Source organism: Salvelinus fontinalis, chromosome 26, assembly GCF_029448725.1.
Source record: "Salvelinus fontinalis isolate EN_2023a chromosome 26, ASM2944872v1, whole genome shotgun sequence".
NCBI classification, from domain to species: Eukaryota; Metazoa; Chordata; class Actinopteri; order Salmoniformes; family Salmonidae; genus Salvelinus; species Salvelinus fontinalis.
The window spans coordinates 29,117,063-29,189,151 of NC_074690.1; the positions used below are offsets into that span (position 1 = coordinate 29,117,063).

The window sequence follows — 72,089 nt, forward strand, 5'->3', positions numbered from 1 at the left end:
GGGCGTATTCATTATGCAGATACTTTTGCAAGACGTTTCTTAAAATGGAAGCAAACGTGAAAAATGTTCCAATATAAACTCTCGTTTTAGTTGCAAAACACAACTGTTTGGACTAATGATTAAACACCAATACTGCAGATAGCAAACAAATAATCATATGGAGGGGGTGACAGTAAGTGACACTAAGTTGTAGTGGGACACTTAAGTAGATGAAGTGGGGCACTATTGTCTCATTAGAAATACATTAGTGTCCCACTTCACCTAGCACATTAAAGTATCAATGAGATTTTTTAGAGGTTTATAGATAACACATAGTGTTTTTACAATTTTGTGTCAATGACCTTATAACTAACCCTCTTCATGCTATTGGGAAATTGATTTGGGGACATTCCAAGCTCCTGGTGAAAATATAACTAAAGGAGTCTGCACAGCTTTTACTTGACCTGAAACACCTCTATTATTCCCAAAATGCTGTCCCCTTTCACAAATTGAGCATCTTTTCTATCCTACGTTTCTTACGTCAGTGTCCTTCCTTTCCTACCCTTGTTATTTCCTTCCATTGTCATCCTATACGGTTTATGTGCTACTTAGACTCGATTTTGAAATGTTATGAACAACTAAAACAACATAATTTAATGTACAGTACTTTAGAATATCTAATTAAGGAAATTACATTTAAATTGATTAAAAGTTTATTTTGTGAATTTGTATAGCTTGAAAGGTCCCTGTCCCACTATTCTAACACCATTCAGGGGAAGTGGGACAGTACTATCAATCTAAATTTCATAAAATATCAAATCTGTTTACATGAATGGTTATCATATTTTAAAACACTATCAACTATTCATTCTAGTACCAAAAGCTAGATTGTTAAATTATAATTGACAGAATGACAGCCTTATCCTTCTAGTGCAAGGTTTCATAGTACGCCATTTTTTCATGATTTTCAACGGGTCACCCCATCTAAGAAACCTGAACACACACATACACTACAGTAAGGTCATACTAACCAAACCATTGTTTTCATTCCAAAACACATACAGCAACAACCCAATAACATTTGTTGTGGTTAGTTAGCAAAATGACCATAGTACAGTACCCTCATACACAAATGTGCCACGACACCTGATGACTTCACTTAAATCAATAATGAAAGTGGGTGCAATATACTCTAAGTCAGAGGCTTTATGCAATTAATTTGAGGAGGGCACTGATGGTAAGCTCTGGCATATATAGACATGTATTTAGTTCAATAATAACTACTACCTATTCATCAAACTGTAGGTACCCTCTGTCTTTGTTCTTTTTTTATTCAACGGACTTTCCTCTTGTAGCTTAATTCCGTTATTACTGATTTGGTACATCCTTTGTTTGATTAGAGCTAGGTTTATTTTTAGATTACTATGAATCCCTGTACAGTGCTAGATTTCTTCAAACCCAAGGGTCTCAAGAAAGAGGGTCTCCTGTCCATAGTTACACATGGGTCCAGACAACAGGCATATCAAGGTTATTATTATACCTGTATGAAAAATGAAGGTTATTCAAAAGAAAACTATATGTCAGTAGAAGATAATAGCGTTGTGTACAGTACAGGATATCTAATATGACACAAACCATATTTATAAACCAAAAATTTTAATCAACAATGCACCAACAATTACTTGGTTCCAGATTTCCAAACTTCAACTTTTGGAAAAAAATGTACTATACATGCTCAGCTCCCCAAAAGCGTTTCTGGCACACGACCTTGGCTGAGGCACTAATTCAATTGAGTGTTTTTGAGGGCATCACCTCAGGCTATTCACTCACCAGAGGGGCCAAGAGATAACTCCAGGCACTTGTCTGACAGCAAGCAATTTTCTATCACCATTAACTACTTTAATACTTCATTAACAATTAATTAAATCAAGTCTTTGAGGAATTATGTCTTAAAAGTAAGATCAAGAATAAAGACCATTTTTCATTTTCAGAATCACCTGTATTCACCAAGTACTGTACATTTACGCATACCCAGAATTTGCTTCATTGTGAAGGTGCTGCCAGCAATAGACAATATACAAACAGAATAGACACAAGTACACATAAACATCATACAGCATATACAGTATCGGTACAGTAAACATAACACTGGAGTTTAGGCTGATCGCAGTGGGAATATCTATCTATATAAACAGGGGGATTTTACACAGTGCATATAGTGTTGTGTGGAAGACCAGAGGTGTACATAATGAAAATGCTGTATAGTGCAGATTAGTATTTGAGGTCATTGATGACAAGGTGCAGTAATCATCCCAATGCAGTCACTTAATCCCCATGAGCCCGATGGCCGGTTGATGAGGGCCACAGCAGGGAAGAAACTGTTCAGGAGCAGGGCGGTATTGGTAATGATTGACCTAACCCGTCTGCCAGAGTAGTCTTTGAAAGATGGGGGGTCTGGTATGGGCAGGGTAGGAAATGATTGTACCTGCATGCTTCCTTGTCCTGGAGCTCTGCAGGTCCTTGATAGTGGGCAGGTGACAGCCTATGACCTTCTCCGCAGACCGAACGATGCGCTGCAGTTTGCACTTGCAGCAGGCAGACCCAAACCAGATGGTGATAGAAGAGATGAGGATTGACAATGATGGACGTATAGAACCGAACCAAAATTGCCCAAGAGAGTTCGAGTTTCCTCAGCTGGCGCAGACAGTACATCCTCGGTCGAGCCTTCTTGGTCACCACTCATCACCATGTTGTTCTCCCAGTTGAGGTTGAGAGATGATGGTCCCCAGGAATTTAAACATGATTTGGCTGTGCTGACAGCTGAGCAATCAATCTCGAAAGGGGAGAGTTGGTGGGGGGGCATTTCCTGAAGTGTACCACCATCACCACAGTTTTGACTATGTCGAGTTCTAGGTTGTTGCGACTGCACCAGGCCACCAACCTTTCTACTTGGATGACCAGGTTTACATCAGCAAACTTGAGTGTTTTGACAGATGGGTCATTGGAGGTGCAGTCATTGGAGTAGAGGGTGGAGCATGCAACCCTGTGCTGATAGGGATTCTGAAATATGTTTTCCCATCTTAATGTGCAGTGACCTGTTGGTCAGGAAGTCAGTGATCCACGGGCAGATAAGAGTCTGATACGTTCAGCTGGGGGAGTTTGTGCTGTAGCAGGTCCAGAATGACTGTGTTGAAGGCTGAGCTAAAGCCCACAAACAATATCCTCTTGCATGTCCTTGGGACGGCGTCGTCTACAGACAGATCTATTGGCTCTGTAGACAAACTGCATGGGGTCAAGGAGGGTGTCGATGGTGGTTGTGAGATGGGACAGGACCAGATGCTCAAAGGTTTTCATGATGACCAAGGTGAGCGATGCAGCACTATAGTCATTCAGGCTGACTGAAAACGTCAGTGAAAACAGGGAAAGCTGGTCAGTGCAGTGCTTTTGGTAGTCAGTGCTGTTTGGTTCAATACATGAAACCAACCAACTCTGCTTCTTGTTTGGCGATTGTAAATTTGCCACTGGCATAAGAGTTTCAGCACTGTTCCATGAATATCTAAAGAGGTATATTTGTGAGAAAGCAAAGAAATCTAAGATTCATTTTGACAACAAAGTTCTGATTTTATTCCAAAAGTGTTGAATAATTGCTAGAACCTTAATAGAATAAATTTATTTTAAACCAATCCATAATTTAAACATTCAGTCCACAAAAATAACATCAATTTATGTTTGCATTATCAGCGATTGTTACAAAAACCTACAAAACAACGATTATCTATTCACAGGGTACAAAATCTTGCAAAATATCAAGAGCAGTGTGACTGTACATGGCAACTTGTTTCAGTCATCTTCATTGTTTCCTCCAGTACAGGACCTCAGTCAATGGAAAAATGCACTTCACTAAAACCCTCATCTTCACCTGACTTCTAGTCTTCTCCTCCTTGGTCTTTGCCATCATGTGAATTTATTTGTGAGATTGTTAAGGAAAGTGGTGAGCAGGGCTTTAAATCTAGAATCCTTATTGGCTACATCCATTTTTTGACTTGTAAATTAAAGATATATACCGATTGATTCTTGAAGAATAGAACTTAGAAATGCCTCATGAGGTTAGTTCAACTGTCGTACCTCATCAGAAACCAAAATATAAACTTGTTTTACTCCAATGGTAAATAAAATACTAAAATCACAGGGAATTCAGTAAAACATTTGTTAAATTTAAGAAGTCTGTTCCCAAGTATTCCCACAAATAAAAAAAGGCGTATGTGATCGTGCCAATGTAATCAAAGTATGAAATTATTGTATTTGAAAATAACACTAATTTTGGGTTTAGTTGTTGTCAACTTGCAGTCTACAAATTATAATTATTTTCTGTCCCCCCGGACAAAAATCGTCCCACAGCTGAATCTAGTGGCATACGCCTGCTGTATAGCCTCAAAACATGGTTAAAATTATCATTTTGACCTCATGGAGGGTCAGTCCTGAAATTGAAGGTGGTTACATTTTACCAGGTCCATCACGCAGCAGAGGCGGGGTGAACACTTTGTTATGGTTTCAATTAATCACAATAAGAATCATTGCAATCAATTGACAATCGTGTTTTTGGCTGTGCTCGGTGGAATCCGAAAGGCAATCCCCTGTAAAGCATGAAAAACACAAAATCTCACTGCTGATAGACTGCCGATAGGTACTTATCAGAGTGGGAGACCGTTCCTTCTCTTGCATTTAAAAGGATATGATTCATAATCCAATCTCTGTGTCAATACTCCAGTCAATATAAACTCAGCATTGTGAACGTCTGTATGGAAGAAACAGGGGAGACAAGAGGTAGGTTTAGCCTGGAGTCAAAACAGGATGCCACAACTATCAGCCATATTCAAAGCACATGTCCACATTGACAGGTTCCTCTTACCAATGTTCTTCAAGAAGTACTCTCTACATAGATGAAGATCATTCTCACAGGATATCAGAATGATCTCAGGAAGGTTCTGAAAATAACAGGAAACATTCCATGAGTTCAGTAATAGAAGATCACCTCCGTCAATCTTCAAGTACACAGTTACAACAGTTCTGTGACTACATGGAGATGACCAGTACCCTATTCTGCTTGTGCTCCATTATTTTGCGGAAGGAGGGCTGCTTGGGGAGCACCTTTCCTCCTGCGCTCTCTATGATGGCTTTCATAGTGGTAAGGCTGGGACAGATTCCAGGGGTAATATAGAAATACTTGCCCTAGGGAGGGAGAAGAAAACAGAAGACATGTTTAAGAGCCAGTTGGGAATCTAATGCATCCAATCAGACAAATGGACTCTTATCAATCTGACTCAACAGAACAATTAAATATTTCCAAATATCCACACATGGTGTCCACTAACCAGGCAGATGGATACTGGGGATAGATTCCACAAGTGCATGGGATCACTAACCTTGAAGAGTGGTGCAGTTTGGGCCCTCTTCAGTGACTCTTCCAGACTGAAGCCGAACAGCACCTCTGCCTCTGCATCTTTTAGCATGTAGTTCTGCTCATCTGAATGAACAAACACACACATACTCTAAAGCTAGACACACTCTAAAAAGATACACACAAAAAGGATGACATCACAACAGTATCTCGCAACATGAAACTCCCTCCCACAGATCCATTATCTAATAACTGAATACCAACTTAAAGCTAGAATCCTTAGTTGCTACATACATTTTTGGACTTTATTATATGTACCCATTGATTCTTGAACAACATAACTTATAAATGCCTTATGAGCTTAGGGCAAATTTCATATAGTCTTAAAACATGGTTAAAACTATATTATTTGTCCTTGCATCAATAGCTCAGTCTGTGAATTTGAGAGTGGTTACATTTCTTCAGGCATATCCCTGAGCTTTTTTACTAAAGCAGAGACGGGGTGACTGCTTTGTTATTGTTTCGATTAAGGATTCTCGCTTTAAAGTACCAACAAACTTCTGGCTCTTCCAGCTCTCTTCTAACCACTCAGGGGTGACGATGTGCTCGACAATGGACATCGCCGTGAGGAACTTCACAGTCCTCGTCACCTTGTTGGCCACCAGATGGGTGCACTTTTGAGCACTCTTTGCAATCTCCCCTCCAAGGTTGTGCAGCCTCTGAACAGACAGAAGGGGACATCGGATGCATTGTTAGAGGCAGAGTGCTGCGAATCGGATGTGAGCCTGTAAAAACTTTTACCTAAATATCGGTGATGGATGTTCTTGCCAACAGTAATTCACAACAAAGGCTTCTGTTTCCTGCAGACTCTTGCTCAGCTGTGCATAAACATAGACATAACAATTACCTTCATGAATTGTTGGACCTGTGTTGGCTCAAAGCCAGTGAAGAAAATGTACGGTGTGGATTCTGGTGGAAGCTTCTTGGTTGGGGCTTCGATCTCCTCAAGTCTACAATTGAGAGAATATTTGGATCATTGGGAGATAAACTTTGAGTTGTATCTGTCATGACTGTCCTGTGAGGATCCGAATAGGTCAGATCAGCTTGGCAATGGTCGACAGTAACCAGACCTTCTCCCACCCACAGAGGGGGGAGGAGGGAGCTGCTGCCGGGTTGACAGTTCACACCCTGTCTTACATTAAAGGAGAGGAGATCTAGGGTCTCCCTCGCCAGTATTAACCAAAGGATTGTCTTTGTTAACAGACTTTCCCCGACGAAACTCTAACACGTTCAAAAAGTGAATACTGGAACAAAATTTCTAACATAAGAATGTGGGGAATGGTCAGTGGTGATCTATAGAAAACTAATGCCATATGGGTTGATATTTTGTGATGTCATTAAAGTGTTATAAAGGAAATACTGTAACTTGAAAAGTATATACAGTACATGTACGAAGTCTCCATCCTGTACGTTGTATATGAAATAAGACCTGAATGCAATTTTAGGAGCCATGAGATAATTTTTCTCCTATAAAATTTGCATAGTAAATACCCACGCCCCGAGTGAGGTCAGAGAGCGTCAGCCAGACAGAACCTTCCCCTTCGACTAGAGTACATAAAAGGATTGGTAATTAAATTAACATTTAGACCAGAGGCGTGTAGCTGCAGCACACGTCCAAAGTGGTCGAACTCTGAATATCAACACGATTTGGAGAAGAAAACTCCTCTCAGACAATTACTGGTACAGCTAATTAGCTGTCCAAAGAAAGGTATCTAGAAAAGTGAATTTAAGTGGGACCACTCTACTACTCTTCTCAAATCACTGTAGTACGCTACTCTCATCACCCAATGGGAACCCGTCGACACGGCTGGCTAGCCTATCTTCCAGAGTGAACAACAGTAGGAGGAGGAGACCCTTTTGGAGAATCAGAGTCTTACAAGCGTGCCGCTGAAAGGCCCATCACCCTTCCTAAGGAGAGCTGGTTCCGACAGAGATCCACAGCGAACGAAGGCATTCACATGTAAATACATTCATGATTTCTTACTCCAAACGGGCGGCGGTTCGTGTACAACATATATGACTACTGTGAGAAAAGTTTCTAAAATGTATCAACGATAAGTGTTTATTTTTTTCTCTCGCTCTCCCCCTCTCCATGTCGTTGTGTAACAAGCCGCCGTATGTTGTGTCAGTCCGCTAGGGACCTTTTCCTAATGTATTAAGTGTGTATGTTATCTTGTGTAATCATTTAGTTAGCTTGTAAATAAATAATTAAACCAATTTGTGTAGCACTGAATTATAAGTAAGGCTGGGGTTTTTGCAGATGCAGGATGTTACGACTGTTCAGAATGATGATGTGATACAAGGTTATGATTAATACGGTGACTGTTTTATGGATGTGATAGGTAAAGATCTTTAGAGTTCATTTGGGAGATGGTGACCCTTTAACTTCTTATGGCTGCAGGGGCAGTATTGAGTAGCTTGGATGAAAGGTGCACAGAGTAAACGGCCTGCTCCTCAGTCATAGTTGCTAATATATGCATATTATTATTAGTATTGGATAGAAAACACTCTGAAGTTTCTAAAACTGTTTGAATTATGTCTGTGAGTATAACAGAACTCAAATGGCAGGCAAAAACCTGAGAAAGAATCCAAACAGGAAGTAGAAATTCTGAGGCGGGTCGATTTTCAACCAAGATCCCATTGAAATCACAGCGAGATATGGATGAGTTTGCACTCCCTACGGCTTCCACTAGATGTCAACCGTGTGTAGAACCTTGTCTGATGCCTCTACTGTGAAGGGGAGCCGAAAGAGGGGAATTAGTCAGGTCTGCCATGACCTGACCATTCTTTGACCATGCACGTTCACATGAGAGGGAGCTCTGTTCCATCGCTCATCTGAAGTCAATATAATTCTCCGGTTGGAACGTTATTCAAGATTTATGTTAAAAACATTCTAAAGATTGATTCAATACATCGTTTGACATGTTTCTACGGACTGTTACGGAACTTTGACATTGTCAGGTTTTAGTGAACGCGCTTCCCTGACGTTGGATTTGTTTACCAAACACGCTACAAAAATAGCTATTTGGACATAAATGATGGACATTACCGACGAAGATCATCAAAGGTAAGTGAAGATTTATAGCGCTTTTTATGAGTTTTGTTGAATGCACAAATTGGCTGGTAACTGTATGGCTTGCTTTTGTGGCTGAACGCTGTTTTCAGATGATTGAATATTGTGTTTTGCCGTAAAGCTTTTTGAAATCTGACACAGTGGTTGCATTAAGAACAAGTGTATCTTTAATTATATGTAAAACATGTATCTTTCATCAAAGTTTATGATGAGTATTTCTGTTATTTGACGTGGCTCTCTGCAATTTCTCTGGATATTTTGGAAGCATTTCTGAACATAGCGCCAATGTAAACAGAGGTTTTTGGATATAAATATGAACTTAAACGAACAACACACTCTCGTGGTGCCCCAAATTCCTAATGAGTTAATTGTTACATGATTAATTTAAATGGGATAACAATTAAAACAGTTTGTTATTTATCTAATCAACTGTCATAAGATCAATGAAAGTCACAACATATCCCAATATAGAAAGATGTATTTTTAGAAACAAATTCTGCAGATTGTCTAACTCATCTTCATACCATGCTACACACCACTGTGAAAACTAGGGTGATGGAGTCTCACCTTGGTTTCTTATTTGGATGCTGGGAGTTTGACTCAGACTGTTTCTGCTTTTGTTGCAACTGCAATGCCGCCAACACATCAGGCGAAACCTTCACAGGAGCCCGCCAAGCACCTAAAATGAAGTCCAAAAGGAGAAAAAGTAATTATATTCACACCTATGTTTAACAGATGGTTGTCCATCTTAACAAAAACTTCCATATAAAGTCCCCTTGCCCCCACTGTAAGACTTCTGAACCCTGTACCCAGTAGGTTCTGAACCAGATGCTGGTTGGGGATGAGTGGTTCCTGCAGGTTGAAGTTGGAGTATCTGCTGTGCTGGACCTGCCGGAGGACTTCAAAGTTGCCCAGGAGAATGTCACAGAGCCACTGGGCGTTGACGCAGGGGATCCTCCACTCCTTGGCCTTCTCATACTTCAGACCACTGGGCCTGAGGGGACAGGGAGGGAGAAACAGTTCATAGATGGGTTTACTACAGTAGAGTAAAACAGACATGATACAAGCATTAACACACAAAATTAAACCTGACACCCATCCACACAAACATGAATACGCCAATGACTTGATTATGCCAACAACATTTACATGCCATTCATAATAGGTGAGAACATATCAAGGTCATCTCTTACTCTTTACAGATGAGCACAGTGTTACTACGACAGAGGTAGCCTGTGTATCTGGCTCCTGCCAGGTAGGCCATCAGCTTCAGGTCGTCACGTTCTGAGTCCACGAAGCCAGTTACGGAGATGATCTGAGGAGAGAATGATAGCAATGTCAATGGACTTAGTATAGAAGCTAAGCTATAAGCACCATTTATGAGTCATAGGCTTGCAAGTCTAGTCATTACCTCATGATACACCAAAGCAAAATGTATCATTGTTTCAAATTAAAAACATACGACAGCAACCCATGTTAGATGTTTTTAATGGGGTGCGATAAAAAGGAAGTGATGCGTACGTGTTGTGAGCAGGGCTTGGCTCCTGGTGGGAAGGCGAAGGGGAGGTGTAGGGTTCTGTGAGGAGGAACCATCTTCTTCTTCTTCAGGATGGTGTTCAGCCAGTGGGCAGTGACACAGCGCCTCCCCTCTCGTAGGGCCTGAGGTACAGCAACAAGAGATTACATTTAAAACCTAATCTAACTGACAAACACACAAACAGATTTTGGCCTTCAAACAGGCCTTTAATTTTTTATGTAACCTTTATTTAACGAGGCAAGTCAGTTAAGAACAAATTCTTATTTACAATGACGGCATGCCCCGGACGACGCTGGGCCAATTGTGCGCCGCCCTATGGGACTCCCTATCACGGCTGGATGTGAAACAGCCTGGAATCAAACCAGGGACTGTAGTGACACCTCTTGCACTGAGATGCAGCGCCTTAGACCACACGGGAGCCCTTTAGTTGAAATGAAAAAACGATTTAGTGATGCTTACCTGGACATACATGATGCTGACTTGAGTTTCACAGAGCAGGTGAGTGCAGCGGTTGCTGAGAGAGGAGTCCACAATTCCACCATAGGCCTGGATAATCTGTGATTGACAAAATACAACTCAGCAATGCAAGGGGCAAAATAGTAGTTGAACAAATGCAGTTATAATGCTGTTTGCTCAGATACAAGATAAAGATAAGGCCATGAAAAGACAAAGTCTTTCTCTTACTCTCTTCCACGTGGCTAGGAGCTGCTTGTCTGCCATCTGCTCTGGGTAGTCAGCGATAGCAAACACACAGCCCACCAAGAAGCTATCTTCTGGAACTACAGCAGCAAATAGAAACATGATCGGTTAGTCAAACAAATCATAATCATAGCCATTAAAAACATAATGATGATCATTGGCTGTATTTCATCTGATCACAATTGTTTCATGTATTTTTATGTATTTTTCTAATGAACTGAAACAGAAAGTGAAACTGACTGAAATCTATGTAAGAGTGAACTTACTCTCTTGGCCTGGCTCGTGGCCAAACAACTGGTGCACTTGAGGAAGCTGAGGCTGTAGTGACCCTTGCTGCTGGCTCGGATGCTGCTGCAGCGACTGCTGCTGGCTCTGGAGATGCTGCTGCTGCTGCTGTTGAAGCTGCTGCATGTGCTGCTGCTGCATCTGTTGCTGCAGGAAATGCTGCTGCTGTTGGAGGTGTTGTTGATGGAGTTGCTGCTGCTGGTTCTGCTGCTGTTGGAGCTGTAACTGGAGCCTGTGCTGCTGGAACTGCTGTAACTGCTGTTGTAAAGCATGCTGCTGCTGCTGCTGTTGTTGGAGCTGCTGCTGCTGCTGTATGGGCGGCCGGGAGAGCTGCTGTGGTCGCAGTTGTTGCTGCGAGAATGCACGTGGCGGTTGCTGTTGTTGTTGCTGGGGGAATATCTGTTGTTGGTGGATTTGCTGTTGGTGCGGCTGCTTCTGCTGCTGCTGGATGAACTGATGGGCCGGTTGTTGTGACAACTGAGGAGGGAAACCTTGCTGAGGAACCTGTGGTTGCTGTTGCTGCAACTGCATGAGTTGCTGTGGTGGAAGATGCTGCAGCATGGGGTGCTGTTGCTGTGGCAGCTGCTGAGGTGGGTGTTGTTGTGGCTGTTGGGGGACCTGATGGGACTGCTGCTGCAGTAACTGCTGCTGTGCTTCGGCTGTGAGCTGCTGCTGACCTTGGGGCTTCACTTGGTTGAACAGGAGCGGGTTGGGTTGGGTGTTAGGCTGGCCCAGGTTCGTTTGCTGCTGCTCCAATGTCTTCGTTGAGGCAGAGAGACTCTGTAGGATCCGTGGTAAGAAACCAAACAATTTATATTTTAGCACTGCTTTTAGAAATGGACTAGGAAATTTGGACTTCCAAGTATTTTACGCCACTAAAGAAAAAAGAAACCAAGCAAGAAAGAAAGATTTTGAGCACATTAAAGGACAGTATTCTTACATGTGCAACGCTGGAGGGTCTGCTGGTCTGCTGGATGTCAGAGTTGTTGGTGATGTTCCGTAGCGTCCTGGCCGCTGGGCTCCAGCCTGCCATGCCCTCTGGCCTCTCTGCCCCCGGCTGGGCACCACTGGGTCCCAGGGCTGCCCGGGTGTCTGGTGGCCCTGCACTGCCCGGCACAGGGGGCACGCTGGCACAGAGGTTGATCAGGCCAGAGTCCTTCCCTGGCTGCAGTCTGCGTTTGGGACCCGGGGGTGGCCCAGTAATCTCTACTGGGGTCCAGTTCAGGTTTCGTTCCTCCTTCTCCGTGGAAGAGTCGTCCGAGTCGTCGAACATGAGCTCGTCTCGTCGCTCAGCTTTGGGCGAGGTCCCTCCTCGGCCACTAGCAGGGGAGTCGTCTCTTGAGGAGCTGGATCTCCGGGACCTGGGGCCTGGCCGCCTGCGGCCTGGAGGGCTGTAGCTGCCCTCGGAGAGCGACTCATACTCACTCTCCTCATCCTCTTCCTCCTCCTGGTAGGTCAACCGGGGGTGGTACAGAGCCTCGTCCTTCCGGCTCTTGTCTAACGCCGAGTGTGTGATCCACTCCGGCGTGACGATTTTGATGCTGCTGTGCTTCAGGGCGAGCTCATACTTTTCCTAGAACACACAATTTACACCATGGATCTACAGACATACAGTTCCGGTGTACAATAATTTACTATGTAACTTACTGCAAAATTGGTGTTGTGGTGTCATCTGACCAACACAGTACCGCTATCAATATTGCAGATGTCAAGATTATTCGTTTTACTACAATACAACCTGAAGTAATAAAGATATGTTGTGTCCAGGTATTTCTCAGTGGTTAAGCAAGGACTAGACAACCCACAGGCAAGCTCTACCTCCTGGTGCCTGAGCACAAAGACAGCAGTAAAACAAGACATCCCCTTCCTGCAATAACCATCAGACATACCCGAGCCAAAGCAAGGCTAATAAAATATCCAATACAAGGAAGGCCTCAGCAGGCGCCTCAAAAGATCTTAAAATTAGCAACATGCAGACATTCTTTCTCAAAAGACTCTTCAATTCACCAATTTGTTTATGTGCTCCATGTTTTCCCCCCTATATTTGCCTTTGAGTCAGGAGAGCATTGGAATTATTTTACATTAGAAAAACACTTATTCCATCACACAAGAATGACAAAGCAACTTTTTATGGCTCTTATAGAATTGAAAAATAATTACCCCTTTTGGCTCTGGAACAATCAGGTGAGTGCATTTCTTGTTTAGGTTGAGTTGACAGTCACCGCCATAAAAAGTGATCAAGGCCCAAAGAGTGTTGAGATCTTCTGGTAGCTAAACAAAGAAATGCATGAGAAAGATGTTAACATTCTATAAAATACTCATCCTATGAATCCATAACCCATTTCCTAGATATGTGCATAATAGTTAAAGGCACATACCTTTGGCAGACATGCCGTGACACCGAAGAATATTTGTCCCGACTCTGGGGAGAATCCTGTAACTCTGTATTATCTTTTGTCAAGGAAGTCATTCAACTCAAGTGTTAGGCAATTTGTTCAGCTTAAGTGTCAGAATATCAATCAGAAACATGGCTCATGGCTCGTTTAAAAAAAAGAAAGGTTACGGTAGCAGGTCTCCACATCTTACGGACAAAGTCACCCAAGACGGCTGAAAAACAAAGAAAACAGAGTTTAATGGTTGAACTGTTCCTCATCCCTTCACACCATCAAGGCTACAGGTTTGTTAGTAATTGACTACATAAAGGGATCTACAATTCACACCCTTACCTTGACAACTGGAAGGTCAAAGACTTCTCGTGACTCCCCAACCTCTGGGTTATCCCCATCCTCTGCTATGATGTGTGTAGCCAAGGCATTGTATGAGACTTCTTTTCCTTTCCCCGCTTTTAGGAGCTGGACAACCTATAGTGCACATGAAATCACACCAATGAAACAAAACAGAACACCTGGAGTCGATTGCACCAGTTATAGGCACATGATATGTCCATGTGTAAAATCCTGTCTCAAACCAAAGTGTGATAATGGAAGCCAGTAGGTTTCCAAGATGTTATTCATAAATCATGGGGTGGCCTGAAATGGAAGTTATCAATAGAAGATACTGTTGATTGCAGCTGTATTAGTAAATGACAGAAAACACTATTACAAACAAAAGCGCAATCGAGGAACAATTACATTTTTCAAGACGTATTTGATTTTTAATATACCCTATGTACACGATTGATCAAATTACAGGAGTTATAGGAGAGTAAAAGTAAGCCATTATTTGGCAGTAATTTAGAACCTGCACCTCTACAATGGCGGGCATGTCCTCGCACATGCGCAATGTCAGGCGCACAATTCAGCAAGCGGACGATGGGCTCTCACCTCAATATATTATCAATCCATCTCGTTCTATGGTAATCCATACACATACAATTCAAACATTAGGACATTTCTGTGTTCTTGTCTTGCTAGCCAACTGCATTGAATTGGATAACAAAGTCCCTAGAATACCAGGGTAATGGTTAGCAAGCTAGGTAGCCAGTATGTGCTATCAAAACTAGCTCGCTAGCTAACGTTAGTATCCAGCTGGCTATGGTAGTTCGGTAACCTCATCTGGATCAATGACAACTTCATATCTATTTGTAAATCGCAATAAATGTATTAATTCAAACGGCACATCCACAAACCATTCGGGTTACAAATGATCAATTTTAAGTGAAATTGGAACAGTAGACTGGTCGTTAGCTTTTCGTTAAGCTAAACGGCTATCGGTAAACATTGGTTGGCTAACGTTAGCTAGCTAACGTTGAGCTCTTCACCTTTTGGTCAATGTCCCCGACCACGTAGAATTTAACATATTTGAAGAGCTCTTCTGGGACCTTCGGTTCTTCATCCGACATTACTATCCATAAAATGCTAATCGGGATGTGTAAAACAAGATTACTAACAAGTTAAAGGACATGAAAAAGTTATTCCACTGCAAATGTTCATCTCAAGGCAACACTAGCGCCAAATCTCACTGTGCGCGCGCCATGGACCAGAGGATGTGACGATGAGGGGAGTGGGACAGAATAACATTCGTTTCAAAAGGGGCGCACGGGGACAACAATTAAGTTACTTTAAAACAGTTACAGAGTTGAATGGCTGTGATAGGAGAAAACTGAGGATGGATCAACAACGTTGTGCTTACTCCACAATAATTGACAGAATGAAAACAAGTAAGCTTGTACAGAATACAAATATTCCAAAACATGCATCCTGTTTGTAATAAGGCACAAAAGTAAAACAGCAAAACAAATTGGCAAAGAAATAACCTTTATGTCCTGGATACAAAGCTTTATGTTTGGGGCAAACTTCACATTTTCAAGCATGGTGGTGACTGCATGATGTTATGGGTATGCTTGTCACCGGCATGGACTAAGGAGTGTTTTATGATTTAAAAAATGAACGAAAGAGAGCTAAGCACATGCAAAATCCTAGAGGAAAACATGCTTCAGTCTGGTTTCCAACAGATACTGGGAGACAAATTCACCTTTCAGCAGGACAATAACCCAAAGCAAAAGGCAACACTGGAGTTGCTTACCAAGATGACATTGAATCGCTTGAAAATCGATGGCAAGACTTGAAAATGGCTGTCTAGCAATGATCAACAACCAACTTGACAAAGCTTGAAGAATTTTGTTAAGAATAATGTGCAAATATTAGAGGCTTACCCAGAAAGTCACACAGCTGTCATCGCTGCCAAAGGTGATTCTAACATGTATTGACTCGAGGGGTTAAATAATTATCTGATGAAGTGTTTTATTTAAAAAAAAATGTTTTTTACAAAAATCGTTGACACAAAATGACAATTAAATCCTTTTTAATCTCACTTTGTAACACAACAAAATGTGGAAAAAGTAAAAGGCAGGAGGTCGATGGCCCCCAAAACAAATCTGCCCTCATGTCAGGCAGCTCCTAGACAGCGCTTGATGCAGATGTAGCGACGATGGCCTTTTATTTAGCCTAGCTGTGGCAGAGCAGGAAAACAGACATTATCAGACTGTAGCAGTCACAATTTATGATATAATGAGGCAAGTCATGCAAACAAAGACAGATCATAAGTGTGGACATGCAGAATGTTTTAAAGGCCTTCCCCCCATGAAAAAATGTATATAAACGTACTGTATTCATCTTTAAGGGTAATAATGTGTATGTTAGATTGTGACTGCTATCAGGCTAACATCTACTATAGGCAATGATGTAGTGTCAAACAATAGGTGGGTAAACTCTGATCGCCGGTCACGGTGAAAAAAGTTACACTTACTATACTCTCAATGCATTTGTCTGCTAAAGGTGGGTAAACTGTTGGGCAATAAAAAAGGTGGGTAAACTGTGTTTACTTGCGTTTACCCTCCACTACACCACTGACTGTAGGACTGATAAAGACTGTTCTTTTCTATAAAAAAAGGTGAGTAAACTGTGTTTACTTGCGTTTACCCTCCGCTACACCACTGACTGTAGGACTGATAAAAACTGTTATTTTCTATAAAAAAGGTGAGTAAACTGTGTTTACTTGCGTTTACCTTCCGCTACACCACTGACTGTAGGACTGATAAAGACTGTTATTTTCTATAAAAAAGGTGAGTTAACTGTGTTTACTTGCGTTTACCCTCCACTACACCACTGACTGCAGGACTGGTAAAGACTGTTCTTTTCTATACTATTGAGACCGTAACATGGTTTCCCCTATATTTCAAACACATGTAATTCACATTTTCCGAGATGTCTTCTACTCTGGAATTCATTCCTCCACAGTTCTTAGCTAATTGGCCTAATTACTTCATTAATTAGAAGGTGTCAAATTGAAGTCCTGTCAAACTGGCCACAGCGGGTGTGTATGAAATAGCCTATAGTTAAATAGCCATAGTGAATTATGGACATCAGTGTGAAAAGACCTTGACAAACTCTGAAATGCATCCAATTAAATCTGTAATGGGATCACTTAATTGACAGCTACATTACATACGAGAATGTGACCTTGTGACCTCAGAGTTAGAATTTGACATCCTTTATCTAAAGTGTTTGACAAGGTGAAGCAGTTTGATTAAAGTCAATTTTACCCATGCGAGCATATTGTCTTTCTCCTTTACAGGTATAGCATGCTCAAGAGGATTATATTAATCAAGCATGACTATTGAGGTAAGTACCTGTTCAATTGCAAGCACATCATGTCAGTTCATAAATTAAGTGTAGTGACCATTATGGCTCTATGATTTCATGACAGGGAGTCCATCTTGAAGCAACAGCTAACATGCTGTGCCTAGGTCCTTGGAAAACATTTTGGACAGTGAAAATGTTTCATATATATTTTGGACATCAGAAACATCTGATCATTCATAGAGCACATAAACAAACCCAATTGTTGGGTCACTGATTCTCTGGTTCCATAGATTACTTTCTATGAGGTAAATTTGTGTGAACTATCCATTTAAATAATCCATCTTCTTTGTATCCACAGAATGTTTTTCCCAGGACTACAACAAGCTGCCACTAAGCATCACAAGTAGACCTTGTAGTCTATATTTTATTTGAGTTTTTAATTTGAATTACACTGAGACGTCTATTTTCTCACTAACACGTCTGCCACCAGGCTCACCAGCAGAAACCATCCAGTATCAGTCCCATCCCTTCTGAGGCAGCTTCGTACACAGTCCTGGTGGGGGACTGACAGTCAGCCTTCCGCCCAGAGATTTCTGGGAGCAGGGCCAACTTTTCCTCTCTGGATCAACTCCATGGTAACGGTTCTGTTTCTTATACGAGCTGTGCCTCGGGTCATGAAGATAAGTGTGTATTCCATCCATGAATCATGGATCACATGTGGCCTATGTTGATCATTTTGTAATGACAATTATTAATTTTATGGACCTATTTACATAACAGATTGTCTGGACAATTATAATAAACCAGGTTTTTAGTTTAGCATGTTAAAATGGTAAAAAAGGTATCTGATATGCCAAAATGTTCTTAGATTTACAGTTGGAAAATCAACTGAAAGAAATGTTATAAAATCCCATGTGTATCCCAAATATCTTAACCCAAATGCACCACTAGACAGCACTGTTTACAATTTCTGTTTATATGCCGGCTGGTTATCAGAATAACTCTGGATAATGGAAAGCAGAGACCCCTGCTGGAAAGAGACAACATTATTACTTATTTTGCCCGTGAAAAGAAATTCAAAACTACTTTCTAAGTAAGAGCAGTGATTGAAATCACAGAAAGTCACTCACACAAACTCATGTGCATTGTGCACACACTTCAAGAAACACTTCAAGGCACTTTCAAACATTTTCTAGGACCAATAGGTCAAACCACCATCAACTTTTATGGTACAGTATAGGCTACCTATTGTTAATTTCAATATGGAGGTAACAAATTAAATTATGGAAATATTCTCTAAAGAAATAGTGAAATATTATCAGGGCTATTACATTTTAATAACATTCTGTTAATTGAAATCCTGAAAATGACCTGCTGGAGAAAAAGGGAAAGAGCCAGCATGTCTAATAAAATATCCCTGGGGTCCATATACACTAGTACTTACACAGGGATTCAATCAGTGGGCTCAGATTAAAAAAAGGGAGCAGCACATTTTTTAATTGGGGCATTGTTCCCTGATAATCTATCAGAACAATACTATTTGGGCGATGAAATAACACATCACTAAGGCACTGTAAAGGAGATCGCTTCTAAATGTTATTCTACATTAGGTCAAGGTCTTAAGTTATCAATGCATATTATGAGAAGTAATTGAAAACAAACATATGTTATTTCATGGTCAATTATAATGCTGAATATTCAAGCCAGTTATACCAAGCACAACACAGTGGTCTCAGTCTTTCAAAAGTTCAATGCATTTCGTGACTTGCTTCTTTGAACTGAGTACAGTATAGGCTATTGTTGACCTCCATGCTGACAAATGATTAAAGTCCTCAGGACTGAGTGATAAATTATTTGTTAAATAATATTTAACATCAAGCAAATGCATTTACTGCACTTTGAATTAATCAATTTTGGCACCAAGGTTCAAACATTTCTGCTTTCCACCCCTTTTCATCTTTCCTTGTCTCTCGCTCTGAGAGAGTGTGAAGCTCTTCATGAAGTATTCTTGACAAAATGCATTATGAGAGGCCAGGTATTTTATCAAATCAAATGTCACATATGAGCCATAAAAAGATGTCCCATGTCAGTTGAGCATATTATAATGTATTATACATTCACTATTGAATGTACGTGCGTACTTCTACAGGGCTAAATTAGTGTCATGAGTTTACGGGTTAAATAATCTTAGAATCTTAGAATGTATTATTGTTTAACTTTCAATTATGATCAATGACTCAAACTTAATATACTGTATCATAGACTACTGAAGACAAGTAAAAGTCCACTAAATTCGTATTATGCACATGAGAAAACACATGGCTGGAATCCTTGTCTGTAAATGGATCAAGACACTTTTGCTTAGCATTATCAAGTGGTCCTAAATTACACGGCTGGTGTCAGTTAAATTCCACTAAATTAAATTAAAGATCCAAATCATTATATAGGCCTATAAGAATTGATCAAGTACTCTATTTCACTGAATTGCGCTATAATGTCTTTACTGAACTGACCGAAATTAAAATGCAATGGACCAAACCCCTCTTTTGTCGCTGTAGCCTGGTAGTTGCTGCAACCACGGTACCCCAAAAAGCAGAGGAAAAGACTGGAGTGGAGTTGACTGAAGAAACCCAGACTGGCTCCGTTTCAAACGCCTATTCAGATGGGATTTGTCCCCGCCAGGGCGATTAGGGTGATGAACCAGTAATTAAACCCCAAAAGCAATCGTCCCCCTGGCCTTTTCAACGTCTTGTCACTGGTCAAGGAGACTTGGTCACTTTGCACATAAAGGAAATTGCGGACAGTGGGACAGATCAATAATCTAGGCCCCTCAAACTCAACTCCGGACCTCGAAACCAGCTCCACTGCATTTTTTCATTGTTCCCCTCTAATCAAGGATTTGTTTAGACCTGGGACACCAGATGTGTGCAATTAATTATCAGATACAACAGAAAACCAGCAAGCTCCGGACCTCTTAGGGTAAGAGTTGAGTACCTCTGATCTAGGCTATGAGTAGATAACCAGCATGTCCTAAACTAGTTTCACTCTATTTCTCCAATAAGTTACATGTTTATGGAAAAATACACATGTAAATGACACGTAGCCTATACCTATATTAAAATTACATTCTTGACAACAAGCAATTGAGTTTTGTAACGGATTTATTTTACCGTTATTCACGATTAATTTCCCTGGGATATGAAATTATGTGATGTAACATCGTTGTACATTAATGAGTTATATAAGGGTTAATCAACGAGGGGCTGGCTACGTTCTATGGGAAATAATGTTGAACGACGTGTACGGTGAGTTCCACGACGCGCACCCCCACTCCACACCGGGTGAACGTTAAGTTTTTTTCCTTAGCACTACACAGCTGATTCGGCTATTTGAATCAGCTGTGTAGTGCTAGGGCAAAAAAACTAAACGTGCACGGGTGGGCCAAGGACCGACTTTGGGAAACCTTGGTCAACTGAATAAAATGTGTCGGAAGATGTAGTTATTAGGCCTATACGGTATGTTAAACAGATCTACATAATCTAACCTAAAGGAAAACACTATGTAAGTTGGATATGTCCTGGCCAGAAAAACCTTATCAGAGTTGAGACCAGTGTGCCGCACAATTTTCACCAACAGCTTTCCAGACTAAATAGGAAGTGGTCAGTAGCCTAACCTTTATCCGCATCCTCGGGGACCCCCTTAGTGTTTTCTCCCTCCGTTTGTTTTTCAAAGGCCAACAGGAAGCAGCAGGATCCCACATGACCCCTGCATTGTTACAGAGCAGATATCACAGCCATTCAATGGAGCACATCTGTGTGCTGCTGATCTGAGGCTATGATCTGTGAGCTGCAGCAAACGCTATAGCGTTCATTCACAAATCCCTCTGACCCTCTAGCGTATAACCCTTTCTGAAGGGGAAGATAAACCAAATAGAAAGATACATTTACCCGAACAGAATGTTTTGGCTGGGCTAGGAGAGCTAGGATGGAAGTAACGAAAATGGGCATCAGGTAGGCCTAATAGAAATGGCTGGAGATTATTCAGTTCAAATAGGCTAGACTAGAATTATAGGACTCATAAGGCAATATTTTCCCAACTGTTTAGGCTAATTCATGATGCAGGTTTTTTATTTATTGAGTTGAATAATAATAATAGCCTCTACAGAAAAGTGTTTAAGGAAATGGTGCATTTAGGTTGGTTGAACTGCGATGTTTTAAATATGAGCAGTTAATTATAATTTTGAGAAAAATATGAGTTGGCCTAAGACCAACTCTGTAAAGGGACGGATTGCACATTTGCAATCAATAGCCTACACCTAATTATATTTCTGTTTTACAGACAGATTTGCAGATTGTGAGAGTTGAGGATGTCACCATGAAGCACAGAAATGTCCATAATATATTTCAATGGCTAATATTCACATCTCTGCACATTTGTTCATCTTTGCACTTCAATTGCAATATTAGATTATATAAGATACGGTTTCGCTCAATTACACATGAAAGGCACAGTCACCATTTCAGTAGGCTATCGAATCTGCATGAACTTAATATAAAATAAACATTACACCCTTGTTGTGGTTTATTAATGAGCTAATGTTACTGCTCAAAAGTGAAGTAAGTATTTTGACTTTTGACTGTAAATCCTCTGGAATGCGGTTAAATAAAAGGTCATTGAAGGGAGGATCTACTTTCTATCACCCACCCTGATTTAAATGACGGAAAGTAGGCTAGGCCTATAGAATGTCATTCTAGGATCCTTGTTTTGCCTAAGAAATTCAAAGCAGGTTAAAAGACATTTCGAATAATGGAGTAGCCATAATGCAGGCTCAACAAAACCCATCTGACATCTGCTTGGACCTCTGACAACTTCAAGCTGTCTTTTTGATTACAGGCTCCAACTTCACCCATGAGTTCTGGTAAATTTGCAAATAAGCATTGTAGAACAGCGTAAATCATTTCAAGTAACGTCTGCGCCACATCAGTTTCAATTGGAACACGAATGCAGTATTCCCCCAAAAGTTTTTCAGCCAATTGGAATTTCAGTGTTTGCTTCGTCACATGTAGCCTATACGCGCACCTCACCGTCCATGATAAAAGTGAGCGTTTCAAAAGCTGTTCATAAGCAAAGCACGTTGTCCTTAAGTGCTATAGGCATATGAATGTTGCATGTTTGGTGCAGGTGCACTTTTTTTAAACCTTAACAATCAATACGGCATCAATATGATATGCAAACATAGGCATAATAGCCTGTGTCACGACAAAAATACCCGAAACAAAACTAATCACAAACATGTATTGAGATACTAGGTCTACAAAACAATAGGCCAATATTTTTCTGAATTACATTTTTTTGGGGGGAGGGGGTAGAAATTATTCAAAACCTTTTATGATTTAATACAGCCGTATAACGCAAAGGTTTGACCATATTTCGTGAACACATTTTTTTCATTTGTTTTTGATAGGCCTATATCCAAAGGTTTTCTATTCGTGATGTATAAACTCGTAACCTCTACATCCATATATTAAGACAATGAAAGAGGGACAATAGATCAGCTCAATCCAACTCAATATTCTCAAAAAGCAGCCAGTTTTGGACATTTCATATTTTAAAAGTAGCTGTCCAAAACATATATTTTCTTATTAGTTGGGCTTACAATCACTCCCATCAAAACACGACAGCCTCGGGTCATCATTATCAATATGCTATTCTCGTGCATTATTTTTGTACAGTAATCTTTTGCGGATCGTTGATAACATTTGGAGTAACTTCTGTCTTCTACATCCCCCAACTATAGGCCAACATCAAACACAAAATATGGATTCAGGTATATGGCCTATTCCAACAATAGGCTACATCGAGTTTTTTGGTGTTGCCATAGGCAATAGCTATCAAAAATAGAAAGTAACGATGTGCTCAATATGGCTCTATTACTATAACCTACTGCACACCTATAGTGCACCAATTTTGGAGCGCAAGATGCGCTCTTGTTGACAGGAGTTAATTTCGCTCGGCAATATGTCGAAATGACCCCCTTCGATTGTAGGCATATATGACAGTTAGACAGTATATAGGCCCACTATACAGTCAAAAATGCCATGTGGGACTTTTGCAAATAATCATAAGATATAGTTATTTGGCCATAAAGGATTTAGGCTTGTCTTTAAAAATTAATAACAGACATTGCTGAAACAAAATTTGCATCCCACTTAAGAGAGAACGCTTTGGCCTATGTGGGCTAGTCTAGGCTATGCTGCAAAATATCTCTCCACAAACCTTGAATGAGCATTCATGATTATTCATTAGCCTATTGGCTATCCTGTTTGGGCTAATGGCTGCATTTTACCTAAAGACGGGACCTGAGGACATCACCCATGGCTTAGGCCACTGAGAGAAGACTAGTCTTCCTTAACTGCAACATGTGAAATCACAGCATTTTGTTGCATCGCCAATATTTAAAGCGCCACGGTTCTTTTTAAGCGCAACCCGATTTTGGTTCATGAATAGACTAAAGACCAAACAGATAGTCAGCGTCCACCAGGGCAACAATCTTTAAGTAGAATTGTAGCCAATCAGTTAATTAGATAACCAGAGACCAACGACGGATGACTATTGTGCACCATCTTTGATTAGACTACTTTGACACCATAGGCGAATATGAAATTGCATCCCCATGTAATTTGAAATATAGGACTACTTCAAGTGCAATAGCGGAAAAAACGAGTAGCCTCGCAAGTGAACCACCCATCATGTGCGCCTAGTCGGGAAACACCGCTGGGAACTTATTCGGTAATGTTGGGGACTGCTAAAGCGTTTAGCGAGTGCTGGCTCACCCCTATATGTTTGGTAATCGTCTCCATCAATATGCTGCAACTATTTTCAATTCGAAAAACATAGGCCTATTTGAGGTTTCACACCCCACCCCCATTCGGGGATACCCCTTTTCATGGGCATGCCTAGTGCTCTTTGAACCGAAAAACCAACGAAATGTGGAGATTTCTCTATAGCCTTAAAAAAAAACTCAGCAGAAAATACTTTGGTTTTGATGATAAAAAAACTACCTGGGATGGCTGACTGAATCGGAAATAGTGTCCTACTTGTTTACGTTTTTTTAATACTACAGTTTTGGGAATTGGGTGGAGGGGTGCTGTCAAGTGTAGAGTCATCGGTCATGTGGTAACATTTCAGGAACGCTATTGGTCCAAGGCACGTGTCTTGGATACCGGACTGCAACGTCACTGGGGGGACTCGTAGCCTATTAAAAATAAGAACCAAAATCCATAGTGGAACTATTTCAGGAGCAGTTAGCACCTCTATCTACTCGTAGTTTAGAAGTTGAAGCATTAATGTTGGATTTGTTCTGAAAGGGAACCACTACAACTCAGCATTTTATATGGTAGGCTACTTAATCAACAAATATATCAACCATAGCCAGGCGGAGAAATACATTTTAAAGTATGTTTTTTCTTTGTGAGAAAGGCAAGAGGCGGATTTTCAGTAGGCCTACTACCAAAACTATATACTGAAAAAAACGGAACTAGTTTTTATTTCCTATTCCGTTTTATTGAAAAACGCATTGGACGAGGAATAAACTAGAAACCTCATAAATTAATATTTATACTTGTGTGGGAGAGAGAGAAAAGTGCCACAATTGGACATTGAGTATTTCACTATGGAAGAAAATTATAATGGCAATAGAGAGCATCAAGATTCGGGCGAAGAGTCCAACAGAGCTATTCTTCCTCTTCTCCAAGCACCTGGGAACCAGCAACCGCACCGGATCACCAACTTTTATATTGATAATATTTTACGACCAGACTTTGGACGGAGGAAAGATGGGACTTTTAATTATGATGAGAATCACCTCAATGGACGAGAGAATAGTCCTCGCCTTCCCCCAAAATCTGGGCAGTTCGGTGGGACGGTGTCAGGGGAAGGAACATCGAATTCTCGTTCAGTCAGTGAGCCCAAAAAAGCAGATATTGTTGCAGATATGCTTCTCAAGCCCGGAGGAGAAATTGGAGATCAGTGCCTGAGCTCCGACTCGGGAAGTTCTCATGCCAATTCTGCACCTTCTTCGAAACCTATGCTCTGGCCAGCCTGGGTGTATTGTACAAGATATTCGGACCGACCATCATCAGGTAACGTCTAGTATTTTTATTGCCTTAGTATTTAGTACGATTATGAATACCATGAGCCATTGGATCGCTTGAGCGCAATATAAACTGACTCAGTGAACTAAATATGTCGAAAAATTAACCTGAAACCATATCCTGCAGCCACATAATACAAGCATTTAAAGTATCCCTTTGTGTAACATATTTTCAAGTCTTTGTCCTGAACTTTTAGGAAATTAATAAAATAATATTCTAATTCTTTTTTTACCTGCCAATTAGTGAAAAATATTCAGAATTTATCCATAACTACAGAAGACTTCGATTATCCTAGGAATTCTGGTTTCAAACCAAATAGCCTATATATCAGGCTACTACAAGTAAATGTTATTTTATTTTTACTGTTAGCCTATTATAAGTCTATTGTCAACGTATAAATATTTGGCTAGTCATGCAATTTTATCAAGCTGACAATTCCAGTTGAATTATAAAGAGAGAAAAAAAGAAAAGAAAAATAGAAGTAAATCATTTTTGGAGAAAAAAAGGTTTGAAATTATCGTAATATTAAAAATATCGAAGTAGTAAAGTTTAAAAGTAACTTTTAAAGCAGTAGCGAAACGTTTACACCATTGTTCCTCAGTAGTCTTTAGAAAAAAATATAATTCGAATTTTTGTTTACAATGGAGCGAGGCAAAAAGTGTATTCCGTGCACGTGCAATATGAGATGCGTGCAATCAGACTTTTAGAGTGCAAAGTTTGGAGAAAAGAACTGGAAAAATATTAGGAATAAAAACTTTAGCTACTTTTACTTCTCGCCTCTGATATATTTAGCCTGTAGTTTTCATAATATTCTCAAACTATTCTCATATTAGGATATTAGGTCTAGGCCTAGCTGCTGGTTGTGATTTATTAATGTCAATCTTCCATTTTGGCCTATAGCCGAATGTTTGTTTTATTTTTTCTTCAACTTCAGAAGTGTATCAAAGCAACTATTATAGTTGGCCATTTTCATTTAGTTGGCCATTTTCATTTAATTTCTAGTTAACATCGTTTAAACTTAGGGAATTGTCATATTGGACTATTAATTTAGCTTTAGAAGCCCTAACAAAGGTAATATTGTTAATATCCCATTGTCGTATAACATGTAGCCTATAGGCCCTATATTATACATAATGGAATGAATACATTAACTTCTCCGAACAATTAAAAAATAATAGGCAAACAAAAGAAAGTTTCATTATGCTACTAAACAAAAAACGTTCCCACTGTGTTTAATGTTGGTCTTAAATAGCATAGGCGTGCATTTCACGAAATAAACTGAATAAAAACCATTCCAGAAAACGGAGGGTATTTTGCAGTACGAAAAAAATATGCTTCTATGGAAGATGGGCCAATTGATCATAATAATATTCAAATGGTATATTGTGAAGCCAATAAACGTGTAGCTGCGAATCGATCTCTTATTTGGTGTAGAACTAGCCTACTCCAAACAGCAGAGTTCCAATAAATGTTTACAATATTCATTACACATTTATGAAAATGCAAGCTTATAAATGTAGTTCCTATGGTAACAGTGAGAAAGGGGCGCCTATACCGCCTCCCTCTAACCCCACCCCAATCAACACCATCATCGTCTACTATGCACACAAAACATCGCACCCTTTTAGAATAGGCTACACTAAATTCTAATGACATTTAGGCCTATAGTTTATTGTGTCTATATTGGAAATTTGGCTAATATTAATACCAACACAATACTTATTCTGCTACTAAAGGCGCATATGGCCTACTAGGCCTCCTTGGCTACTAGGCCTACAACTAGGCCTATTCTTGATATTAATTAGTCTGGCATTAGTGATCATGTTATTGAGGACGTTGAAGGTATACTTTTTTTCGTTTCAAAGTCTGATCATTGAATGTATTCTAATATACAGGGCCAAGATCTCGAAAACCAAAGAAGTCGACCACGACAACGACACCAAGCAAGGATGACAAGCGCCCAAGAACTGCCTTCACAGCAGAACAGCTCCAGAGACTAAAAACGGAGTTTCAGACTAATCGGTACCTGACCGAACAGAGAAGACAAAGTCTGGCACAAGAACTCGGCCTCAACGAATCTCAAATTAAAATCTGGTTTCAAAACAAGAGGGCCAAAATAAAGAAGGCTACTGGAAATAAAAACTCTTTAGCCTTGCACCTGATGGCACAAGGACTATACAATCATGCCACATCATCTAAGGATGAAAAATCAGACAGCGATTGAAGAAAAATAAACAATGCAATAAATAACTTTAAAGGGCCAGTGTACATAATACCAGCAGATATTTAAACATGAATTTGACAGGATTTTGCAATATTCTGTAGCCTATATACAGTATATAGGGACTAAACCATTTTGTGTTATAACACTTGCCATGTACTCCCTGGAACTTTAGAATGTTTCATCTTCATTAAAGTTTTTTTTTTTTTTTTTTTTTTTTTATCAAGTTGTTCTTTTTTGTTGTTGTTGGTAGGCCTACTTGACTTTGTGGACACATTTAACCGAAATAATGAAAACATGCTTAAGTCCAAAGATTTGTTCTGCTGCATTTTGCAAACCTGTGAATTTAAATAGCCTAACTTGTGTTTATCTATGATTTACATTTTTTAGCACACTGTTTCGTTGTATTTTGATGTTTATGTTGAAAATACATTTGAGGTTCCTTTGTTTTGTGTAAAAATACAGCCTTTCTGAGTTGATATGGAGGGACCATAAGGCATTGAATTAAGCGTATTATCTGATAAGAATGCATTTTTATATTCGAATTCTGCATTAGCTAGGCTAAAGTTCTCGTGAGCATTACATTTTAATTATTTCAGCAAAATAATTCAGTTTTGGGTAGGCCTATTGATATGAGACAGATTTGATAAAAATAAATAAATAATATATTCAATAGGCCTGCCTATACGTTACTTTAAACTTGACCCAAACGATAGAAATGAGTTGAGGCTTAAAAGGAATGTAACCTAACTTAACTTTCACTAAAGGACCTCTGTTGAAATAGATAGCATATTGTAAGAAAAACAAAATAGTATTATATAAACCGAAATATGTGTCTGGTATGCAAGCGCATAACACCAACTTTCTTGCAAGTTTTCCATTGGTTAACAATGCTATGATGCACCCAAAAGTTGAAGTCATGCGCGCTTAACTCATATCCAATGGGTTTTAAATAGGGAGGAGTGGTGGAAGGCAACAACTGGAATTGAACAGATATCCATTTGAAAGTATCATGGAAATGCAATCGTTTTGGGTCAGTTCCACTACCAACAAAATCAATTTTTACCCCGGCTCAAATCAGGATTTCAGTGCCAAGTGAGGCCTATACGGACTGTATGTCTTCACTTCAATCATTATAGTCTTATTTAAAAACTTCAGGGATGAAGTAACGTCAACGGGCGTCATATAGTTTTACTGTACAAATAATGTAGGCTATAGATACGGTAAAGAGGTCAATCAAACTCGACCAAATCACTGGAATTGCCATGGAAACGAGGAAAGTGCCATGGGGTCAAGATCCCGAGTCTCATTGTCCCCCAGCAAAATTTGCCTACATTTAGGCTATTGTTTATATGTGTATTTCACACTATGTTGAGGTAAAACTCGGAGTATAATGCTTGTATGGATGTCAACACAAACACATGTTCATGTAATCGTTACCAATCAACTGCATTACAGTTCAAAACGAATTTGACTACCACCACCGATTTCTGTACGCTAGCTATGCTAACCAGTTTATACGATCAGGAGTTAGCATTTAGCAGTCACTTCTTCTAAACCTGAAAAGGGACAACTTCTACATGTTATGCAGCGAGAACAGCCAAATATATCCAAATCGGACTTAAGTAACCACATTGTGGGCTGGTTACAATACATCACGGATTTAAAGAATATCCACTTTGTTAGATCAGATTTGTTGAATGTGCGCCAATCTGGTCTGCGTTCCGTTGAATCCTTTACCACATCTATCTATATCAAATAGTCCATGCGTTCTATAGTATGAAATACATGTTATTATTTGCAAATAACATTCATATTTATGAACAATACTCATAGTCTAAGTGGTCATGTTTCTAGAAGAGACACTTCTGGAATGTTTACATAACTTATTTATCTTGCAATACCTTGTTTTTGTGAATGAAACGTTTAGAGGCCTTTGCATGAAAGCTGCAATCTGTCACCTGTATATCATGTGAGACAAAAGTTGCTGTATCCATACCAAATTGTGGTCTTATGATGTGAATGATCTTTCATTGTCAATATTAAAAGTGTGTGTAAATTAAAATCCAAACTTAAAACACACTTTGCCTTAAAAAGTTCCGTAAATGAACTTTTCTATGAGTACTGTGCTACAAAGAACTAAACACATTACATGTCTCTATCAGGAATGGGCTATTACCATTAGAGATGGTATACAACGTGAATTTACAACATAATTTTGAAACATGTATAAAGAAGGACAAAGTTTTGGTTGTGTTTCCCCCCCAGTATTCTTTGATATGAGACAAATGTAAATAATTTGTATCATAACTGTGTAGTTAACTGTAAGTAAATAAACCACAATAATACTAACACAATTTTAAATCCTTTATTTTCTATTGTGCTTATAAAGCAATAAACAACATAATCAGTACTCTAAAAATACAGGCTGACTAATAGCCTACTGTTAATTCAGAAACATCCACTCTGGGAATAATTTGAGGCATAAATGTGATATGGCCAAGTCACATGTGTGTTGAAACAACATAATATCAATTAGCATAACAATTACTGGCCTGTCTTGAAGGTTAATGAGACAGCAAGGAAAATTGCATCCTGCTAAACAGTACAGAACAAAATGTGGGCAATAGGGCAACTTCAAAATATTGTCCTCTAATAGGCAGTTGGTAAATTTATGGAATATACTATGATGCGAGTTCACTGTTGGGCTAGCTGGATGGGCTAGCTCTCAATAGACATATTTGTGGATTTGTTTTCTCATAAAGAGTAAACTGCATTGTGGAATTGGCTATTTGCAGGTGGTCCTCGGCTAAATAAACCTTGAAAGAATACATTATTTCATGCATCAAAATTATGGTTATACTTTATACAGTCTGCAATTAAAGTGGTGTTTACATAGACATTACATGCTAGTAATGGCCTACTGTAATAGGGCTACTTGCAGAGTTCAAGTTACTTAAAAAAACGTTTAATTGTTCAAAATGAACAGAATTCAAACATGGTATATAGAGAAAGTATCTTGTCCCCAATGACAATGGAAAAGATGACTGTTGGTTTCACCAGGCAAACAGTCTAAAATGTATTTACTAAATGAAAACTACTACCGAAATGTTGACCACAAAAAAAGTTACATGAACTTGCACCAAAACGCAGCATGATGTTATAGACAGTCTAAGTGATATGCAGCATAGTATACCTAATTTTAGTAGTCTTTTTTTTTTTTATACTTTAGAACCGTAACCCCAATCAGAAGCTAGCCAGAACTAGCTACTAGCTAGTAGTCAGTTAGCCACTGCTGCGGTCTTCACCCTTAACTCGGACACCAGCCAGCTTCAGCTCGGGCCAATACCTGCCAGTCTGCAAGCGCGATATCAACCCAGAGCATATAGGACTGCTTTTTCTCTACCACATCACCGGATTTTTTTTTTCTACTTCATCACCGGATTTCAGCCGCAGGCTCTGGACATTTGCACCTTGATTTCGCAGCTAGCTAGCTGCAAACCGTGTGACTATTGGCTTACGTCGATCCCGGAGCAAACTTAAACTATTCCGGAGCTAGCCAGCTGAGGAGGTCCATCAGCCATTCCTGGGCTACAGTCACCTATTTTTTCTGCAGATGCGGGGCCCCATCGGGCCTTCATGACTGAATGCCGACGTTATCTGCCCGAGGGAGTTATCCAACTGGCACCTCCGTCGCGACGTTACCTGAACGCTCATCTGGGGCCCGCTAATCGTTAGCTGTCCTATCGGCTGCTATCTGAATAAGAATATCGGACAATTTTTTTTTTCTTTTTTCTTGGGTCACTATATCTATTTTGCCAATTGGATTGATCCCCTCTTCCACACGGAACCCCACTAATCTACCGACGGAAACGCACGAGGTGTCTAAAAATAGACCTCCATCCTATGCTATCTTGCTACCGATAGCCATCTACCCGGCCAGCTGTCTGGATCGCCTGACCCCAACCAACCTCTACTCACTGGACCCTTATTGATCACTCGATTAAGCATGCCTCTCCTTAATGTAAATATGCCTTGTCCACTGCTGTTCTGGTTAGTGTTTATTGGCTTATTTCACTGTAGAGCCTCTAGCCCTGCTCACTATACCATATCCAACCTCTCAGTTCCACCACCCACATATGCGATGACATCACCTGGTTTCAATGATGTTTCTAGAGACAATATCTCTCTCATCATCACTCAATACCTAGGTTTACCTCCACTGTATTCACATCCTACCATACCTTTGTCTGTACATTATTCCTTGAAGCTATTTTATCGCCCCCAGAAACGTCCTTTTACTCTCTGTTCTAGATGTTCTAAACGACCAATTCTCATAGCTTTTAGCCGTACCCTTATCCTACTCCTCCTCTGGTGATGTAGAGGTGAATCCAGGCCCTGCAGTGCCTAGCTCCACTCCTATTCCCCAGGCGCTCTCTTTTGATGACTTCTGTAACCGTAATAGCCTTGGTTTCATGCATGTTAACATTAGAAGCCTCCTCCCTAAGTTTGTTTTGTTCACTGCTTTAGCTCACTCTGCCAACCCGGATGTTTTAGCCGTGTCTGAATCCTGGCTTAGAAAGACCACCAAAAATTCTGACATTTTCATCCCCAACTACAAGATTTTCAGACAAGATAGAACGGCCAAAGGGGGCGGTGTTGCAATCTACTGCAAAGATTGCCTGCAGAGTTCTGTTTTACTATCCAGGTCTGTTCCCAAACAATTTGAACTTCTACTTTTAAAAATCCACCTCTCTAAAAACAAGTCTCTCACCGTTGCCGCCTGCTATAGACCACCCTCTGCCCCCAGCTGTGCTCTGGACACCATATGTGAACTGATTGCCCCCCATCTATCTTCAGAGCTCGTGCTGCTAGGCGACCTAAATTGGAACATGCTTAACACCCCAGCCATCCTACAATCTAAGCTTGATGCCCTCAATCTCACACAAATTATCAATGAACCTACCAGGTACCACCCCAATTCCGTAAACACTGGTAACCTCATAGATATCATCCTAACCAACTTGCCCTCCAAATACACCTCTGCTGTTTTCAACCAAGATCTCAGCGATCACTGCCTCATTGCCTGCATCCGTAATGGGTCAGCGGTCAAACGACCTCCACTCATCACTGTCAAACGCTCCATGAAACACTTCAGCGAGCAGGCCTTTCTAATCGACCTGGCCGAGGTATCTTGGAAGGATATTGATCTCATCCCGTCAGTAGAGGATGCCTGGATATTTTAAAAAAATGCCTTCCTCACCATCTTGAATAAGCATGCCCCATTCAAGAAATTTAGAACCAGGAACAGATATAGCCCTTGGTTCTCTCCTGACCTGACTGCCCTTAACCAACAGAAAAACATCCTATGGCGTTCTGCATTAGCATCGAACTGCCCCCGTGATATGCAACTGTTCAGGGAAGCTAGAAACCAATATACACAGGCAGTTAGAAAAGCCAAGGCTAGCTTTTTCAAGCAGAAATTTGCTTCCTGCAACACAAATTCAAAAAAGTTCTGGGACACTGTAAAGTCCATGGAGAATAAGAACACCCCCTCCCAGCTTCCAACTGCATTGAAGATAGGAAACACTGTCACCACCGACAAATCCACTATAATTGAGAATTTCAATAAGCATTTTTCTACGGCTGGCCATGCTTTCCACCTGGCTACCCCTACACCGGTCAACAGCACTGCCCTCCCCTCTGCTACTCGCCCAAGCCTTCCCCATTTCTCTTTCTCCCAAATACAGTCAGCTGATGTTCTGAAAGAGCTGCAAAATCTGGACCCTTACAAATCAGCCGGGCTAGATAATCTGGACCCTTTCTTTCTAAATCTATCTGCTGAAATTGTTGCCACCCCTATTACTAGCCTTTTCAACCTCTCTTTCGTATCGGCTGAGATTCCCAAAGATTGGAAAGCAGCTGCGGTTATCCCCCTCTTCAAAGGGGGGGACACTCTTGACCCTAACAGCTACAGACCTATATCTATCCTACCTTGCCTTTCTAAGGTCTTCGAAAGCCAAGTCAACAAACAGATTACCGACCATTTCGAATCCCACCATACCTTCTCCGCTATGCAATCTGGTTTCAGAGCTGGTCATGGGTGCACCTCAGCCACGCTCAAGGTCATAAACGATATCTTAACCGCCATCGATAGGAAACAGTACTGTGCAGCCGTATTCATTGACCTGGCCAAGGCTTTTGACTCTGTCAATCACCACATCCTCATCGGCAGACTCGACAGCCTTGGTTTCTCTAATGATTGCCTCGCCTGGTTCACCAACTACTTCTCTGATCAAGTTCAGTGTGTCAAATCGGAGGGTCTGTTGTCCGGGCCCCTGGCAGTCTCTATGGGGGTGCCACAGGGTTCAATTCTTGGACCGACTCTCTTCTCTGTATACATCAATGATGTCGCTCTTGCTGCTGGTGATTCTCTGATCCACCTCTACGCAGACGACACTATTCTGTATACTTCTGGCCCTTCTTTTGACACTGTGTTAACAACCCTCCAGGCGAGCTTCAATGCCGTACAGCTCTCCTTCCGTGGCCTCCAATTGCTCTTAAATACAAGTAAAACTAAATGCATGCTCTTCAACCGATCGCTGCCTGCACCTGCCCGCCTGTCCAACATCACTACTCTGGACGGCTCTGACTTAGAATATGTGGACAACTACAAATACCTAGGTGTCTGGTTAGACTGTAAACTCTCCTTCCAGACTCACATCAAACATCTCCAATCCAAAGTTAAATCTAGAATTGGCTTCCTATTCCGCAACAAAGCATCCTTCACTCATGCTGCCAAACATACCCTTGTAAAACTGACCATCCTACCAATCCTCGACTTCGGTGATGTCATTTACAAAATAGCCTCCAAAACCCTACTCAATAAATTGGATGCAGTCTATCACAGTGCCATATGTTTTGTCACCAAAGCCCCATATACTACCCACCACTGCGACCTGTACACTCTCGTTGGCTGGCCCTCGCTTCATACTCGTCGCCAAACCCACTGGCTAAAGGTCATCTACAAGACCCTGCTAGGTAAAGTCCCCCTTTATCTCATCTCGCTGGTCACCATAGCAGCACCTACCTGTAGCACACGCTCCAGCAGGTATATCTCTCTGGTCACCCCCAAAACCAATTCTTCCTTTGGCCGCCTCTCCTTCCAGTTCTCTGCTGCCAATGACTGGAACGAACTACAAAAATCTCTGAAACTGGAAACACTTATCTCCCTCACTAGCTTTAAGCACCAGCTGTCAGAGCAGCTCATAGATTACTGCACCTGTACATAGCCCATCTATAATTTAGCCCAAACAACTACCTCTTTACCTACTGTATTTATTTATTTTGCTCCTTTGCACCCCATTATTTCTATCTCTACTTTACACTTTCTTCCACTGCAAACCAACCATTCCAGTGTTTTTTACTTGCTATATTGTATTTACTTCGCCACCATGGCCTTTTTTATATATATATTTTGTTTGCCTTCACCTCCCTTATCTCACCTCACTTGCTCACATTGTATATAGACTTATTTTTCACTGTATTATTGACTGTATGTTTGTTTTACTCCATGTGTAACTATGTGTTGTTGTATGTGTCGAACTGCTTTGCTTTATCTTGGCCAGGTCGCAATTGTAAATGAGAACGTGTTCTCAATTTGCCTACCTGGTTAAATAAAGGTGAAATAAAATAAATAAATAAATAAAAATAGAGCTTTGGAGCCTAACATGAAGACCCAGCATCTCAACAGCAAAATGTAGTACAGTTGTACACATTATTTCTGTATCCCAGAAATTGCTTAAATGTGCCAAAACTCTAAGGATCTCAAAGTGTTGTAGGAATCCCATGCCAGCAATTCCACTCAGTTGCTACAAATAACATTTACCTTGAAATCATTTGCTCTGTCAAACATGTCCACAGCAGATAACAAAGTGGGAATTAAAAGCTTATGGAAACATTCAAACTAGTAAGTTCAATATGATACATATATCCTCATTAAATTAAAATTGAGACTTTTCTGCGTTGTTTGGAAACAGAGTTAATAACCCAGAATGTTAATAACCCAGAATATTGAGAGCTATCCCATCCCCAGTTTCTACCTGTAACGGAGTCTCTTATCAACAAGATCAATTTCCCCTCACATACATCAACCAAGTAAGGTTGGTAAAATCCAGATCACAATGACACCTTTTCAATTTGATCATAATACACTATACTCATGTTGATTTCAAAACTGCCATACATAACCAAGCAATTCAAATATGACTGAACTTCAGTCACAAAAACTGGTTCCAACACTCTGCGGTCTCAGTATTACCTGATGCTTTTTTTTTTTTAAACAGAAAAGGATCCAAAACACAAAAGGGGGAATTATCTGTGCGGACCATTCGCAGCATTGACCTGCTCCTCAATGCCCCAGAACCTCATCTGCATTTCTATTCTTTCCCAGCTTGTATGTGGAAGTAACACCCAACGGTCACTGACTTGATGAGCTCTCTGGGTTGAGAAAAGCTGGTGCCTCTCAGACGCTGAGCTGAGCAACTCGGTTGGTTCCTCAATGGAGTCTGTGGCCGGGAGCCCGATGAAGGTCAAAGCCTTCGGTCACAGCTGCAGGAGGCTCATTTCCTTTAACCCATCACTTCTTCTACACATCAGATTTCAAAATGTCCCTAAAACGGAATTTCATAAAATTATGTAAATATCAAAATGTTCAAAAAAAATCCATCCTCAATAAGCTTGTACCGCTACTCTCGATAAGAGTGATGGATGATATCTTTTGAGCACCTAAAAAATATGATGGGGAACAAATTACGCTAGCCCCTCCCCAACCCCAGTCCATAAATTTGAGAATTTAGCAATACATTTTTTTTACTGAAATCTAGAGCCATAATCATTATGCTTAATTCTACAGATGTAGATGTTTGATGACTATTTTGATGTTGAGAATTTTCTTGTACAGCAGTAAATGCTAAATTGTAGTATATTCTAAGTTTAAAACGGCTTCTAAAGTGTGTAATTTCCCCTTTAAAAATGGCAGAATTGATTTGCCCTAACAAAAAATGCATCAACCCTTACAAAAAATGTCCATTAATTATAATCCACATTTCCTGTTGCTGCAGGATTATTTTGTTGTTGTAGCAAACTGGCTAAAATTAAGATCTGTCAAAAAAGGTGTATTTTTCTGCATCCTCATGACTGGTAGTTACATTTTTTAGTAGACTTAAATATGCTTCTCTGCATCTCTGCACTAATGTGAGTAAAATATTGAAAGGAATGTGAGTCTTATTCAATACATTTAGATATTGCTTGCTTTTTCTAAAGTCTACCAACCTTGCCAGCAGGCATGCCAGCTAAGATAGTTCCTTTGCAGTATGCTGGGGCACGTACCACTAAACAAGTTAGCTATTCTAATTTGATTGATAGCCTGAAATGGCTTCTTGGTAGGTAGTTATCAGTTTGGGAACCTAGATGTGTTGGGTAAAGCCAACTTCATAAAATTGCTAGGTGGCTAGTAGTATTATAGAGAATAATTTGATTCGATTCACCCCCCCCCCCCCCCCCCCAACAGGACCAATCTGAGGGAGCACGTGCCCCCGTGCCCCCTATGGGCATGACACCTCTGCTTTTGAGCATCAACAACACACAAGTGGTCAAATCATTTCTGAATGAGATGGTCTTGAAATTACATTTGAGAAATTGTTTATCATAGTCCTTATAACCTGTGTGAGGGTTGCATTTCCTCTGAGAAACCCCCTCCAGGAGTCAACTCAGCATACTGCAAAGGAACTAACATGCATAGTAAATTTCCATTACTGGTCCAGTTTGTCCAGCCATTTTGAGCCCCTTGCCAACAGCACCTTGGTAACCCTTGATCTATCATGAAGTTAAGCTCAAGCCCTAGACACCGAGAGACGCTATCCACATAAAGCGGACACTTTCTTAAACCAGAATAAACTCCCAAAACACAATTTCTAGGAAATTGCAACAAGTTGAAGACTTCTGTTTTGGGAGATTGGGAACCTATATGTGCTAGCTAAAGCCAACTTCATAAAATTGCTAGGTGGTTAGTAGTATTAGAGAATAATCTTTTGAAATATTATTTTTTTCTTCAACAGGACAAATCTGTGCCCCGTATGGGCATGACACTTCTGCTTTTGAGCATCAAGTACATAACAAGTCCACAGAGAACTCTTCATGTTGATGAAAGTTCAAGTTTGGATAGTAAGTTCTAACACATTTTCATTGCCTGCCTCTGGACCTGAAAATGATTTGACCACTTTCCAGCCACAAGACCTTAAAAAAGGTCCACATTCAAATGCCCAAAGACAAATAAATAAATAGCTTGCCCTACGTGTTAGTTATCACAAGTTCACATATCCTGTGCCATAAAATTGAACCTCTTCCAATTGGCAGAGGCAAAGGGCAGTCTGATTCAAAAAGAACATACATATCAGAAAAGTATTGGATGCCTCGTGTGTCTCTCAAACAAAAGACCCGTCCTGTCCCTTCCCCCCACTGAGTTATTCATCCATAGTTTTTAAACGCTTCCTAGTCAAACTTGAATATGGAATGAAGAGCTAGGGCTTTTTGGCGGAAATATAATTAAGCTGGTGAAAGATGTATATGGTGAAGAATAGGGATGACATCAGGCCAATTTCACACTTGGCACTCGGATGGCCGGGCCCAAGCTAGGCTCTTGCCACGCAACACAGATCAAAGCACGCTGCCACTACCAAAAAGGCAAAAGAGGACTTAAGTATGCTAATCTCCAGGACAAATATATTTTAATCTGGTTAGAATACAAGTTAATGCCGCAGCTCAGTGACTGAACTTTATAGAGACAAAGGGAAAGATTCACTTTCCCAACATTTCTGAATGAGATGGTCTTCCTGGACCATTGAAATTGCATTTGAGAAATTGTACAAATTGTTTATCATATAGTTCTCATTACCTGTGTGAGGGTTGCATTTCATCTGAGAACCCCCCTCCAGGAGTCCACTCAGCATACTGCAAAGGAACTAACATGTGTAAAAATGAGCATTTAGTGGTCCAGTTTGTCCTGCCACTTTGAGCACCTTGCCAACAGCACCTTGGTAGCCCTTGATCTATCATGAAGTTAAGAAGTTAGACATCCAGAGAAGGCTGTACACACAAAGAAAAGCTTACACTTTCTTAAACCAGAATAAATTGTGTTTTGGGAGTTAAGGAAAATGCAACAAGTTGAAGACTTTTGTTTTGAAAGAACTGGAAGTGCAGTATGGGGAAAATGCTGTGATGGTAATGAAAATTATATATTGTATCTCGTTTGTATTCAACTAGTCTGGTTCATAGGGTTTCATTTGTCACATGTAGCCAGTGAAAGTTTGACGCTTACAAAGCTTGACCCATGCATTTGTTCTTTAGCCAAAGGTTTGACATGTTTTTCATAAACTGACCCAAATATTTCCACAAAGAAGTATAGATACATTTTGTGTAAAACTGTACAAAAATGATAAATAATTTCCCTCGAAATTAAAATATTTAGATCATAAACCCCCCAAATACTTGTGATTATTTGTCATTATATGATGAAGCTGTGAGGGTCATTAAATGTAAATTGAACATTGTCCAAGAAGCACAAAGAAATCTCCTCTGGAGGAAGTGTTCAATCTGTAGGTGAATTTACAACCTGTGTGCTCTGAGATATGAGTGTTATCACAATTGGGACAATAATTTACTTGATTTAGGCACTTAGACTCATTTGTGTTATAGGGAGGTGGTTATATCAGGCCAATGTATAACTATTAAGGCTCTCATGTAGGTTTTTTCCCCCCCACTGCAAACATTTTGTAACATTGCAAATTCACCGATAGAGGGAGATCCCGTTGGATTCATTTTTCGCATGTTCTAATCTAAAGCTGGGCAATATGGGAAAAAAATCATATTGTGATAAATTGCCCGAATTGATGTGATAACGATAAAATAGAACGCCCCGGGTCTATTCTGATCTATATCCTTAAAAAAAAAAAATGGGTCATAACATCAAACGTAAAGTTCAAATAACAAAATACCATACAATACATCTAAAAATAAGATCAATCAAACAGGTGTATTTTGGGGGGAATACATTTTTTTGGATAAAATGATACATTTTGACATACTCCTACAGATTTTAAAGCTCATAAACGTTTAAAATGATACCACAACGAATTCAATTGTTGCAGATGACGGGACGTAAGGGGACTTCCCATTTCAAAATCAAGAATCAACTCCCTCCTCCATCCAGGATTCACGGTGCAAATCAAATGCAACCTGCCATGCAGAAATCCACCATCTCCTACGGTTGACTTCTGGACCAAGAACAGGTCTGGATAGTCAACAGTCGGAATTCTATAACATTACAAACAATTCTAAAACTGATCAGCTGATTTTTTTCTTTTAAATAGGCTAAAATTGCTGATTCAGCTCACCTTGACATTGTCTGTAGGATGCCACGCCATCTTTTTTTGACATGGCTGCCTCCTCAGTCTCTCACAGCTGAGTACAGCACATTTAAACTTAGCTTTTTCGTTTTTTACACCCATCTTATTATTTTGAGTGCCACTTCTTCCTCCTGCATTTTTAAGAAATGTATAATTTATAAGTTAGGCCTACTAGGATTACCTAAAGAAACAAACCTGACTTTCTATCTAATGATACAATTCCGTGTATCTGACAACATTATACCAGCATCTCCATTCAAAATAGAAAACTTTATTTAAAAGAATGTAACTTGATTGATACAATATCCTTCAAACATTATTTCTTAATTTGAAATATATATCTAAACTGGTCCAATCACCCGCAGCAGAGACGCATGTAAAACTATAGTTCGTCACTCTGGAATTTTGTGCCTTTACAGTGATCTGAAAATGAAATATTGACAAAAATTAGTCCGCCACCTTATCAGATGGCCTGCTGAAAATAACTATCAATATTTGCAGACATCCAGTAGGTGACACACCATTTACTGCAATGACACTCGCAGAAAAACAAACTACATCATATTGACAAACATACGAGATAGGAGCGGTGGTTTCTATTCAGATGATAAATTCCAAATAACTCATACTTCACATAGCACATTCAAACTATCGGCCTACAACCGCTATCGTGTTAAACAAAAATTGCTCTTTTGCTCATCTAATAAAGTATCAGTATCATATAAATCCACAACATCATCCTCCGAGACTCTATACCGATTCAAAAACAAACTGTTAAAAAGGTTACGTTGCTGTTTCAGAACCCTCACTTAACAGGGTTGAAACAAAATGGCGGATCAAAGACGATAGTTACGTAAGGGGGAAATCATGACACTACAAATAGAGCTGTTTTAAATGGTAATTGTCTGGATGTATCCATTTTCATATTCTATTTTAGGATGCATAATAAACAAAAGTGGTCATGTTTGTATTCCCTGGTAGGCACACACGGTACTCATCTAAACATGTTTGGGGTAGCGCCATGAAAAATTGCGATATTAAAATGTTACGATAACCAAATTAAGTATTCACATGGCATCTGTACTCTATTCTTTACAAATCAAATCTCTCCAAAGCCCAAACACCCAGATTCTATTTTCTATGAACAAATAATCATTGTAAGTCATTTAAATAAATTCATATAAAAAAGCTAATCAAAACCCAATGGTGTTATACATTTGGGTAATAATGTGAGTAATAACATAGTTCTAGTTAGTATCTATGCAGAAAGGGGCAAACAGGAGGCCTGGTGAGTGAGAAACAACAACATGTCTGAAACCGTACCTGATACTTCATTGCATAACTTGTCGACCACATGGTCTGTCTCTTTGGCAAAAAGAGAGATGATATCATCTTCAAATTCCTCCACAATGCTTTCACACTGTAACAGAAGAGAGGGGATAGGTTACCACACAACAGACAGCACACCAGGTCCTCCGCACATGAGAGGTTCACAAGCATGTAGTTTCACACAATAGTGGGCACAGCAGTGAGTGAGACTGCCATTTTTCCTCTCTCCATGCTGTTCAGCCATCTTGGATGACTCATGTAACATAGATAGGTAACACGATTCCAAGTTAGCGATTCCACACACACACACACCTTTGCGCATCATAAGATTACTTGCTTGTGGTGCCTAACTTGATCTTAAATATGTGCAATTTACATGCAAGAGTTCAAGATAATTGTAAAGGAACAAAGGAAAATATGTTATCGTCTGCATTTTGGGTTAACCCCTAGCACGTCTTCAGAATGAAAAACTTCAACACTGAATGTTACTGTAATAACTGTAAAACAAATTATAATCATAATAATGACAATTTAAAACGCAAGCTTTAATAAACATATTTCCAGATTTATTTTCTTTCTATATTACAGACTATGGTGCATGCAATATAACTAAAGTAAAGTGGAAAAACAATATCAATGTAAGTTTAAAAAGTTACCGGCCCAATTATCAAGAACGGGACTGGATTTTCAGATAAAATTAAGCTGTGATATCAACGACCAAGGCATAACATTGACTTCTGCGCTTTCAAAATTAAATTTAAGTTTACCTCAGTTAACCACCGCTACCAATATTTCAATACATTTTTGAAAGACTAATACTTGAAAAAGTATGTGGACATGCAGAACATAGGAAATAATTGAGCTACATCACATACTAATCTGAAAGCATGTATGAAAGCATGACCTATAGCATGACTGAAAATAAAAATAAATACATTAATATGTGAGTAAATTAATAAATTATTGCCAAACTAACCGCAAATTTTAGGTCATTGGATCCCTCTGGGCCATCAAACTTGAAATTGTTAAAATCAGGAAAATCCCCGGCATCAGAACTTCTTGGAGCAAATCTTTTGTATTGCTTTATCTTGGTGTCTGGGTCCACATGAAGAGCATAGTCACTCATGCTACCACAAACTCCATCCAGAAGCTCACTCAAGTTGGTCTCAGATCTAGCAAGAGGGACCTGGTGGATAAAAAGACACAAAAGTATTTAAAAAAATGTATCAGGTTTAATCTAAATTTAACTTAATTGAGTCCAGTTCTATGACGTTGCTTAGGATCCGTCTGGGTCATGTCGGTGACCCCTAACTACTATTCCCATCACACAAACAACCCCTACTTCCCCTATGCTGGAACTATGACATTTATCCTGTAGAAGTATACCCCTTCCCCTTGGAAACAGGACAAAACATGCAATAGTGTCTAGACAGGTCAAGGTGCACTATGCTCCCGCCCCCGTGGCCTCCCCAGAAGGAGAGAGGGGAAAGGGTGACTGGGTGCAGTGAAAGGGCCGGGAAGGGGGGCTGAGTTAAGGAGCAGGGGGAGGCCTAAACAGCAGCCAAGTGCAGGGTAAACAGTTCAGTCTCATCCTTTGGTCTCTTTTGGTGGTTCATCTTCTCCACCCTCAAATGATCAAAGCAGGAAGTTTTCCTTGTCAATCCCGGTCAAAAGATGCTGGGTGAGGGGTAGGGGGGGGGGCATATTGCAGATGAACTGGATTTTGTGCAATGTAGATATATCCCTGACCCTATTGTCCCCTTTCATCCTCAGTATGGACCCTTCCGGACCCACTGATTACATTACGGAAGCATTTCCCCCTCCTCCTTTTTATATCTGACTCTTAGTGACACAAAGGGGCTTCCATGGCTCACTGCCATCTGCTCACAAATAAGATAAAAAGGTCTCAGGGAACTGCCTGAACCCTGCCACACATTTCTCTCCTTTTTCAATGTAAAGGGCAGGAAGCTAGTGGAATGTAGAGAGACAAATAGTTAACATTGAGGATGGTCTATCAAAGAAAACAAAGGTTTGACGACTTCAACATAATATTGAACTGTTAACTAATAAGTTATTGCAAAACAAAAAGGAATATCAAGTGTGCACTGCATTCAACCATAACAGCAATTATTGGGCTAAAGATGCTAACATGCAATTTTGATATTCTTAGTTTCTATATTTTTATTTTACGCCATTAGTGAATTTTATGAAAATGTATGATGAGCTCTTGACATAATTGTTAAGAAACACCTACCTTAAATGTAAAAAAATATATATATAAATAAAAATGAATAAAACATCCAGTATTAAAAAGTCCAACCTAAAGCAGAACCTTATCAAGCAATCCTGAAAATGTTGTGGAATTAAATTCCTTCCTTACCAGTATGAGGGGTTTGAAAGGGACCAGTCAATCACACATTTCCTGAAGAATGAGGGGGCTAGGCATGCCTGGCAGAGAAAAGGCTTCTCAGGGATGCTATCCTCCATTGAATTCCCATTGGAAAACCAGCCATTATTGTAACACTGAGGAAAGGGGCTTTCAATTTCTTGTGAGAATAATATGGACCAATGAAAAACACAAATTAATAAAAACTAGAACCTATTAATGCCACCATTTACAACAATGTGTAATGTTGTTATAGTCTTCAGAAAAGCAATTGCCACAGTATGAACTTTTATCATGACAATCCAGAAATTGAATTTAAATGAAGAGTGACAGCAATTTTTCTCTATGGTCCAACCAGAATCATTAAAAGCCATTCATTGAGAATGAATAAATGGATGAAAAAAATGAATATATATATGTACAGAAAAAGGTAAGACATTAACAACTTCCATCAACTTATTCAATTAAGTTCAATGTCTTTGGCTTAATGATTCATTGTTGTAGGTTTAACATTGTGGTGTGAACCTTGCCTTCTGGGAGCCCCACTGGTTGCTGGAGAGCAAAGGAGACTTAAGACCAGCTAATCTCGTATGATGGAATCGAAGCTTGGACACCCCTCCCTCCTTGATTCAGACAGGGTCAAAAGCCGGTGGGGTGGGGGAGGGTTTCTTTGATTTATGCTCAGAAGTCAAAACAAGCCATTGATTAGCGCAACAGGTAGGCCTACACTTCCATAGGGCAGTTAGTACAGAAGTTGATCAGCCATCACTGTCTGTAGGCCGTTTCACTTAAAGGGCCAATCATCAGTTGAAACAACAACAAAGCGTTTCCCCACCACTGTTTAGGTAAAAAACTGAGGGATGGGGCTGGAGAAATGTAATCACTCAAATTCATACACAGAGCTATAGATGCAAGGTCTGACCATCCATGACATCAAAATTATAATTTTAACCATGTTGAGGATAAACAGTGTTTAAGATTTATTTTGTTTCTAAACATTGGAGTAAAACAAGCTTTTATTTGGGGTTCTGATGAGTTACGACAGTTCAACTAAGCTCATGAGGCATTTTTATGTTATATTTTTCAAGAATCAAATGGGTACATATCATTAATTTACAAGTCCAAAAATGGACGTAGCAACTGCTGATTGCCCCTTTAAAAAGTCAGTGTGCTTACTGTTCAGAGCGCTGTAATACCAAATTACTTAAGTGGTTACTTAACTCTTCTCTTACAAACATTCATTTTGATTCAGTAATTATAGTTGCGCTATATCATTGCATTCATACACTCTCATCTCTACTAACAACAACAGGGGTAATGCAGACACACCCCCACAGCTTGAGGGCAAACAACATGGAATATGGACAAGACTCACATGGGTATAGGAACTGTAATTAGCATTTTTCAAATGAACCCTCTTTTAGAAAACACTTAATGAGTCTGTGAATATGACATACACAGTTGATCCATAGATTGAGCATAATGAACAGGAAGGATTGAGACAATTTGATGTCAAGAGTAGATCAAGACAACTCAAATGTTGATAATACTATGCCTATGGAATGTTTGATTACATTCAAACCAATATGAATGAGAGAACTGGAGTTGTCATATTAGGAAATATGTCATAATCCCTTTTACTTGAAAGTTAACTTGAAAATGGCTAAGGGGAAGAGGAAAACATGACGCAGCCTAGCTAAATAAACAGCATGTTATTAGCTATCAATTACCATCAAAAGGGGATTAACCCCTGAGATCAATAGGTGAGCTGACCAGCTAACGACAGTCCCTGGACACTAGGGATATGACACTGGAACACCACCAGGCCTGACCTCTTCACACCACAACAATGCTTGGTTAGGAAAAGAGGAGAAGTGGTTTGCATTTCCAGAGGGTTAACCAATAAGCAAAGCATCTGATTTCAGAAATGTAGGTGAAACACTGTGATAAAGCATTTACCAATGCTTACAATGACACAAACTGAAATGAAGTTACATACTGATCTTACTTGTCTTATTTTCTTCTGTCGGGATATTTCACAATACACTAAATTCCATTTCTAAAAGGTATGAGATCCAGGAGATCGAGCCACGTAATTACCAGACGATTACCGCTGTGCAGCGAACATTCATGTAAGCTCACGAGATCAAATGGCTTGCGAGGCTACAGGAAACCAAGAACTACTACAAACCACTAGGCCTAGCCTATGTTTTGTCAAGTATTTTAAGTATAAATATGCTTTCTATATGAATGATGCATCTATCCAATCTCTAAATTCATAAAATATTTTATTTCCAGGAAGTTCACGTATGTGTACTATGAGATGTTGGGCTTCAGTGGAGTGCACTTTGGCAACAAGCTTTTACTAAGGTAGCTACCTTTTTATCAGTCAGGCTCCCATCAGGCTTGAGTCTGAAGGCTCCCACATTGATGGTCTTCTTCGGATCAATCTGACTGATTGAATAATTGAGCTCATCAACAATAGCCCTGCATGCTAAAAAAAACAGATATATGTTAGTACAATATAGGTTAGGGATATACACAGTTGAAGTCGGAAGTTTACATACAGTTAGGTTGGAGTCATTAAAACTTGTTTTTCAACCACTCCACAAATTTCTTGTTAACAAACTATGGTTTTGGCAAGTCGGTTAGGACATCTAATTTGTGCATCACACAAGTAATTTTTCCAACAATTGTTTACAGACAGATTATTTCACTGTATCACAATTCCAGAGGGTCAGAAGTTTACATACACTAAGTTGACTGTGCCTTTAAACAGATTGGAAATTTCCAGAAAATGATGTCAAGGCCTTAGAAGCTTCTGCTAGGCTAATTGACATAATTTGAGTCAATTGGAGGTGTACCTGTGGATGTATTTCAAGGCCTATCTATATCGACAGTAAAACGAGTTCTATATCAACATAACCTGAAAGGCCGCTCAGCAAGGAAGAAGCCACTGCTCCAAAACCGCCATAAAAAAAGCCAGACTACGGTTTGCAACTGCACATGGGGACAAAGATCGTACTTTTTGGAGAAATGTCCTCTGGTCTGATGAAACAAAAATAGAACTGTTTGGCCATAATGACCATCGTTATGTTTGGAGGAAAAAGGGGGATGCTTGCAAGCCGAAGAACACCATCCCAACCGTGAAGCACGGGGGTGGCAGCATTATGTTTTGGGGGTGCTTTGCTGCAGGAGGGACTGGTGCACTTCACAAAATAGATGATCATGAGTAAGAAAAAGTATGTGGATATATTGAAGCAACATCAAGACATCAGTCAGGAAATTAAAGCTTGGTCGCAAATGGGTCTTCCAAATGGACATTGACCCTAAGCATACTTTTCAAAGTTGTGGCAAAATGGCTAAGGACAAGGAGAGCGAGCAAGGAGCAAGGAGGCCTACAAACCTGACTCAGTTACACCAGCTCTGTCAGGAGGAATGGGCCAACAATCACCCAACTTATTGTGGGAAGCTTGTGGAAGGCTACCCGAAACGTTTGACTCAAGTTAAACAATTTAAAAAGGCAATGCTATCAAATACTAATGTGTATGTAAACTTCTGACCCACTGGGAATGTGATGAAAGAAATAAAAGCTGAAATAAATCATTCTCTCTACTATTATTCTGGCATGTCACATTCTTAAAATAAAGGGGTGATCCTAACTGACCTAAAACAGGGAATTTTTACTAGGATTAAATGTCAGAAATTGTGAAAAACTGAGTTTAAATGTATTTGGCTAAGGTGTATGTAAACTTCCGACTTAAACTGTAGATAGTATGCCCACAGGTAAAGAAAAGTAAAACTGTTCAAATGAAATGAGCTTGACAGACTGATGATTAACAGAATGACAGCAACATTGAGATACTACTAGAAACACAAGTAAATAAGCGATTATATTTATAGAACTGTTGATAACATACAGTATATAGCTCAAAATATGATAACATTTTAATAAAATGTTACTAAAATGCTACTTTTGTTACTTTTTCATTTAACAAAAGTCTTAATACTCACATAAGCATCAAAGGAAATGCAAAAACATGACTTGAGCCATGCAATACTATTTTGTATACTGATATCTCCTTGTGTCCACATTCCACACTCTCTATTCAGCTATCCATTACATTTTTTTCCAAGACCATTTCAATTAAGTGTTACGATCAAGCAAAGCTCAATTCAATGAGCATGTATGAAAACTGCTGTAAAAGTGTTAAAGCCTCTTCTTTTGACAAGGTCCAAATAAAATGTATATAAATTATATCAACACCAAAGTAAATTAACCTTTTAACCCTGAGAATGGTAAGTTAGCTAGCATCCAGTCACTCTTTAATTCAAAATAGAGGCTTGTTTTTTTTTTGTTTTTTTTTTTTAAATCAGATCTACAATTGGAGTTAATGCTTCACTAAGAATTGTACAGGACTTTCATGCCAGATGTCAGACTGTATGCCTGGAGGGCTTCTAACAGTTCTTAAAATGTCATTGATACTATGACGCACAGTAGCCTACACTAATGGCGTACCGTGCTGAGAGTTTGTATTGGTAGCTTGACAAGTGTTACATAGTCATGCAAGGATGACTCCAAGGTTTGGTAAGACTGTAGTGTTGCTGTCGCTGTAGTGTTAAAAGAAAGAAAATGGCCATGTGATGAGCTGCCTTTCACCAAGTTTAATTTGGCTTTGTAAAATAAAATTACTAAAACTATGTATTAACTGAAAAAGTTGAATTATGATTCAAGTTTTCCATAGTGCTCCTTTTTTATTTTTAGATAAAGAACATTGTAACTTCTCTGTCATTCGTACACTTTTGAAATTCAACAGAAATATTTACAAACTGCACCCAAAAAAACACTTCAAAATATTTGGACAAATAAAATGATTTGTCCAGAATTGTACGTGTAAATTGTTTTTAGCAAAGGTTAAAAACTAAACGGTTGATAATCAAGAAAACTATCAAATCTAGAATAGGAAATTGCTGCCCTGGCAGGTCAAATGATATGAAACGAGCTTACAACACTTTACTTTTAGCTTGACTCAACTTTCACAAAAGTTTATATTTTATGACAATACTTGTTCACTATGCAAATCTATAGTCTGCATTTACTATCAATAAGTATTGCATTACATGTACATCCTGAAAACCCCATATATAATAGGTAGAAACGGACTAAGTAGACAAATAAACATCCCAATTTACCTGAACAATACAGCACCTTGTCTTTTTTCCCTTCGGTAGTTTCGATTAAGATACTCATTGCCATCAAGGCAATTTTTATAATCCATGATGCCATATTTGTTGCCTGAGGGAAAGAGATATGTATAAAGCAAGCAAGCAAAGCCAATTCATTATACGAACACAATAGAGGTATTTGCCATTCAGCGCCTCCCACAGTCTAAATAGCAAGTCATATTCTGAAATCAGGTTGGGAGGCAAATAACTGTAAACGTTGCCTTTCTTAAAAAAGAAAATGTAAAAAAAAGAAAGGATTTTCACAAACTGTCTAGACATTAAAAAATAGAATGTGTCGCGCTTCAATGTGTTACTACATCTGTGAAGGTGTATAATTGTACAGAGGCCGAGTATAAGTAGGTTTTACATGGGCCACAAAACTGACTGCCTCTCCACAAGTGTGTCAGGGGTTGGCCAAGTTGTATCATCTTTAGACAACATATTCAAACAGAACTTAGTCTACAACTTCAAGCTGGTAGTGAAAAGCCGGCTATTGAAAAATAGCGGCACCGGAAGAGAGTGGCCATGGATGTAAACAAATACTGAATATCAAATAAAATAAAATGGTTGTGTGTCACATGCGCCGAACGGGGTAGGTAGACCTTAACGTGAAATGCTTACTTACAAGCCCTTAACCAACAATGCAGGTAAGAAAATATAAACTAAAGTAAAACATTTTTTTTTTTTTTATAAATAAAAAGTAACACAAAAAAATAACAATAACAAGGCTATATACAGGGGGTACCGGTACAGAGTCAATGCCGTGATTGGGTGTCCCATAGGGCAGCGCACAATTGGCCCAGCGTCATCCGGGTTTGGCCGGGGTAGGCCGCCATTGTAAAGAAGAATTTGTTCTTAACTGACTTGCCTAGTTAAATAAAGGTTACACACATTGCAGGTGTAGCGAAATGGTGGTGCTTCTAGTTCCAACAGTGCAGCAATATCTAACAAGTAATTTCCAACAATTCTACAATATATACCCAATACACACAAATCTAAGTAAGGAATGGAATTAAGAATATATAAATATATGGACGAGCAATGTCAGAGCGGCTTAGACTAAGATACAGTAGAATAGTATAGAATACAGTATATACATATGAGATTAGTAATGCAAGATATGCAAACATCATTAAGTGACATTATTAAAGTGACTAGTGTTCCATTTATTAAAGTGGGCAATGATTTAAAATGTGTATATAGGAAGCAGTCTCTCTGTGCTAGTTAGTGATGGTTATTTAACAGTCTGATGGCCTTGAGATAGAAGCTGTTTTTCAGTCTCTCGGTTCCAGCATTGATGCACCTGTACTGACCTCGCCTTCTGAATGATGATGAACAGGCCGTGGCTTGGGTGGTTGTTGTCCTTGATGATCTTTTTGGCCTTCCTGTGACATCGGGTGCTGTAGGTGTCCTGGAGGGCAGGCAGTGTGCCTCCGGTAATGCGTTGGGGAGACCGCACCACCCTCTGGAGAGCCCTATGGTTGTGGGCCGTGCAGTTGCCGTACCAGGCGGTGATACAGCTCGACAAGATGCTCTCAATTGTGCATCTGTAAAGGTTTGTGAGGGTTTTAAGTGACAAGACAAATGTATTCAGCCTCCCGAGGTTGAGAGGCGCTGTTGTGCCTTCATCACCACATTGTCTGTGTGGGTGGACCATTTCAGTTTGTCAGTGATGTGTACGCCGAACAACTTAAAATTTTCCATCTTCTCCACTGATGTCCTGTCAATGTGGATGGATGGATGCTCCCTCTGCTGTTTGCTTTAGTCCACGATCATCTCCTCTGTTTAGTTGACGTTGAGTGATAAGTTATTTTCCTGGCACCACACTCCCAGAGCCTCGTCGTTGTTGTTGGTGGTAATCAAGCCTACTAATGTTGTGTCGTCTGCGAACTTGATGATTGAGTTAGAGGCGTGCTTGGCCACGCAGGCATGGGTGAACAGGGAGTACAAAAGGGGGCGGAGTACTCACCCTTGTGGGGTGCCAGGGTTGAGGATCAACGTGCGGGGATACAGGTTAGTCGAGGTAATTTGTACATGTAGGTAGGGATAAAGTGACTATGCATAGATAATAAACAAAGAGTACCAACAGTGTAAAAAAAAGCATGTGCAAATAGTCAGGATGGCCATTTGATTCATTGTAGAAGCTGTTTTGGACCTTTTGGACCTAGACTTGGTGCTCCGGTACCGATTGCTGTGCAGTAGCAGAAAGAACAGTCTATGACTTGTGTGACTGGAGTCTTTGGCAATTTTTAGGGCCTTCCTCTGACACCACCTAGTATATAGGTCCTGGATGGCAGGAAGCTTGGCCCCAGTGATGTACTGGGCTGTACACACTACCCTCTGTAGCGCCTTACAGTCGGATGCAGAGCAGTTGCCATACCAGGCAGTGATGCAACCGGTCAGGATGCTCTCGATGGTGCAGCTGTAGAAATTTGAGGATCTCGGGATACATGCCAAATCTTTTCAGTCTCCTGAACGGGAAAAGGCGTTATCGTGCCCTCTTCACAAATTTCTTGGTGTGTTTGGACCATGATAGTTTGTTAGTGATGTGGACACCAAGGAACTTGAAGCTCTCAACCTGCTCCACTACAGCCCCATGGATGGGGAATGGGGATGTGCTCGGTCCTCCTTTTCATATAGTCCACGATCATCTCATTTGTCTTGCTCACGTTGAGGGAGAGGTGGTTGTCCTGCACCTCCTCCCTATAGGCTGTCTCATCGTTGTCGGTGATAAGGCCTACCACCTCTGTGTCATCAGCAAACTTAATGATGGTGTTGGAGTCGTGTTTGGCCATCCAGTCTTGGGTAAACAAGGAGTACAGTAGGGGACTAAGCACTCACCCCTTAGGGGCCCCTGTGTTGAGGATCAGCGTGGCAGATGTGTTGTTGCCTACCCATACCACCTGGGTGCGACCCATCAGGAAGAACAGGATCCAGTTGCAGAGGGAGGTGTTTAGTCCCAGGTTCCTTAGCTTAGTGATGAGCTTTGTGGGCACTGTGGTGTTGAACGCTGAGCTGTGGTCAATGAACAGCATTCTCACATAGGTGTTCCTTTTGTCCAGGTGGGCAAGGGCAGTGAGGAGTGCAATTGAGATTGCGTCAAATGTGGATCTGTTGTGGCAATATGTAAATTTGAGTGGGTCTAGGGTCTCAGGTTTCCGTGATGTTGATGTGAGTCATGACCAGCTTTTCAAAACACTTCATGACTACCGATGTGAGTGCTATGGGGCGGTAGTCATTTAGGCGGGTTACCTTTGCTTTCTTGGGCACAGAGACTATGGTGATCTGCTTGAAACATGTAGGTATTATAGACTCAGGTCAGGGAGAGATTGAGAATGAATACTGCCACAATGTGGACGTTTTGCACCTTGGTCTAGCAAAAATTGAAGAGTGTGGTCAATAATGAATGTTTGTAGAGTTTGTGGATAGACTAGTGGAGTGTAAATAGACCCTTAAACTAGTCACACCAAGTCCCTCATTCCAGTGCAAAATTCTATAGTTATGTCTTTGGTGATGTGTTTTGAGTGGATGCTGAAGCTGAACACCGTTTGAATGAGAGAAAACATAATTGTGATCTACCAGTGTTGTTATGGGGTTGTTAGCCTAGATCTTTTGTAAGCCTGCAGATCAAAATCCCCCGCTCATGCTGTAAACACAGTCCAGTTCAAAGTAAATGGCACAGATCCATATATGGCAATGGTCTATTTGCATATAGGCCTCCTGCAGCTCTGATTGTTTATGCCGCACAAGTCTGTAGAGTACGGACTGAGTCGTGCGTGTCAATGCAATAGAATCCTACTCCTATGCGTTCTGTCTACAACAAAATCTCTTGAATAGTTTGTTTTGTTTTAGTATGTTGCATTAAAAGTGGCTAATATTGTGTTGATTAGATCACAATTGCCACAGAGACATTGAGTGTTAACAGGGAAAACTACAGAACAGTGGTCACCAACCTTTTTTGGAGTGGAAATAGGAAGAACGCACATTATGGCTTATAAAAGTGTTGAATACAAGCTATTGACATTTCTGAGTAAGAACTTAAACATGAACTCACTCAAAAATAGCAGCTCTTTGCTGTATTCATTGGCTCTCTCTCTAGTCATGGTTTTAAACGTTTTGAAATCTCACAGTATCAACTTTGCTGTAGCTTTCTTTTATGCCTGCTACGTTACTGCAGACACGGTAATCTGAGCCCATTCAATTGGCCAGCGGAAGGCCTATAGTGCACTTGATTTGCTCTCTGGGCCCACTTGGAAGGCAAGGTTTGTACCTTCAGACACATGAAATGGTTCAAAATGGCAACAGTCACCTACCCAGCTTAATAACCAACAGCCCGAGATGAAAAATAAAAATAGGAACACAAGGCTTTCTAGTTTTGTTTTTTTACAGAAATGTTTGTCAATCGACTACGAAGGCCTTGGATATCGACCAGTCGATCGCTATCGACTGGTTGGTGACCACTGTTCTAGAAAGTTGTGTGAAGTTCGATCTCGTGCTTCTCTCTGCGGGCTAATATGTCTTCTGCACGGCAGTCCCAGGGGAGCTGTGCGGCAGTATTGAAGCTACTGCACGCCTTTGCGCAGCTTAGAGAGAACATTGATTATGACCCCTCTATGGAAAGATGAGACCCTCACGAACAAGACAGTCTTCTCCATATTTGCGGTACAGCTGATCTGCCAACTTCTGTCTGTAGTGGCCTGAACAGTTTGGGCTACACACTAACATGATCCATCTGTGTAAAGGTGAGACTCATGAACTCGTACATTGGTCGTTTTGCTCTAGGATGCCCACAGGCCTCAAGACTCATCTGAAGGTCCCCCGTTACCAGTCAAAAAAAGTTATGGAAGTATATATGAAGACTGTTCAGTGACAAAACATTTGTTTGTATAGCAGTAAGGCCAAATAACATTTTATCAAATATTTGTTTTATATATATTTTTGATACTTCAAAGGTCTTACAATTCAAAATCAAATAGCAAAATGATCCTTGGTATGACCTTCTTAAAACAATTCAATTTAGCTGATTAGAACCTCCCCGGCTTAGACAGGGTTTAGACAGAAATATATATTGTTGGAGTAGAGGACCTTGTGCATTTCAGGAAAAATAACAACCCAATGTTTATATCCCAGGACAAATTAGCTAGCAACAGCAAGCTAGCTAAATTGCAATATATGATTAATGCTTTTCGACCTGTCCCCAAATTAATATAGTTGGTTCAGAGTTCGTTTTGATATTTCAACCTGCGTGTCCTGATCGAGTCTGGTGTTGGACAAAATAAACATGCGCGCGATGGCGGACGCACGCCCGCGAGCGAGCAATGTGGGTGCAATGATTGAATAACATGTATGTGTACATTTATTTTGCAACGCAAGCGGTGTGGCCCATACATACTGATCAACATATCACAGGCGTCCAGTCGGCGTTTTGAAAGCGTCAAAATACGAAGACTGCGTTGAATGCAGCATAGAGAGAAAATAAAGTTGTCGGGCAGCCTTTTTTCATGTAGCCTACGTAGGGTAAAAACATTATGAAGACAGACCAAATGCTATCCTGACATGAACTAATAATTCCATCAGTCAAGTTGCATAATAGGCGACTAGTTTGCAATAGACCCTTGGCTAGACGTGAACTTACCTGTTTCAAAGGTCAGGTGAGTGAGAATTAGGAACAACTTTTCAGCACGGTAGGCTATAGCGGTGAAGTCGGACTTCAGACCCCTGGGACAACGTTGTGGATTCTGATTGAACATAAAACAAACGGCTACAGTTAAGTTCTTGTTTTGCTCTTCATCTGTTTTGAATGAAACATGATCATCTACCTTAGTCTACTGACAGTGTATACTTAACGTTACATGCTTGTTCCAGGAGTTGCCACGTTCAGCTAGGAAACAACAATGACATCTGAGTGAGCCAATGGTATTGTGTCAACTCAGCACATTATAGCCAATGACTGAACGCTGCCTCTTGAATGAACGTGCTGAGAACACCGGCGTCTAGTTGCTCTGAGGTGTGTTCCAGGTCGACAAACAATCACATGCTTTTGAGCTAACTTTAAATTGATACTTGTGAGTGTGTGAGTCATTAGCTAGTGATGCGCGGGTTAACTCATAACCCGCAGTCTCCGCGGTTATAACTGACCCGGCAGAAAAAGTCAACGTGAATCCAAGGAGGCAAAAAGGACTGTCTCTGAGTTTAATTCAATAGGAGAAAATCTGCGAAAGTAGATTTGAAAATAAAGAGAAGGAGATTTTAAAATAAAGAGATGGTTGGACCAGAAAAGTAATGTTTAGGTACGAATTGATGAAGTGGTAAACAATGTTGACAGTCATATGATGTTGACTTCAAATAGGCCTATGGCATGTCAAGGGAACTGTAGCCTACTGTCCAGATGGGTTAAATGGAAACTGAAATCTGGACACTGACTGTTAGGTCTAACACCTCTCACATAGCCTTCAATTACTCCTGCAGAATTAAAAATTTCTTCCAGTAAAATGATACAGCAAATGTAGACACAATTTTGACGTGGGAACAGGAGTGGAGAAATATGATTTATTTCTTTCAGCATCTTGAGAGAATGTGAATGCACAGTTAGATATTATCTGTAGAGGTGCTATCTTTATCAGCATCATAAAAGCTGATAGTATTTCAAACACATAAAATATGCATCCAAGGTGAACTGAAATCTTATCAGAAACATGTTGGGTCATTTTCCACAGCATTCTATTTTCTTACAACCGGTCAAACGGATGTTATTTTGAAATTTTGCAAAGAAAATTTTTCCAGTTTATTTGTTGTTGAGTTTTTGCATTTTCTCCCCGTTCCCTAAACATCTTTGCTTCACGAAAGATGACGGAGAACTTTACCGATGTCAACTAGATTGAAGCATTCATTCTATCAATTTATGACATTCTGGTGAGCAAGAGTTTATTTAGTCTTCTAGGGCAACATATAATGACATAAGAGAAGCTGCATGTAGGCCTATCTATTTATAGACAAGTTGACTAACAAGTAGCCTACCAAAATGTCGGAAATTATAAGCAGAAACATATCTAAATCAGGCAACAACAAAAAATCCTACACCCCTTGTCAAAAAATTGTTCTGCTGTATTTGACTGGAGCCTATAGTGCATTATCTTTATTTGTGGGTTAGGCTCGGGTGCAGGCCTCAGATCTTCACTTCATCACATAGCCTGTTAGGGCGGTTGCAGAGGGGCTATTAACAATACCTGGCAGGTGCAGTTAAACAAACCTAACTTGTAGCAGTGTCATGGGTGACCTGCCTGACCATTTATTTGGGGGGGGGGGGGGACAGCTAACTTCCTACAATTCTACACATTTTGCCAATTGGCAAATATAAACATTTGCAATTATATATCTAATCTCATGCTATTCTACACATTTTGCAATAAGGCTGAGAGAATTTAGCATTTTTAAAGATAATTTCCTGCAATTCTACACATTGCCATGGTGCAGAGAGAAAAATGTGCAAAATTCTATAATTCTAAATATTGTTGCCATGCTTATTACCTGTTCATATGCTATCTGGGGACGGGGGGGATCTCCAGAGAGCCCATGACCCCCCACCTTGTGGGGGCTGCGGGAGGGTGTTGTACGTCAGTGAGTAGCTCCTCAGTCAATAACAATAACACAATTTCAACAATGTGCTATAATAGTTTGTTTACATCTCATAAACGAATAATTAACAGTTTATAAACTTTTTATTAACCCTTTATCATTCATCTTACAGGTAATGGTCAATACTGTATCCCTACTTTATTGTATAATAATCATGGGGGTGCTGGTATCATTCTTCTTGCAGGCTTTTAGGATACCCTTTCACCCTAGTCCATTCTATTAGAAATGAACAATTAGTTATGTTAGCTTAGCTTAATTGTGGTCCCGTGATAAAGGAGATTTCATTGCTTGTGTTGATTTAGACATCCTTGTTTTGCATTAATGGACAAAGTGCTGATATCATGGTGCTTCTTTTCTATACATAAAAATGTTTTGTCTCTTAATTTTGGTGGTTAGTAATTCAAAGTAGTCAAGCACTATCAGCAAACTAGAGGTGTGCTAGAGTGACTTGGTTTCACATTGTGCCTCCAGTTAGTGACAGGTGGTCCTTCACAGGGGAATTCAACCTGGTTTTCTGACCAGTAACAGCATATTATCCACAAATCACCTTCTCTTATGAATGGGGAGTATGTGTGCATTGAGAAGTCTCAATAGAAATGAAACATTGTGATAGATGTAATAGAGTTGGTTCTTTATTCTGAAAGAGAATAGTATCATTACTCAAGTATTAGTTGAATTAGACACTTTTTATATATTTATATCTATCAATGTGAAGCTTTCTACAGAGCCCCCATAGAATAGATATTGAATTGCATTTCAGCATGTACTGTATATAGTGTGTAAAAATGGCTGATAGTGATACAATTCTGATGGTAAATGATTATCTACTTGGTCTTCAGTAATGACTGATAGTGATATACTGATAGTAGGTCTTGCTCCCCAGAACTGTGCTGGTATGTCAGATGAAGAGCTGAATGATGACCTTTAGCACAATGGGCAGGAGACCCAAACAAAGAGGTTGGATGAACTTTTCCCCCATCTGCACCCGTCAGTGGTAAAGGTAAGCATTTAGTTGAAAGGTTGCTTTTTGATGTCCCAGAGAGCTTCTGGATGAGAACAAGGTCAGAGTAAACACACAATTCGATGTGTTATCTACTCCTGACAAATCAGCAAACAGGGATTACGTGACTGCGTTGACCAACAGCCATTGGGAAAACTTGCAACCAGCTTGGCACCGCAGGAGCATGCCAGTGCTCAGTTTTCACATGGATTGATAGTATTTTTGGGGGAAGTTAGTGTACATCACTGGAGTTGAATTACAGCATAATGAACAGGTGTCAGTGGTGTTCCCACTCTTCGAGCCATGGCCTAACAGTAGGCCTATAGCCCACCTTTGGTCTTCGTAGGAACCTTTGGGGTACACATATTACTAGATGTCTATGTAAACTGGGGACTAAAGATGGGAAAATACTGAATATTGAGATGTGAGGACGATGAGGCAGAGGGGGATGGAGACCAAACTACTCACACTGATGGACAAAATGTCCAGGCCAGGGTGAAACCCATCATATATGTAATAACCCTAGATGACTGATAAGGTGTGCTGTTTTGAAGCCAACGCGCAATTTTTTCGTATTGGCTAAAAAAAAAAGACAATTCTGAACACATTTCCATTTGTTGGCCATCTCAATTAGTGTAAAAAAAATTCAAAATAAACTAAAATGACATAAGTTGATGAGGCAAACGGTACGGAGTACTAAACCGCAAACCAATCAAAATTTGTTTAATCTTCGTGTGACTTGGAGTCTGCCAATCATATTCATCAAAACAGGATGTAAACAAGCTCAGCAAAGAAGGAATTAAGTACTTTCAGGTAGGGCGTTTTAGGATCACATTCCATCATTTTAGTATTGAAATATGACATAAAAGTTGTGTGTACAGCCTGTGTAAGCAAGCTTTTAATGCAGTGTATTCAAGAGTGTGACCAAAGAGATACAGGAGGTCAGGGAAAGATAAGTGCCTCCCTCACATATCAAATGCCGACTTCCAGCTACTGAGGAATTCACCAGGGTTAGAGCACAATTTGTTACATAACGTTATGGAATGTTACATGTTGGTAACGTTATGTTTGTTTGCTATTAGTAATAGTAAGTTAATGGTAGGCCGTGGTACCAATATTATGGAATGTAACCTTATATTTTATGTCAGAATGCTATTTTCTCTGTAGGCCTACATGTTAAATACATTGTCACGTCACTTTTTATACTTCAAGATTCTCTGTATGTACAGTTGAAGTTGGAAGTTTACATACACCTTAGCAAAATACATTTAAACTCAGTGTTTCACAATTCCTGACATTTAATCCTAGTAAAAATTCCCTGTCTTACGTCAGTTAGGATCACCACTTTATTTTAAGAATGTGAAATGTCAGAATAAAGTAGAGAGAATGATTTATTTCAGCTTTTATTTCTTTCATCACATTCCCAGTGGGTCAGAAGTTTACATACACTCAATTCGTATTTGGTAGCATTGCCTATAAATTCTTTAACCTGGGTCAAGGATTTCGTGTAGCCTTCCACAAGCTTCCCACAATAAGTTGGGTGTCACGCCCTGGCCTTAGTATTATTTGTTTTATTTATTATTTTAGTTAGGTCAGGGTGTGACATGGGGTATGTGTGTATTTTGGGGTATTATATGGTAGAGGGGGTGTTTGTTGTAGTTTATGGTTTTGTGTTGAGTGTATGTGTCTAGCTGTGTCTATGTTGGGTGTAGTTCTAGGAAAGTCTATGGTTGCCGGAATGGGTTCTCAATTAGAGACAGCTGATTTCGGTTGTCTCTAATTGGGAGCCATATTTAAGGCTGCCATAGGCTTTAGCTGTTTGTGGGTCATTGTTTTGTGTATATGTCGACGTAAGTGAGTTTGTGTGAGCACTTACGTTTGAAGTTTTTCACGATCGTTTGTTGTTTTCGTTAGTGTTGTATAAGTGTGTCGTGTTCATCTTCGTCGTTGTTATTAAAAGAGGATGTATTCAAATCATGTTGCGCCTTGGTCCTCTCGTTCATGTCAACACGATCGTGACAGAATGACCCACCAATACCGGATCAAGCAACATGACCAGCGGCAACAGGATCAAGGCATTAAGGATTCATGGACATGGGAGGAGATTTTAGATGGTAACGGACCTTGGGCGCAACCGGGAGAATATCGCCTCCCTCGTGAAGAGCTGGAGGCAGCGAAAGCCGAGAGGAGGCGATATGAGGAGGCAGCACGGAGACAAGGCTGGAGACCCGCGAGTACTACCCAAAAATTTCTTGGGGGGGGGCTAAGAGGTAGTGGGCCGAGGGCAGGTAGGAGACCTGCGCCCACTTACCAGGCTAACCGTGGAGAGCGGGAGTACGGGCGGACACCGTGTTACGCAGTAGAGCGCACGGTGTCTCCTGTACGTGTTCATAGCCCAGTGCGGGTTATTCCACCTTCCCGCACTGGTAGGGCTAGATTGGGCATTGAGCCAGGTGCCATGATACCGGCTCAACGCGTCTGGTCTCCAGTGCGTCTCCTCGGGCCGGTATACATGGCACCAGCCTTACGCATGGTGTCCCCGGTTCGCCTACATAGCCCGGTGCGGGTTATTCCACCTTCCCGCACTGGTCGGGCGACGGGGAGCATTCAACCAGGTAAGGTTGGGCAGGCTCGGTGGTCAAGGGAACCAGTACGCCTGCACGGTCCGGTATTTCCGGCGCCACCTCCCCGCCCCAGTTCAGTTCCACCAGTGCCTACACCACGTAACAGGCTTCCAGTGTGTTTCCAGAGCCCTGTTCCTCCTCCACGCACTCGTCCTATGGTGCGTGTCTCCAGCCCGGTACCACCAGTTCCGGCCCCACGCACTAGGCCTAATGTGCGTCCCCAGGGTCCAGTATGCCCTGTTCCTTCTCCCCGCACTAGCCTGAAAGTGCGTGCCTTTAGCCCGGTGCCTCCAGTTCCGGCACCACGCACCAGGCCTACAGTGCGCCTCATCCAGCCAGAGCCATCCGTCTCCCCAGCGCCGTCTGAGCCATCCGTCTCCCCAGCGCCGTCTGAGCCATCCGTCTCCCCAGCGCCGTCTGAGCCATCCGTCTGTCCAGAGCCATTAGAGCCGCCCGTCTGTCCCGAGCCGTCAGAGCCATTAGTCAGTCAGGAGCCGCTAGAGCCATTCGTCAGTCAGGATCTGCCAGAGCCGCCAACCAGACAGGATCTGCCAGAGCCGCCAACCAGACAGGATCTGCCAGAGCCGCCAACCAGACAGGATCTGCCAGAGCCGCCAACCAGACAGGATCTGCCAGAGCCTCCAACCAGACAGGATCTGCCAGAGCCGCCAACCAGACAGGATCTGCCAGAGCCGCCAACCAGACAGGATCTGCCAGAGCCGCCAACCAGACAGGATCTGCCAGAGCCGCCAGCCAGCCATGAGCGTCCAGATCCGTCTGCCAGCCATGAGCGTCCAGATCCGTCTGCCAGCCATGAGAAGCCGGATCCGTCAGCTAGCCATGAGCAGCCAGATCTGTCAGCCAGCCATGAGCCGTCCAACCAGGATCCGCCGGAGCCGTCATCCAGCCAGGATCTGCCCATTATCCTGGTGCTGCCCCTTATCCCGGTGCTGCCCCTTATCCCGGTGCTGCCCCTTATCCCGGTGCTGCCCCTTATCCCGGTGCTGCCCCTTATCCCGGTGCTGCCCCTTATGACTATGGTGGGGTGGGGACCACGACCAGTGCCGGAGCCGCCGCCGTGGAAGGAAGCCCACCCAGACCCTCCCCTAGACTATGTGCTGGTGCGTCCGGAGTTCGCACCTTAAGGGGGGGGGTTATGTCACTCCCTGGCCTTAGTATTATTTGTTTTATTTATTATTTTAGTTAGGTCAGGGTGTGACATGTGGTATGTGTGTATTTTGGGGTATTATATGGTAGAGGGGGTGTTTGTTGTAGTTTATGGTTTTGTGTTGAGTGTATGTGTCTAGCTGTGTCTATGTTGGGTGTAGTTCTAGGAAAGTCTATGGTGGCCGGAATGGGTTCTCAATTAGAGACAGCTGATTTCGGTTGTCTCTAATTGGGAGCCATATTTAAGGCTGCCATAGGCTTTAGCTGTTTGTGGGTCATTGTTTTGTGTATATGTATATGTCGACGTAAGTGAGTTTGTGTGTGCACTTACGTTTGAAGTTTTTCACGATTGTTTGTTGTTTTCGTTAGTGTTGTATAAGTGTGTCGTGTTCATCTTCGTCGTTGTTATTAAAAGAAGATGTATTCAAATCATGTTGCGCCTTGGTCCTCTCGTTCATGTCAACACGATCGTGACATTGGGTTAATTTTGGCCCATTCCTCCTGACAGAGCTTGTGTAACTGAGTCAGGTTTGTGGGCCTCCTTGCTCGCACACGCTTTTTCAGTTCTGCCCACAAATTTTCTATGGGATTGAGGTCAGGGCTTTGTGATAGCCACTCCAATACCTGAAACCATTTTTCCACAACTTTGGAAGTATGCTTGGGGTCAATGTCCATTTGGAAGACCCATTTGCTAACAAACTTTAACTTCCTGACTGATGTCTTGAGATGTTGCTTCAATATATCCACATCATTTTTCTTACTCATGATCTCATCTATTTTGTGAAGTGCACCAGTCCCTCCTGCAGCAAAGCACCCCCACAACATGATGCTGCCACCCCCGTGCTTCGCGGTTGGGATTGTGATCTTCGGCTTGCAAGCCTCCCCCTTTTTCCTCCAAACATAACGATGGTCATTACGGCCAAACAGTTCCATTTTTGTTTCATCAGACCAGAGGACATTTCTCAAAAAAGTACGACCTCTGTCCCCATATGCAGTTGCAAACCGTAGTCTGGCTTTTTTATGGCGGTTTTGGAGCAGTGGCTTCTTCCTTGCTGAACGGCCTTTCAGGTTATGTTGATTTAGGACTCGTTTTACTGTGGATATAGATACTTTGTACCTGTTTCCTCCAGCATCTTCACAAGGTCTCTTGCTGTTATTCTGGGATTGATTTGCACTTTTCACACCAAAGTACGTTCATCTCTAGGAGACAGAACACGTCTCCTTCCTGAGCGGTATGACGGCTGCGTGGTCCCATTGTGTTTATACTTGCGTACTATTGTTTGTACAGATGAACATGGTACCTTCAGGTGTTTGGAAATTGCTCCCAAGGAAGAACCAGACTTGTGGAGGTCTACAATGTTTTTTCTGAGATCTTGGCTGATTTCTTTTGATTTTCCCATAATGTCAAGCAAAAAGGCACTGAGTTTGAAGGTAGGTGTCACGTTCTGACCTTAGTTCCTTTTATGTCTTTATTTTAGTTTGGTCAGGGCGTGAGTTGGGGTGGGCATTCTATGTTGTTTTTCTATGTTTTGTTCTATGATTATATTTCTATGTGTTTGGCCTGGTATGGTTCCCAATCAGAGGCTGGTGTCAGTCGTTGTCTCTGATTGGGAGCCATATTTAGGTAGCCTGTTTTTCATTGTGTTTTGTGGGTGGTTGTTTCCTGTGTCTGTGTTTGCACCATACGGGACTGTTTCAATTTTCGTTTGTTCTTTCACTTTGTTATTTTGTATTTTTGTAGTGTTCAGTTTTACATATTAAAATGGACACTTACCACGCTGCAAATTGGTCCGATATCTCTTACTCCTCGTCAGAAGAAGAGGAAAGTTGTTACAGTAGGCCTTGAAATACATCCACCGGTACACCTCCAATTGACTCAAATGATGTCAATTAGCCTATCAAAAGCTTCTAAAGCCATGACATAATTTTCTGAAAATTTCCAAGCTGTTTAAAGGCACACAATTTAGTGTATGTAAACTTCTGACCCACTGGAATTGTGACACAGTGAAATAATTTGTCTGTAAACAATTGTTGGGAAAATTACTTGTGTCATGCACAAAGTAGATGTCTTAACCGACTTGCCAAAACTATAGTTTGTTAGCAAGAAATTTGTGGAGTGGATGAAAAACGAGTTTTAATGACTCCAACCTAAGTGTATGTAAACGTCCGACTTCAACTGTACACTACCGTTCAAAAGTTTGGGGTCACTAAGAAATGTCCTTGTTTTTGAAAGAAAAGCACATTTTTTGTCCATTAAAATAACAATTGATCAGAAATACAGTGTAGACATTGTGAATGTTGTAAATGACTATTGTAGCTGGAAACGGCAGATTTTGTAAGGCATATCTACATAGGTGTAAAGAGGCCCATTATCAGCAACCATCACTCCTGTGTTCAAATGGCATGTTGTTTTAGCTAATCCAAGTTTATAATTTTAAAAGGCAAATTGATTATTAGAAAACCCTTTTGCAATTAAGTTAGCACAGCTGAAAACTGTTGTTTTGATTAAAGAAGCAATAAAACGGGTCTTTTTTTAGACTAGTTGAGTATCTGGAGCATCAGCATTTGTGGGTTCAATTACAGGCTCAAAATGACCAGAAACAAATAACTTTCTTCTGAAACTCGTCAGTCTATTCTTGTTCTGAGAAATGAAGGCTATTCCATGCGAGAAATTGCCAAGAAACTGAAGATTTCGTACAATGCTATGTACGACTCCCTTCACGGAACAGCGCAAACTGTCTCTAACCAGAATAGAAAGAGGAGTGGGAGGCCCGGTGCACAACTGAGCAAGAGGACAAGTACATTAGAGTGTCTAGTTTGAGAAACAGATGCCTCACAAGTCTTCAGCTGGCAGCTTCCTTAAATAGTATCCGCAAAACACCAGTCTCAATTTCAACAGTGAAGAGGCGACTCCGGGATGCTGGCCTGACTAAATACTTTTTTGCCCCACTGTATCTGTACATGGTAGCTTGTTCGATTTGCAGGTATATCTCCCATCTCCCTTTTACACATTGAGTTTTCTTGCAGGAGCAGTGCACAAGCTCCAAGATGCTAACTGGGGCTGGAGGGAGTGTTATCCAGTTGACCACAAAGAAGTCTCCCTCAATCTTCCAGCCATGGGCCATTGGTGGGGGGATGTCTGGCTGGCTCTGCAGGCTTCTCCTGTGTATGGCTGCTTGGTAGTTTGTCCATTGTTTATGCAAGCAGTCTTTGTTTGGTTATAGACTTCTGAGCGCTTTCTGTTCCTGAACATCTGACAACTTTCTTGATTTACATCCCTGCATTCTTTTTGATCATACAGGTCACACGTGAAAGCTTCTATGGATTATAGGTCTGGTGGCTGTTGGAAAGCTGTTCCCAACTGTATGAAGGTAGAGCAATGTTCATGGCTAGAGAGTAGTGTATTTGCTGCCTTCACTTTACCAATGCCTTGCAGAGTGCTAGAGCGCTCACTGTGTCACAGCCGGAGAAGCAGTGGAGATCGATCAGAGCATTACAGACTTCTTCTTCCAGGTGGTTGTTTGTCGTTTGGACATGTATAGTGCGTGTGTTTGCCCCTTTCCCTGTGTGGAGTACAGGTTTTCTCCAACCTTGCAGAAAGTGACTGCCAGTACAAACACATCAGTGTCAGGACTCTTGATCACTACGTGTGTGCTCTACTGTGATGCATGCGCACAGTCCAGTAATAGCCAAGTGACGGCCTCCTCTTGTATTGTGAACAGTGCTGGCAGTGGTAAAACCTCAAGATCTGTGCTGCTGCTGTTCATTCTGAGCGCATGGCACTCAGATCCATGTCCATCTATTAGGGTAATGTCCTCAATTATTTCTTTCCTGGTCTTGGATCATGTCACAAAGACAAACTGTTGCAGACATTCTTTGTTATCGCCACACAACAAGAATTTGGACCATTGTTTGGGGGTTTTCTGGTCGTCCGAATATATTTTAGTCACCTGACACCCTTTTGTTGCTCAACGACCTCCTTCAGCGTTCTCGATGCCCATTGTTTTGTATGTGTCTGGGACAAAATGCACCGCTTTAGATTAGCTGGCTTTGTCTGTAGTTATCAGGATCTTTAGTTCCCTGTTAACAAACATCCCAAATGTATCTTGCTGTTTCATAACTTGAACAGGTGTCGTTGCATCCCACACCCAGGTTGAGCCATCAGGGATGCTTTCAACTGTCGCTGGTGGGTTTACTGATCCCTCTAGAAAGTACATGAACTTTGCTTTATCGGTTTTCACGAGGGAGCAATTGGCAATTGCTGCAGGCAAGGGCCCCAGACTATTAGATGAGCATTTTGCTGTTGATCTCTTTCATTGTGCCTACCACAATGAGCCTTGCAAAAAGATCTCGAGGAACAGTGCCTGGGAGGAACAGTGCCCGAGACCATTCAATAAACCTATCAGCTAAGCTGATCCTGTCATGTGTCGAACAGCCATGGCTAATGAGGAATGCTTGGGCATGAGCCATCTCCCTTTCATTGTGAGGTTCATAACATCCTGGCAAGTTGTATACAATCTTCTGACTCTCCTCCTCTAACAATCACACGTACATTGTGAGTAGAGGGGTCTGTTGTCATGCCTGTTGTCCAGGCAATGAAATTTAAAAGCTCATTTGGGACCAGATTTGAGGCAGAGAGAGAGAGAGAGATGAGGACTGTCAGTTATTGTAGTAATGCTGCCACAGTTGTATAATGCTAATTTAGTCATCTAGCTCTTAATCTGCAATGGTTTTTAACTTAGAAACTGGTCAAAGTAAGGAATATAACAGCTATTGAATATCTTTATTCATTCTTTGTTCATAATAAAATAAGATTAGCAATTTACACTGCAGGATGAAGACACTACTGAACATATTTTTTATAAAGTGCAACTGTAAAAACAATATGGCTCTTGTACAATACAACAGTAACACATACAAAAAAAATGTTTTTTCCTGGTTAGGGGATATGCTATTGCTTGCTTTTTCCATGATGTAGTGTACTAGAGTTTTGATTGGATCATCGAATAGTGGTGGCATTTAGCAGTACCGGGATTTTGCCTGACCAGACAGATAATTATAAGATATGTTTTTAGATAAATGTGCACAAAATAGAGGTGCCAACATATTTTACAAGTCTTGTAGAAATTATTTATGTCATATACAAAAAATCAGCTCCTCTCTCCGCAGATCGATCGACTTCACTTTTTTTGGCCTCGGGCCACCACTGAACTCCTCCATTGTAAAAAAATATATTTTGGAAGCTATAGAGAGATATTTATTAATGTCTACATTCGTTTTTGACAGGTATATTTTATTTCAGACACCTTACTACATGCTTTTACATTATGTTAAGTGAACTGAAAATGAAACAAAACAGTAAAAAAAACATATACAAACATATTCCTTAAAGTTTTTTTTTTTTAAGTCTACAAGGAATAAATACTTAAATACATTTTGCTGAAATACTGTAGAATTCCATTCATTCCTATGGAGGACTGCTCTTTCTGTGGAGTACCAATATAGACTCCAGTGGCTTCAAAGCCTCGCATTGGCCAGTACATAGCATCAGCAGTCCAGGGTTTATACACATCATTGGGTGAAATCCACATAGATGACATCAAAATCAATGACTCAAGGTAATGAATTTCAAGTAAGTATTCTTTTCTTTTGTATCACGAAAGATAACATTGCATTGGATTTTTATAGAAGGTAAGATTTCAGATCTATTCTAGTCCCAGGGGAAGGAGGGATGGAGGGATGGAGGGAGGGAGGGAGGAGGGCTGGGTTTGGGTAGGGGGACGATCACATCTATTATTACTATCTAGCAGTTTATTTGTCTATCTGTGCCCTGACTGACAAAGTTTGTCCTGACAGCTTGTTTGGCAGGAGCCGACGTTCCTCTGTCGTCCTTCTTGCTGCTTTCTGCACTGACCTTGGGAGCTGTGGCCCTTTGGAGAGAGATGCATTATGCTGCAGAGATTCACTGCCAATTACAAGTGACAGGTAATACAATGGCCTCTGTCTACACTAAGACTAGATCTGATAAAGATCTTCACTGGATTAAAGAGTATCGACCTCTTTAGATGGATGTAATGAGGATAATTGTTGCTCCTCTGACTTTGTTTTTACATTCTCATGAGACACTAGATTTGTAACGGATTTCCTCTTCTTCGTCTGAGGAAGAGTAGCAAGGATCGGACCAATGTGCAGCGTGGTAGGTGTCCATAATAGATTTTAATAAATCAAAATGAACACAGAACAAAATAACAAAACACGAACAAACAACCGAAACAGTACCGTATGGTGCAAACACTGAAACAGGAAACAACCACCCACAAAACACAGGTGGGAACAGGCTACCTAAATATGATTCTCAATCAGAGACAATGATAGACAGCTGCCTCTGATTGAGAACCATATCAGGCCAAACACACAGAAATACATCACAAGGACAACATAGAACACCAGACATAAAATGCCCACCCAAACTCACGCCCTGACCAACCAAAACAGAGACATAAAAAGGATCTCTAAGGTCAGGACGTGACAGTACCCCTCCCCAAAGGTGCGGACTCCGGCCGCAAAACCTGAACCTATAGGGGAGGGTCTGGGTGGGCATTTCACCGCGGTGGCGGCTCTGGTTCGGGACGGGGACCCCGCCCCACCTTAGTCTTGGCCCACTTAGGTGGTGCATCTGGAGCGGGGACCCTTGCAGCGGGCCCCGAATAGACGGGCGACTCCGGCAGCGCCGGACCGGCTGGAGACACCGGCAGCGCCAGAGTGAAGGGCGGCTCCGGCGGTGCCGGAGTGACGGGCGGCTCCGGCAGCTCCTGACTGACGGAGGGAGACTCTGGCTGCTCCGGCAGCTCCTGACTGACGGAGGGAGACTCTGGCTGCTCTGGACAGGAGGGAGACGCTGGAGGCTCCGGACTGGAGGGCATCGCTGGAGGCTCCGGACTAGAGGGAGCCGCTGGAGGCTCCGGACTAGAGGGTGACGCTGGAGGCTCCGGACTAGAGGGCGACGCTGGAGGCTCCGGACTAACGTCCTTCGTTGGAGGCCTCATGCCATGGATCCTCACCGGAGGCTTCGTGCCATGGATCCTCACCGGAGGCTTCGTGCCATGGATCCTCACAGGAGGCTTCGTGCCATGGATCATCACTGGAGGCTTCTTGCCATGGATCATCACTGGAGGCTTCTTGCCATGGATCATCACTGGAGGCTTCGTGCCATGGATCATCACTGGAGGCTTCGTGCCATGGATTATCACTGGAGGCTTCTTGCCATGGATTATCACTGGAGGCTTCTTGCCATGGATCATCACTGGAGGCTTTGTGCCATGGATTATTACTGGAGTGGAGAGACACACAGAAAGCCTGGCTCTGGGAGAAGGCACAGGACTCACCAGGCTGGGGAGACATGCAGGAGGGTTAGACTTTAGCACAGGCACAGAACTCACCAGGCTGGGGAGACATGTAGGAGGCCTTGTCCTGGACCGAGGCACCGGATGCACTGGACCGTGAAGGCGCAGTGGCGGTCTCGAGCGCAGAGCTAGCACCACTCGTCCTGGCTGGATCCCCCCTGTAGCCCGGCAAGTGCGGGGAGTTGGAATAGGGCGCACTGGGCTGTGCTGTCGAACTGGAGACACCGTGCGTAGGGCTGGTGCAGAATACCCCGGGACGAGGAGACACACAGGAGACCAGATGCGCTGAGCCGGCATCATCCTTCCTGGCTCGATGCCCACTCTAGCCCGGCCGATTCGAGGAGCTGCAATGTAACGTACCGGGCTAAGCACACGTATTGGAGACACCGTGCACTCCACCGCATAACATGGTTCCTGACCAGTACGATGCTCGCCACGGTAAGCACGGGGAGTTGGCTCAGGTCTCCTACCTGAGTCCGCCAATCAACCCGTGTGCCCCCCCCCCCCAAAAAAAATCTGGGGCTGCCTCTCGTGCACTTTACCTCACGCCAATTCCTCATAGCGTCGCCGCTCCGCTTTAGCTGCCTCCAGCTCCTCTTTCGAATGGCGATACTCCGAAAGAGGAGCTGGAGGCAGCTAAAGCGGAGCGGCGACGCTATGAGGAATTGGCGTGAGGTAAAGTGCACGAGAGGCAGCCCCAGATTTTTTGGGATTTCCTCCCATGGGATTTCCTCCCATGTCCAGGAGTCCATTCTACCACGGTGCTTGGTCCTTTGGTGGTGGGTGGTTCTGTAACGTATTTCCTCTTCTTCGTCTGAGGAGGAGTAGCAAGGATCGGACCAATGTGCAGCGTGGTAAGTGTCTATAATAGATTTTAATAAATCAAAATGAACACAGAACAAAATAACAAAACACGAACAAACAACCGAAACAGTCCTGTATGGTGCAAACACTGAAACAGGAAACAACCCCCCACAAACACAGGTGGGAACAGGCTACCTAAATATGATTCTCAATCAGAGACAATGATAGACAGCTGCCTCTGATTGAGAACCATATCAGGCCAAACACACAGAAATACAACACAAGGACAACATAGAACACCAGACATAGAATGCCCACCAAAACTCACGCCCTGACCAACCAAAACAGAGACATAAAAAGGATCTCTAAGGTCAGGACGTGACAAGATTACCCCGCTGGTGTTGGAGTGATACCTCTCCACCGTGGTCGATGTTCTGTTACTCGCATACGATGTGGTGCAAGGACACTGTAGAAATCCCTCTCTCAAACCCTCTCTCTTTATCTACACCATGGATAAAGATGTGTCGCTTCCTATAACACCAAGATAAGATGTCACTTTTTAATTCTCAGGATACTGCTGCAAAGTTTTGTAATGCTTTTTGAATCCTTGCATGCAACCAGATAATAAGGTATGACTTATATTATCACTTTATATTTAGCTAACTGTCCTGACCATAGACTGTATCTTGACATTCTGTAGAATTGAATCATACACAGTGTCTATGATGTTACCCCTAGTTTGAGTGATTCATTTTTTTAATGAAACTGACAACTCATGGTCACCAGTCATCTTTAACCAATATTTTGTTACTCAAAGATGGACCTCTTTTAGTGACAGACTCTAGAGCCCTGATAAATGTGTACAGATGGCTTCTGCAGTGAGATCTAGAGTATGGTCGTGCAGCAGGCTCTATGCTAAGCTAGGTTGCCATCATTTGTAGCAGGGAGCCACGTTGTTTGTGTCTGGAGTGGGGAACAACAGGGCAGGGAGAGGGGGATTTTGGGGTGGGTGAGAGGGGTTGGTGGTTCATCGAGGGAGGGAGGTAGTAGGGAGATTGGTCGCTTTACAAATGTGACAGGCACATTGCTGTAGTTGATGCACTCTGTCATCTTTACTTTTAGGAATGCCATAAATTTTTACACTTCTGTTAATAAGTATTTCAAAAAAGTGGGCTGACTGTTTTATCATTCACATATCTGTTTAAATGAAACCCAGATGTGCCATTTTTGTCTGAAAAACAGGGGCACCTCTCTGGATTTAGGCAGCAAAGATATAGTGTTAACTTAAGATACAACCCATTTTAAGAGGAGCCAAATTCACTTTATGTGACAGGTTTTTTTTATCAGTTGGAAGCGTTTCAAGCCTACTGATTTGAAGATGTCATCTGAAATCATCTTATTACGTAGGGTGGTGGAATTAATCTTGACATTTAGTATCAGAGAAATACTTGTTGATTCGCAGTATTAAAGGAGATTGCCTGTCAGTTTAAATAATATGGTATGTTTTTGCTATGTATTCAAGCTTCCATCTACGATTCCGGACCTATTCCCATTTGAGCCAGGTTATTTTCATAAATTGTGTTATTGATTTGAACCGTATTACCAGTACTTCTAGAGAATATTTTCTCCTCAGATGCTGATTTCTGAAATGTAATAAGCACTTCTCTTTTTCCATGTTTTTCTTACAGTATTTTAAGAATGACTATTGGTGTGTGAAGCTGCAGGAACCCATATGGCAGGGCTCCCCAGTAGGCTGCCCGTGGGCCAAATTCAGCCCACGGGCCATTCTATTTGGCCCCCCGAGTTTTTTGAGCCCCAAATTGTTTTACTTTTTTATTTTATTTTTGACGTTGGACATAAAAGACTAAAATCACTAGGAAATCATCTAAAGTGATTTTAAATTAGGAAATTTGTTTCCAAGTATTCCCACACATAAATACAGGGGCATAGTATGTGATTATGCCATATTATGTGATTGTATCCCAGTATAATCAAGGTTTGAAATTACTCTGTTTTTGTCAAATACTTTCTCAGTTTGGGCTTCTTGTGATCATTTTGCAGTGTACAAATGATTTATAACTATGTTCCGGCCCCCGACCGTCCGCTCAGCCTGCGGATTAATGTAATTGCCCTATGGGATGCCCTTCCATTTTTATTTCAACCATGTTTATATAGTGGCAATGTCTGCCATCCTCTCAGAAGTTATTTTTTTTTCAGGTAGCTTCTACCCTTCTATTGACATGTCCTTGTGAGTTTAGTATGAGTTTGCTTTAGAAAAAGACAATTAAACCAAGTAATTTCCTTCTCTTATCCATGTTGATACATGGATTATATTAGATGACTTGGCAATCGTCCATTGTGTGAGCACATGACATGAAAGGAAATGTGTGCTTTGCCTGTGATTTAGCATATTGTTCCTTGTTTTTAGGATTTTAATTAAATATCTGTTAGAGCTAGGAATATGCCCGTTTGAAAACTTTCATGGGGTTTAATTAATACAGTTGTCTACCATAACCGGCTTAAACATGTATACGATTATGATACATTTCATTCCCATTCCATA

The 72,089-nt window shown here is 41.1% G+C and overlaps 3 protein-coding genes across 5 annotated transcripts; 1 reads left to right on the forward strand and 2 right to left on the reverse strand.

Annotated features, from left to right (window-relative positions):
- Positions 1–3,575: 3,575 nt before the first annotated feature.
- Positions 3,576–15,046, reverse strand: LOC129824060 (PAX-interacting protein 1-like). Its single transcript, XM_055883353.1, has 20 exons — positions 14,792–15,046; positions 13,758–13,892; positions 13,595–13,638; positions 13,410–13,473; positions 13,192–13,302; positions 11,972–12,604; positions 11,013–11,811; positions 10,732–10,826; positions 10,507–10,602; positions 10,032–10,169; positions 9,704–9,825; positions 9,320–9,504; positions 9,078–9,189; positions 6,285–6,387; positions 5,928–6,096; positions 5,403–5,503; positions 5,074–5,208; positions 4,889–4,964; positions 4,713–4,774; positions 3,576–3,948 (listed from the first exon to the last, which is right to left on the reverse strand). The coding sequence occupies exons 1-20, from the start codon at positions 14,870–14,872 to the stop codon at positions 3,934–3,936; spliced, it is 3,276 nt and encodes a 1,091-aa protein (XP_055739328.1). The 5' UTR covers positions 14,873–15,046; the 3' UTR covers positions 3,576–3,933.
- Positions 15,047–19,174: 4,128 nt separating this feature from the next.
- Positions 19,175–29,570, forward strand: LOC129824061 (homeobox protein engrailed-2b-like). The gene is made up of 2 exons (XM_055883354.1): positions 19,175–25,255; positions 27,163–29,570. Exons 1-2 carry the CDS (start codon positions 24,787–24,789, stop codon positions 27,489–27,491), a joined length of 798 nt encoding a protein of 265 aa, XP_055739329.1. The 5' UTR covers positions 19,175–24,786; the 3' UTR covers positions 27,492–29,570.
- Positions 29,571–40,203: 10,633 nt separating this feature from the next.
- LOC129824062 (protein canopy-1-like) lies at positions 40,204–54,850 on the reverse strand. Of its 3 annotated transcripts, none has more exons than XM_055883358.1 (7): positions 54,746–54,850; positions 54,529–54,631; positions 48,861–48,963; positions 46,046–46,161; positions 42,258–42,467; positions 41,276–41,372; positions 40,204–40,375 (listed from the first exon to the last, which is right to left on the reverse strand). In XM_055883358.1, the coding sequence occupies exons 3-7, from the start codon at positions 48,952–48,954 to the stop codon at positions 40,335–40,337; spliced, it is 558 nt and encodes a 185-aa protein (XP_055739333.1). In that variant the 5' UTR covers positions 48,955–48,963; positions 54,529–54,631; positions 54,746–54,850; the 3' UTR covers positions 40,204–40,334. The 3 variants fall into 3 exon arrangements, with proteins under 3 accessions (XP_055739333.1, XP_055739332.1, XP_055739330.1); XM_055883357.1 differs by having other exon boundaries at positions 54,741–54,844; XM_055883355.1 differs by lacking the exons at positions 48,861–48,963; positions 54,746–54,850 and having other exon boundaries at positions 54,529–54,720.
- Positions 54,851–72,089: the final 17,239 nt, after the last annotated feature.

Coding starts and splice junctions, on each gene's coding strand:
- LOC129824060 (XM_055883353.1), bottom strand. CDS start 14,872: ATGTCGGATGAAGAACCGAAGGTCCCAGAAGAGCTCTTCAAATATGTT. Junction 9,505..9,703: donor ACTGTGCTCATCTGTAAAGA/GTAAGAGATGAC, acceptor CTGTCCCCTCAG/GCCCAGTGGTCTGAAGTATG. Junction 9,190..9,319: donor TCTGGTTCAGAACCTACTGG/GTACAGGGTTCA, acceptor ACTTCATTTTAG/GTGCTTGGCGGGCTCCTGTG.
- LOC129824061 (XM_055883354.1), top strand. CDS start 24,787: ATGGAAGAAAATTATAATGGCAATAGAGAGCATCAAGATTCGGGCGAA. Junction 25,256..27,162: donor TTCGGACCGACCATCATCAG/GTAACGTCTAGT, acceptor TCTAATATACAG/GGCCAAGATCTCGAAAACCA.
- LOC129824062 (XM_055883355.1), bottom strand. CDS start 54,643: ATGTTCAATCAGAATCCACAACGTTGTCCCAGGGGTCTGAAGTCCGAC. Junction 42,468..46,045: donor GGAGCCTGACTGATAAAAAG/GTAGCTACCTTA, acceptor TTTATCCACCAG/GTCCCTCTTGCTAGATCTGA. Junction 40,376..41,275: donor GTTATGCAATGAAGTATCAG/GTACGGTTTCAG, acceptor TTTCATTTTCAG/ATCACTGTAAAGGCACAAAA.